Raw genomic sequence first — 72,089 nt, forward strand, 5'->3', positions numbered from 1 at the left:
TGGATTTATTTCATTCTCCTTCCTGTCTGGTAGGGACTTCCCTCCGTCCATCCCTCTTTATTCCAAGGTGGCATTCTTGTTCTCCTATTTCCTGGGACCCTAAAGTAGAATGGCTAACAGAAAATGAGATTTATAGTAAGGTAGAGGAGATGAAAATATATATCTGTATAATATATCCAAATATTATTCATGTCACAGTAAATGAAATGAACACTTGGGCTTCTCAGTAGCCCTGTAAGGCTTTTTTTTTGGGGGGGGGGCGGTGCCGTGCCGTGTGGCTTGTGGGATCTTAGTTCTCCTACCAGGGATGGAACCCGGGCACTCAGCAGTAAAACTGCCGAGTCCTAACCACTGAACCTCCAGAGAATTCCCCCCGTAAGGCTTAAAGATAAGGGAATGGGCTCTTAGAGGTGAGGTGATTTCTGAAAACCATACGGAGAATTAGTGAAGAGTCTGAAATTGACCCAGGGACCCTGACTCCTGGGTCAATGCTTGTTCCACTAGACAGTGACAAAGAGATACGGGGTGTCATGGAGGGCACAGACTTTGGAGTCAGACAGACCTAGGTGTGAATTCTGGTCCCCCAATTCTGGTAAATGACCTTGGGGGAGTTACTTAACTTCACTGAGTCTGTTTCTTCAGCCCAAAATTGATGGTATTAATACTTAACTTTCAGTTTTGTTGTCACAAATAAATAGAATGATGTAAAGGATAGGCTACATGTTTAGTTAGGATGCATTTGGCTACGAGGAAAAGAACACCCCTCCTCAACTGGCTTAATCAACAATTAACTTATTATCTCACTTAAAAGGGAGTCTGAGGATAGGGTTGTTCCAGGGTTGGCTAAACAATGTCAGCAAAGACTGGCTTCTCTCCATCTTACCTCTTCGCTTTCCATCCTCAGCGTTTTCATTAGTTCCCCTCATAGTTGCAAGATAGCTGCTACAGCTCCAGACATCTGATGCTCACATACCCATGTCCAGAGGCAGAAGTAGGACATTTTTTCTTCCCTTGTGCATGTCTTCTGAAGAGTAAAGAAATCTTTCCCAGATGACCCCCATCAGTCTTCCACTTACATTTTATTTGTCAGAACAGATCACATATTATTCTTGGTACCTACAGCTGCATAAGAAAGCATCCCAAAATTTAGTGACATAACTACAACGATCATTTATTTGGCTTACAAATCTGCATTTGGGGAAGGGCAACTTGACTTTGCTCCGTGCCTAAGCTGGGGTGGCTCCACTGGAAGCTAGAGAATCCAGTTTCAAGATGGCTCCTTCACACAGCTGGCAAGTTGGTGCTGGCTCTTGGCTCGGAGCTCAGCTGGGGCTGTGGGCCTGGGACCTTGATTCCTCTCCATTGTGGACCTCTCCATGGGCTGCTTGAGTGTCCTCACAGTATGGTAGCTGTGTTCCAAGAACAAGCCTCCCCAGAGAACCGGGTGGAAACTATATTACCTACGACGTAGCCTTAGACGTCACATAGCATTTTTCTGCCGCAGACGCAATCCCACCCAAATTCAGAGGGAGGGTACCTAGACCCCTGCCTGTCAACGGGAGGAGTGTCAAAGTCATATATTCAGAAGAGCACATAGGATGGATTATATATGGGTGCAGCCATTTTCGGAAAATACAATTTGCCGAAATACACATGCTTACCTATTAACTAATCAATAACAAGGAGGATGAGACCGCCATGTTTGGCTCAGACCTATCTGGATTTGTGAGAGTGGTGATGGGGCAGGGCATTGGCCAATATGGAAAAAACAGGAAACTGCAGTTAGCTAGGCAACCCAAAGTATTGCATTGGGGGCAGCTCAACAAATGATAAATGTTACTATCATCGGTCATCTAGTTCTAAGACTAGGTGGATATATATTGAGAATCTTCTGTGCGGCTAGTCAGAGCGGAAATGTCCTCCAGAAAGAGTTTCTTGAGGGCAGCTGTACAAGCTGAGCTGACTTTTATCCCTAAGCTCCCTGCCCCATTATGAGCTACCTTCATGGCTTGACTTTCCCTCATGCTGGAAGGGCTAACATTTTATTGGTACGGAACATTCCAGCAGGGCAAGTTAGTGATGAGTTGAGCCTTTTCTGAGGCCATTGTTCCTTCATGCCTGTCTATTTCCTTGTAGCTGTTTTTGGGTGTTAGAAAATTGGATTAAGCTTCAATCGCATTTTCCGCTAAACACAAAAGTCCAAAATTAGTAGCACATTTCTAACAGACCTCACTTCAAGCCACATCAAATTAACTAGAGTCGTTTTAAAATGGTCCTGTATATATTGCGCAGCATGGATTGGAAAGGTTTATGAAGTGAGGTATGTTTGTAAATACTGGAAAGCTCAAAATTGTTTTGACCTTGTGATATTTGAACCATTTTCTTGTAAATTGTATTCAACTTGGAATTGACATCCTGTGGATTTATAGCCCTTTTCCCCTCTACATACTGCTTTGGAATTTTATTACAAGCTCGTTTGATGATACTTTGTTTTTATAAACCTTGATGTTATCCAAAGTTGCATAAGATCAAAGGATATTGAAGATAGAAACCTCCTTTGAGAGCTCCTATTCAGCCCTCAGAACTCGCTCATTTTAGGGTTGAGGAAATTGAGACTCAGGAGGTGAAATAAGTTATTTAAGCCACACAGAATGTGGGTGTCTGGGCTAAGAGTTGAATTCAAGACTCCTGGATGCAGATCGGGTGCATTCTGGACTAGAATGAACACATACATTGAAGGGACATAGGCAGCCTGAACTCTGCACTGAGCTACCTCTCTTAGTAGCTGTGTGACCTTGGTTATGTCGCTAACCTCTCTGAGCCCCGGTTCCCCCTGCCCCTATGAAGTGGGGATATGTGTCCTTATCAGGGTGGTTGCAAGAATTAAACAAGATGATAACAAGCATGAAACAGAGCCCAAGACCTGGTTCACAGAAGGTGCCTGGTTCCCTGTTCTTTCCCTTTTCTAAATGGCTCCTTGTCTAGTGCTTAATCCTGCTGAAACAGTCTTGGGGGTGGGGAGATGCAGGGGGCCTGGGCCTGGTGGCAGTGGGGGAGAAGGAGGTCTCAGGGGGCCGAGAAGAAGTGAGGGATACTAGGAGATGGTGTTTGTTACCCAGGGGCTGCAACTCAGGTGCAGGATCCGTGGCTGGCAGGGAGAGTAGATGGTGCCCCTCTGCACGTTTGCTACAGGAAAGCTTTTGCCATCTACTCACCTCTCAAGCCTTGACTCCAACATCACTTCCCTATGAAGTCTTCTCATCCTTCTCTCCTCTGTGCTCCTCCAGCTCTGAGCTCTGGCTTAAGGACGGTGTTTGTCCGCCTGTCACTAGAGGGGCTGAACCAAGGAGCAGTTCGTGTCCTTTCATTTCACAAGGAGTCTCGATATGGGCAGTCCTGGCGGGGGCAGCAGCTCAGTGATGTTCCCAGGGACCCCGGCTCCTCCCCCCACACCATCTCCAGTGTGTGGCAATCATTAAAGTGGTTACTTCCTGGTTACAGGATGGGCATTCCACCCCAAGTCTCCCACTGGAGTTCCAGGAAAAGGAAGTAGGAAGCGACAGTAGAGAAGGATGTTCAAGCTTTCCTAGGAATCCTTAGCAAGCTCTGCTTACAGGTACTGGTAGATTAAAGATATCCATGAATTCTTTGCTACTCTCCTCGGTGAGGGATAGGGTCTCTGTGTTCTCGCCTTGAATATGAGCAGCCTCAGGGGCTGCTTGAGCAATAGAGTACAGCAGAAGGGGTGCTGAGCTAGTTTCCAGGTCGAGGCTTTAAGGAAGTGGCAGTTTCTGTTCCCTAGCTCTTGGAATCCTCTCTCTCGGTACCAGGCCACCATGCTGTGAGGAAGCCCAAGTCACCCCATGGGGAAGCCCATGTGAAGAGGAACTGAAGCCCCCAGCCCACAACCAGCACCAACTTGCCAGCCATGTGAACGAACCGCCTTGGAAATGGATCCTCCAGCCCCAGCTGAGCTGCCCCTGCTGATACCACTGGAGCAAAGATGATACACATTCAGATCATAAAGGAAATAGAACAACGATTGCTGTGTTAAGTCACCAGGTTTGGGGTTGGTAGCCCAGCTGAGCTGCCCCTGCTGATACCACTGGAACAAAGATGATACACATTCAGATCATAAAGGAAATAGACAACGGTTGCTGTGTTAAGTCACCAGGTTTGGGGTTGGTTTTTCTGCACTGCAATCGATAATCAGAACACGTGCCATTGGCCAGTAGGCTGTCACGTGGGGACCTCTAACTGCAAAAGAGTCTGGGAAATGTGCAGGCACGTTGACACCTAGAGAGAAAAATCAGGGTTCTCTTAGTAAAGAAGAGAGCAGACAGAGAGTAGGCAGTTGGCGTTGCTAAACTGGCATCTGTAATGTTTTATCAACTTCATGGTTGACATGCCTGTCATCTCTATCACTCTTGTCTCCACTTAAAAAATTTGTTTACCCCATAAATCATGCAGTCCACATGCAAAGAGCAGGCACTCCATATATATTTCTAAATTATATATGTATAATAACTGTAAATGTATAATGAATGTTATAAACCTTACAGTAAAATTTCACAATGGATTTTTAAAAAATACTAAACAAGATTTCTTAAAAGTCTATTTTTATTCTCTTCATTCCCAGTGCTAAAACAGAAATTATTAATAATGTTTTGGATGCTTTTTAAAAAACATCCCTTACTCTGTGAAATCTGTAGTTAATATCTCCAGGCACAACATATAATCATTCAGAGAAGTTTGTTGCTAATGATAGCAGTTGTAGATCCATGTTTAGCTTGTTTTCCTGATGAATTTCTCTCAATCTCTCTCTCTCCCATTTCCTTGGCCTCTGATTAGATGTCAGGGTTTTTACCTATGAGATGACAGAGAGCTCATACTTGGAGGAGGAGCAGTGTCAGATCTGCTGTTTTCTGGCTCACTCAGGCTTACCTGTTGAGTGTTGTCTGCAATCTGTGGATTCTCTGCAGGAATTTTGTTCAGCTATGTGTGCTTGTTAAAGTTCATGTAATTAGCAAGATAATATGAAGTTGCAAACCTACTTTACCTGGTGCAGGTAACTACACTGTTCCGGACAGGCCAGTGGAAGAGCCGGGATCACCACGAATCCTCCCCATCCGCACCCTCCACCCCCGGCATATTCCACCACGTGATGACTAGTTCTCCCTCTTTCTGCGGGATGCTCACGTGGACCCACCAGACACAGGTGGGCTCCTGGGCACCAGCATCAATCCACATATTAAATGCAGCAGAGCTTAATTTCCTAAGTCCTGCTAACTATTAGATAAGAAGAAATAGACGTAGCAATTCTTACCCATTTTCTTACATCCCAGTGTCATTGTGCACAGCCCCAGGTGTGCATTTTCCCCCACTTTGGAGAACATCAGCCTCTTAGGATGTGAGCTTCTTGTGGGCAAAACTTATGTCTTGCACATCTCTGAATCCCCAGTGTCTGGAGCTCTTCTGGCACCAAGAAGTTGCTAGCTCAGTGTTTGCTGAATGAATGAACGAATGAACAGGATCGGCCTATGAGTAACAGGGCCCCGAGCTCTAGGACAGGGCTCAGGGGTGAAATTCTGGAGCCTGGGCAGGGTGTCAGATTCAGGGACGTACTAGTCCGAAACCCTCTTCATTAGTTCCTGCCTAGTCTTTCCATCTGTAAACAGAGAATTGGAATAATAACACGTTCATACCCATTGTCCACAGGAGTTCACGAGATGATGCGTGAAAGAATGAGTGAGACTCTTCCAGGGCCTGACACCATAGTTGTTCACCCAGGGTACGTTCCTTCTCCTGGAAAAAGAAAGTAAGACAGAGCGGCAAGGCCATTGCCTGGAGGCAGCTGGAGTGTCTGTGTTGGTTTCCCACTGCTGCTATAACAACATAAATTTATTGTTTTACAGTTCTGGAAGTCAGAAGTCCCATGTGGGTCTCACTGGGCTAAAGTCAAGATTTGGGCAGGGCTGGTTCCTTCTGGAGGCTCCAGGGGAGAATCAGTCCCTTGCTTTTTCCAGCTTCTAGAGGTCACCTGACTTCCTCGTCCTGTAGCCCCCTCCTTGCCTTCAAAGCCAGCAATTGCATCACTCCAACCTCTGCTTCTGTTGTTACATCGCCTTTTTTAAAATTCATGCTCTTGCCTCCCACTTATAAGGACTCTTTATAAGTGGACCCACCCTGGTAATCCAGGATAATTCCCCATCTCAAGATCCTCAATTTAATCACATCTGCAAAGTTCTCTTTGCCATTCATAGTTTCCGGGGCTTAGAATGAGAACATCTTTGGCTGGGAGATGCTGTGATTCAGCCTATCCCAGTAAACTACCATCCCAGTTTGCCTGGGGCAACCAGTTTTAGCCCTGAAAGTCTGGTGCTCTGGAAATTTCCTTAGTCCCATGCAAACTGGGACTGCAGGCTTACTGACAGGCAGCATGATATTAATGGTTAATACGTGTGCTATAGAATTAGACAGACCTGGATTAGAATCTCCTTTCAGCCACTTACTAGGTGTAGTACATTGTGCAAGTTGCCTCAGTTTCTTCATCTGAAAAGTGGGAATAATAACAGCTAACTTTGAGGGTTGATGTGAGGATTAAATAAGAAAATGTGTGTAATGGTGACACACACAAAACTGGTAGCTGTCACCGTTATTGGTATTCTGTGGAGAGGTCTGCGTGGCGTGCAATGGGGCCGGAGGAACTGTCCCCACTCCCTAACTCATCAGTCCTGAGCCTGCCCCACCCAAGCCCAGCGTGATCCCAGCTCCTCCACGGGCACTTTCCCAAAGATACCTGTGCAGGAGGGGAAGGGCTGGAGCAGGTCAACATGCTCTGATCTGCTGAGCTAAGCCCAGCTCCTGGGGGGTCCTGAGTTGGGAGCCCACCAGGCCCCTCAGTCAGAAGTTCAGGGGGTGGACAGCGACCTTGGCAAAGCATCAGCAAGGCGGGATCTTCCTGGGCTTCTCTTCTCCTCCCTCTGGAAAGAAACAGCGCAGGGAGAGCCCCCCATCCACAAGTCCAAACTCAACAGCTTATTTAAGTTTATCGAGAGGTCAGTGTATTTAACTCTGGGCTGTTTTGCTGATTGGTATTTGTTTAGGAGACAAATTTGTTCTGCATGAACAAGTCATGGGTATTTCGTTCCCTGACTGGCTCAACAGGAGATGGCTACAGAGTCTGGGTACAGTGGGATTTTGACCTTGGAGGAGCGGTTGGCCTGAATTAGAGAATTCTGCATCTGCCTTGTGATTGCATCTCAGTTGAATTTTACTTCCTGTCTCGACTTTTGGAAGCGCTGGGCATCTGAGGCTGGGTTCCTGCATTAGAGTCCCCATGCCGGCAGGCCTTAGGAATGAGAGTCTGCCTTGATGGAGCCCATGGCTTCAGAGATGCACGGTCTGACATATCCGGACCTGTGGAGCAGGGTGACAAGGGAGGCAGGGCAGCTAGCAGAGCCCAAAGATGGCTAGCTAGGTGGACAACGAGAATAAGTTCCAGAAGTTTCCTCTCAGTATGCACTGGGCTGGCCGCTGGGCCAGTGGTTGAGAACAAGACATACACATAGGCTGTCCTCGTGGAGCCAACAGTCAAGCAGGGAGACCCCTGATTGCAGTTACACAAATAATTTAATAGAAATATTGGCCCGGGGCCCTCTCCAGCTTCACTCCTGGCTCTCCCAATGCCCGTCCCCACTCCGGCCATGCTGGGCAGCTGGCCATGTCTTTGCTTGGGCTGCTCCCACTGTGTGATAAACTCCTAGTCATCTTTCAAAATTCACCCCAGGCAGCCCCGATCAGGAAGTGTTCCCTGCCTTCTTGATGCCCCTATACTTTATTGTCCCTTCCCCTGTGTGACCTGCCATGCTCTTATCACACTCTATTGTAATTCATGTGTTTACTCAATGTCTCTCATATTAGTTTAGAGTAACTTTTATTGGGATATAATTCACATAACATAAACTTCACTATCTGAAAGTGTACCATCAGTATTTTTAGTAGATTCACCCTGTTGTATAACCATCACCACTGTCTAATTCAGAACATTTCCATCACCGGCCAAAGATCTTCCATACCTGTTAGTAGACCCTCCCAAAGTTGCCCCTCCCCCAGCCTCTAGCAACCACTAACCTGCTTTCTATCTCTATAGTTTTGCTTATTCTGGACATTTCATATAAATGGAGTCATACAATATGTCACCTTTTGTGACTGGTTTCTTTCACTCAGCATATGTTTTCAAGGTTCATCCAGCCTGTAGAATCAGAATTGCATCCCTTTTTTGGCTGAAAAATATTCCATTGTATGGATATATCACATTTTGTTTATCCATTTATCCATTGATGGACATTTGGGTTGTTTCCACTTGTTGGCTATTATGAGTAATGGTACAATGAACATTCACGTACAAGTTTTTGTGTGGACGTATGTTTTCAGTTCCCTTGGGTATGGGCCTAGGAGTGGAATTGCTGGGTCACATGGTTACTTTTTGAAGAAGTGCCGAATTGTCTTCCAAAACGGCACGGTTGACATTCCCAGCAGCTGTGTACAGGGTTCTGATTTCTCCACATCCTCACCAACACTTGTTATTATCTGTCTTTTTGGTTATTTATACCCATTCTAGTGGGTATAAGGTGGTATCTCATTATGGTTTTGATTTGCATTTCCCTAGTGATTAGTGATGTTGAGCACCTTTTCTTGTGCTTATTGGCCATTTGTATATTGGCCATTCTCTGTTGAAGAACTGTTTATTCAGATCCTTGGCCCATTTTTAAACTGAGGCTTTTTGTTGTTGTTAAGTTGAAAGAGTTCTTTATGTATTCTGGACACTAGACCCTTGCCAGATATATGATTTGCAAATATTTTCCCATTTGCTCTGTTCGCTTTCTTGTTAGTGTCCTTTGATGCACAAAAGTTTTTAAGTATGGTGAAGTCAATTTATCTACTTCTTTTCTTTGGCTTTTTGTGCTTTGGGTGACATATTAGGAAACTATTGCCTAATCCAAAGTCATGATTTATACCTATGTTACCTTCTAATAATTTTATCTTTAGCTCTTACATTAGATCCTTGATTTGATTTATTTTGAGTTAGTTTTTGTATCTGGTATGAGGTAGGGATCCAACTTTATTCGTTTGCCTGTGGATATCCAGTTATTCCAGTGCCATTTGTTTAAAAGACTCTTTTCTTTCCCTCATTGAATGGTTTTGGCACCTTTGTTGAAAAATAAATTGATCATAAATGTGACAGTTTATTTCTGGACTGTCAATTCTATTCCTTTGATCTACATGTCTATCCTTATGCCAGTACAATAGTGTTTTGATTACTCTAGTTTTATAGTCATCTTTAAAATTAAGAAGTGTGAATCCTCCAACTTTGTGCTTTTAAAGTTTGTTCTGGCTCTTCTGGGTCCCTTGCATTTCCATATGAATTTTTGTAATAGCTTGTTCATTTCTGCAAAAATGGCTGTTGGGCTTTTGATAGCGATGGCATTGAATCTGTAGATTAATTTGGGGAGTATCGCCATTTTAAACAATATAAGTTCTTCTAATCCACCAATACAGGACCTCTTTTTATTTATTTAGGTTTTCTTTCATTTCTTTCAACTATGTTTTGTAGTTTCAGCATACAAGTGTTACACTTCTTTGCTTAAGTTTGTTCCTAAGTATTCTATTCTTTTTGGTGGTATTGAAAATGGAATTGTTTCCTTAATTGAATTTTCAGGTAATATTATGAGCCACTGGAGGGCAGAGTCAGTTGGCATAGACAGCCAGCTGTGCACCAAACCTGGTTTCCTTTTCCCCAGGCACTGGGGTGGGGCCCTGTGCCTGCATCACTGGAATGTGAATGGGAGTGATGTGGCCACCTCCACACCTGGCCTGCAAACCTCCTGGCATGGTACTCACACCATCTTTTCCCATCTCTCGCCCAGAGGTCAAAGCCCAGGATGACTATGGTAGCCACTGTGGGAGATGGCAGTTTCCCCCTGAATAATCCTGCAGAATGGATCCTGCCCCCAGCAGACAGGTACCTCTGTGTGGGACTCTTATGGGAGTGAGAAACATTTCGTGAAGTCACTGCAATCGGGGAGTATATTTGTTACAGGAGCTAATATTATTTCCACCTATATGGTCGCTGTTATTTCTGAAAATGTATCATAGATAATAGGTGCTCCATAAATTTTTTTGGAATGAGTCCATTTTAAGCCTCCCTAGCTTGACACTTCCAAGATGTCTTTTTTTTTTAATTTTGGATTTTCTTTTTCTTGGGGGGGGTGCTGTGCCACACGGCATGCAGGATCTTAGTTCCTCACCAGGGATCAAACCCATGCCCCCACAATGGAAGCTTGGCATCTTAACCACTGGACTGCCAGGGAAGTACCCTTCCAAGATGTCTTGGATTTTCATCTTTACCCTTTGCTCCTAGCAAATATCTGTTGAGTGAATGAATTCATTCCAACTTTGCCTGGAGTACAACAAAATAATATTTGGGGAAAACATGAAAAAGTAGAAAATTGGAGATAATAACAAGAGCCCTTTCATTTGTAAAAACGTTTTTGGTGGGACTTCCCTGGTGGCGCAGTGGTTAAGAATCCGCCTGCCAATGCAGGGGACACAGGTTCAAGCCCTGGTCCGGGAAGATCCCACATGCCACGGAGCAACTAAACCCGTACACCACAACTACTGAAGCCCGCGTGCCTAGAGCCTGTGCTCTGCAACAAGAGAAGCCACCGCAATGAGAAGCCTGCGCGAAGCAACGAAGACCCAACGCAGCAAAATAAATAAATAAATTAATTAAAAAAAAAAACCCAACCCTTTTTGGTGGAGGTTAAAAATTGCTTTTACCCATGTTTTATCACTTGATCCCGTCATATCCCTGTGAGATAGGTACACCAGCTACCCCATTTGACTAATGAGGAAACTGAGGTCCAGGAATACCAAGTAATGAACCCAAAGTTCTATCACTAGGAGAGCTGAGACGAGGACTCGAATGGACAGACACAGGCCCTACTCTCATCCCACCAACTGCCTCTGCCTCTGAGCATCAGGGGTTGCACCAGAAGGGGTGACGACTTGAGGGGGCCCCCAGGTGCCCAGATTGAACGTTGTTTCCGGCTGTGTCTGTGAGGCTGTTTCCAGGTGAGATTAACATTTGAATGGGTGGATTCAGTAAAGCAGACCCCCCCACCCCGCAGTGTGGACGCAGGGGAATCATCCAGTCCACTGAGGGCCTGAACAGAACAAAAGGTGGAGGAAGGAGGAATTTGCCCCTTTATTCGGCCTCACTGAGCTGGGACATCTCATGTCATCTTCCGTCCTTGGGCTGGGATTTACATCATCGTGTCCCCTGTTCTCAAGCCTCCGGACTCGGACTGAATTACACCACTGGCTTTCCTGGGGCACCAGCTTGTAGATGGGAGACAGTGGGACTTCTCGGCCTCCGAAGCCAATTTCTCATTCCCTCTCTCTCTCCCCTCTATAAATAAATAAATAAATAAATAAATAGGAAAATTCATATTTGTTCTATTTCTCTGGAGAACCCTAATACAGATGTCTTCCTCTCTGTTATTATATAGGCTGTTCCCTCAGCCCGGAACATCTTCTTACCCTTAGCTAACTCCTACTCTGTCCACACCATTCTGCACAGCCCTCCCACCTCCAGGAAGCCTTTCTGGATGCCCCCTCCCCACCTGGGATGGGGTAGCTGCTTTCTCAGAGACCATATCACCCAAGCTTCCAGCGTCAGAGACGTGGCTACAGTCTGTAAGAGTGTGGGCTCCAGCTCTGACCTCCAGGATTTGAATAGTGACTCCAAGTGACTTCACTGTGTCTTGTTCTCAGCTGCCAAATGGGGATGGTCCTGGCAGGATCCAGCTTGCGAATCTGTCCTGAGGGTTAAATGAGATGACACGTGTACAGAATTGGAGCAGTGCCTACTTGAGCAAGAACTGAGCTACTGGCTCTTCTCTATGGCACTATGTTGCCAACACTGTCCACGTGTCTCCTTCCGACGAGACCCTGGGTGAACTCCTTGAGCGACCTGACATACAGTAGGTGCCCAGTAAGTATGAGTGGAATTGAATTAATTGCAAATGGGCAGAGCTCCCTCCTACCTGGTTTACCTCTCAGCCTGTTTGGATTAAATGCAGCTCCGCAGCAGAGAGCTCTGTGCCATTGGTCAAGTCCCTCAAAAATGGAGGTGATTTTATAATTAGATCATTAAAGAATGTTTATATCAATACACCATTGCTAACAGAACCTTTATTTAAAGGCTTATTGAGTTTATTTAAGCACCAACTTTTTTGTACTATCTAACACTCATGAAAATGATCTTCCTAAAGGCAGAAATAGAAATTAAGAACCAACATTTTGATTCAGCTTTGGTTAAAATGAAAAAAACAAAAACAAACAAACAAAAAAACGATGTCACAATTTAATTGGACAAACCTGGGACAGAAGAATTTGATTTTTAAAAAAAATTTTATTGGAGTACAGTTGATTTACAATGTTGTGTTAGTTTCAGGTGTACAATAAAGAATCAGTTATACATATATATATATATATCCACTCTTTTTAAGATTCCTTTCCCATATAGGTCATTATAGAGTATTAAGTAGAGCTCCCTGTGCTATACAGTAGGTCCTTATTAGTTATCTATTTTATATACAGTAGTGTGTACATATCAATCCCAATCTCCCAATTTATCCCTCCCCCCCCTCTCCTCCCTGGTAACCATAAGTTTGTTTTCTACATCTGTGACTCTATTTCTGTTTTGTAAATAAGATCATTTGTACCATTTATTTTAGATTCCACATATAAGCGATATCATATGATATTTGTCTTTCTCTGTCTGACTTACTTCACTCAGTATGACAATTTCTAGGTCCATCCATGTTGCTGCAAAGAAGAATTTGATTTTGATGAGTACTTTGTAATTTCAGAATGTCTTGCTGGTAAGGTGAGGCTGTTTACATTCCATGACCAAGGGAACCCCGAAAATAGAGGAAGTTTCCCCAGACAGGAAGGGAAAAGTCAGTTTAAATTTAATTTTATAGAAGCCCTTTTGTCCATGTTTTTTGAGATGAAGCAAAAACTTCTTGGAAAAACAATAGCTACAACTCCACTCTGGATTTTTATCACTGTTAAATACAGAATTCCTGCTAAACATCTTCAGAATATGTCATCCATCCATCTCGAAGCATGTGCATCATTGCACATTAAGTTATTAAATATTTTATTTGCACATTAAATACTACTTTATGGTAGGATATAGAACTTGTTCACTTACATTGTAAGTAGACTCACCAGCCTCCAATCACTTGCTGCATCTATGGTATAAGTTCTCTGAAAATGTGGGATCCCTGCATCTAGTTTTTCTCCTTCTGTGCTGCAGATAACATAACATAATGCCCTTAGCATATTCAAAAGTCCAAACACAATGGCCACCGAGGTTCTTGGACATGGGATTTCAGGGCACTTTGGAGGAGTTATTTTCCTGCTGTAAGAGATGTGAATTAAGCAGCTCAGTTGGACATGAGCCATCAGATGAACCTAGGACCAAGCTCACCAGCCAGAGGTAGTCAGGAGGTCCAACACGCTTGTAACACAGAGAGGAGGAATTTCCGGTTTTCTTTCAGACATAGGCTAGTTTTGATTCTGTCTCATTATTCACCCGGGAAAGCAACTCAGAACCTGCCCAGTGACAAGTGTTTTTCTCCAGTGGCCCATTCATTCTTTATTTTATTCATTTATTCATCCAAAAAATATTTACTGCATGTCTACCACACATGTCAGGCATTATGATGGAAATAGCAGGGAATATAACGGACCAAAAATCTATTCCGAAGGTGCTTGTATCAAAATGGAGGAAAAGGAAACAGACAGTAAACCGAAACCAGCATATAATGTACAAGGTAGTGATTAAGTGCCACAGAGATAAATAAAACAGGTGAGGGGTAGAGAGCCCCCTTCCCCACGTGAGGACCAGGGAGAGGACGGCCGTCTATGAGCCAGGAAGCAGGCCTCACCAGACACTGAATCTGTCAGCGCCTTGATCTTGGAATTCCCAGCCTCCGGAACCATGAGAAATAAATATTTGTTGTTTATAAGCCACCAGTCTATGGTATTCTGTTATAGCAACCCAAACAGACTAAGATGATTATATATAGAACTTGAAAATTTACAAAGCTTTTTTTATAATAGTGGTCATAATAGTAGCAGTTTGCTCTGTGCCCACTGTGTGGGAGATTTGGGTTCATTCAATTCTTCCAGCAAATAATTCATTTGTTTATTCATCCATCCATTCATTCATTCATTCATTCATTTTGTATTGGTAATTATTGTTTTACAAATGAGAAAACTGAGGCCCAGTGAGTTGAAATGATTTCTCAGGTAGCCAAAGGAAGAACTGAACCCAGATTTGTCAGACTCCAGAGTCCAAGATTTTTTGCGATTTTTTTTCTCTCATGGTTTGTCACTTGTAACTTACTTTTCCTGTAGAGACAGTGGGTCCCGCTAATCCCCTGGCATTGTAACACATGTAGCTGTGACTCTGACTTCTGGCTCCCCGGGGTCCCCTGCCTGAACCTTGGCTTTGCTTGTCAGCCTCCCCCGTTGGACTAGGATGTGCCTGGGGACCAGGGGAGACGTCACTGGTCTCTGAGTCCCATCAAATCAATGAGATAAAACTGAGAGAGGTCACTTGTCACAAGAGCACTGGGCTGGGAGAACCCCACCAGCACATGAGGCACCTTCGTAATCAGTATTCGTGGGTTTACTCATCTGCAGAGCAGACACGTTAGTTGGGAGAGGGTGGGCAGTGCCAGGTGCCAAGATAACCAGGAATCTCATGGGCTTGACACAGTGAAGGTATATTTTAGTTGGGTCACACTCCAGTGCTCTCCTGCAAGTGATGATTGGGGGATCCAGGCTTCTTCCGTCTCAGCACGTCATTATCTTAAACACGTGGCTGCCAAGGCCACCTTGGAAGGAGAAGGGAAAGGGTGCATTTAGGACCAGAGCTGAGAGCGGCTTCCATCCTCCCTGCCCATATTCCATTGGGCATAACTCAGTGCTATGGTCTTTAGCTGAACTGCAGGGAAGGCTGGGAAATGTAGACCAGGATGTGTCTGGGAAGAAGAAATGAGGTGGTGGACCCACCGCCTTGTCTATGCCACGGCCACCAGATTTTCCCAAATCCTGTATCTGGACCAGAGTCCAACAAATATAGGCATCTTTTGGCGAGAACAGGGCAGGATTTTGCAGTTGGTATTTTAGGACAAATCATTGCCGGAATCACTGGGGCAATTCTCTTTCACCTTTTGAGACTTAATTTTCCCATCAATAACATAGATGGTTGTTCCCAATCTGTGGGCTGTGGATCCCAGGAAGGGGAGACTGAGTAGTTGCTCTGCGTCTTGGAATCTTCAAGCAAACCTAGCATGGTGGCAGATGGAATGACTTTTGATGCTATTGGGACTAAGAAGAAACATTTATTTGAAAACCTCACTGTTTCTGTCACGGATATTCTCAACGAACATAAACATGGAAATATAATTTCTATCAGGGGAGGATTTATGAAACTTTCTTATGTAAGAGGTTTTATAATGAAAAATATCTGGAGCCACAGAATAGCTTATTTCTGTCAACGAATTTGATTGAGAACTTTCCCTATGCCAAGCACTGCACTTGGTTAATGAACTAGAAAATAGAACCCTGTCCTGAAGGAACTCGAAGTTCAGGGGCATGTGTGTATATTGGTGGGAAGCCCAATTATAAAATAATTGGATAAGTATTCTGATTGAAGGAAGCTCCTCATCCCTGGGAACACAAGAGGAAGGGCACCTATTCCATGCTGGGGCTATCAGAGAAGATTTCCTGGAGGAGGTGGCATTTCAATTGAGACTTGACAGTTACTAGGAGTTAGCCCGGCTAAGAGATGAAGGAAGCTCATTCCAGGTGGAGAGAACTGGTAAAGAATTAGAGGCAAGAATGATTAAGGAGCACAGGCAACCAAGGAAAAAATAGATACATTGAACTACATCAAAATGAAAACCTTTTGTGTGTCAAAGGACACTATCACCAGAGTGAAAAGGCAACCTATGAATGCAAGAAAGTATTTGCAAGTCATATATCTGGTAATGGGTTAATAACCAGAGTATATAAAGAACTATGACTCAACAACAAAAAAACCCAAACAACCCAATAAAAAATGGGCAAAGGACGTGAGTAGACATTTCTCCAGAAAAGATACAAATTGTCAATAAGCACAGGAAAAGATGTTCAATATCACTACTCCTCAGAGGAATGCAAATCAAAACCAAAATGAGATACCGCTTCACACCCATTATCAAACAAACTGGAAATAACAAGTGGTGGGGAGGATGTGGAGGAATTGGAACCCTCGTGCGCTATTGGTGGGGATGTAAAATGGTTCAGCTGCTATGGAAAACAGTCTGGCAGTTCCTCAAAAAACTAAAAACAGAATTACTATATGATCCAGCAATTCTACTTCCGGGTATATACCTCCCAAGAATTGAAAGCAGGGACTCGAACAGATATTTGCACACCCAGCTCACAGCGGCATTGTTCACAATTAGCAAAAGGTGGAAGCAACACACATATCCAATGATAGATGAACAGATAAACAAAATGTGGTCTATGCACACAATGGAATATGATTCAGTCTTTAAAAGAAGCGAAACTCTGATACAGGCTACAATACGGATGGACCTTGAGGACATTATGCAGAGTGAAATAAACCAGTCCAAAAAAAGACAAATAGTGTTTGATTCCACTCTTATACGAGGTGCCTAGAGTAGTCAAATTCACAGAGACAGAAAGTAGAATGGTGGGTGCCAGGGGCTGGGGAGGGGAGAATGGGGTGTTAAGTGTTTAAGGGGGCTATCAGAGAAGACTTCCTGGAGGAGGTGGCATTTCAATTGAGACTTGACAGTTACTAGGAGTTAACCCAGCTATGAGGTGAAAGAAGAGCATTCCAGGTGGAGGGAACAGGTAAAGACTTAGTTCTGGAGATGGATGTTGGTGACGGCTATACAACAATGTGAATGTACTTAACGTCACTTAATTATGTTAAAATGATAAATTTTATGTTATGTATGTTTTACCACAGTAAAAAACATTAGCGAGGGAGGAGTGATTAAGGGCCTTCTGGGTGGTGTCTGAGGAGCTTTGGGACTCCATCTCCCATTTTGCCCCTGCTGAAAGCTCACTAAGGCCTTGCTGGCCTGGCCTGTTGTCTCAAAGGCATTTCTGAAATACCTGGCTGGGGGGCACTGTTCCTGCCCAGTGATTGGGGAGGGGGAGGGGGAGGGAGAAGGATGGGAGGATGGGAGGATGGGGGGGATCCTCCCGGGAAGCTGGCCCAGAGCGTTGACCTCTCTGGCTGGCTTCCTTCTGTCCGGTGCCAGGAGTCATCTGGAATCTCTAAAAAGTTCATTTAGCACAAAGGCAGAGGCTGTGGCATTCAGGGTCTGCCCCTTATTGGGAGACCAAACTGCCCTTTAAAAGAGGAATTAATTCAAAATAAGTCCTTAGGATCACAAATCATTAACAGACATGTTCCAAAAATGTCCAAATAATTGCAACTTCAGGGGGTTCTGAAACCCTCTGCGTCGTAAATGGGAGAATTGTTCAGGATGAAAGGAGGGGAAAAGCTCCGACGAAGATTCCAACTTCATATGTGAACTGGCTCTTTTTTTCTTTTCTTTTCTTTATTTCAGCTAGAAGAGGTATCTATTGAAGGAATTAAATTTTGTTTCATTTTTCTTTTTGGATCTTCTGGCTTCAGAGGGGGTGGCAAGAAGTTAAAACCCAATGAGAGCTGCTGCCCTTGTGATGTTTCAGCTGTTGCAGACAGAAGGGTACCAGGAATCTATGGAGGTGGAGGTAGCAGGTCTCGACTGGAATTCAAATTCGGATCAGAGAGTCATGTCATGCGTGTCAGGATGCCATGGTCAGCACTTGACAGCTTAGGATAGTGGCGATTTGCCTCCAAATAAACTGTCTTTAATGTCCTCATTTCCTGGCAAGAAAGAAGGGTGGCGACTGAAGGTACATGGGGTCCCCCTTGAGCTAGAATGGCCTGGATTGCAACCCTGGAGGCCCCCCAGGAGGAGGAGCTCATTTGATTCCCAAATTTGTAGGGGATCAGCAAGAGTCCTTGGCCCACGCCTGCCTCGGGTTAAGGAGCCGGGTTCTCTGGGAGGTTTGGTTATTCCTCCCCACCCCCACCAAGTCCTTCCTCTTCAGTTTCCATTCACCTTTAGCCCGTTTCTTTAAGAGGCACAGATGAGGTTTCAACTTCAGAGGGGGTGGCAGAGCGGGGGAGCCTTTATGAAACTGTGACCCCTGGGGGCTGCGCGAACCAGCACCCCTCCCCGTCCTGCCCTGCTCCACCCCCTCCTGAGGACCGCTGGGTGCCACGCAGCAATTTCCGCCCCTGATCTGACAGTGACAGTTCGCGGGCCTTTCCCCCTCTCTGTTCCCCTTGGTGCCGGGCCTTCTCAACTTTAAGGCCGATAGGGTCTTGTCATAAAGTCTGGCTGGAATAGGCTGAAGGGAGACAGAAACTGATAAACTTCCTTTTGATCTCTGATCTGCAAAGCCACTCCGAAAAAATAAATCACAACCGTGTGCCCACCGGGGTGGGTCAGAGCCGGTGGAAGCCAAGAAATATTCCCTCTGGAGCTCAGGGTCTGTTGATCCGCCCCTCCACCCCCCGCCCCCGGCACGTTACATTTCCTAAGGAGGGGGGCAGCAGGGAGGGATACCCCACACTCAGAACAAGGCAGGGAACCTAATTAGGTGAAAATCATTTAAATGGTTTTCAAGGCATCGCTTGATTTAAAGCATTTATCACCACCTAACGCATAATTAACAGCAGGACAAACGATTGAACAAAAAAGCTCTCTTCTATTCAGAGGGATTATGTTAATTTTCATTAATCTTATATATTACCATCTCTCTCCAAATGAATGTTATCTTAAAGGCCCAAATGCCTCCTTTGATCTTGGGGAAAAGGAGAGAGAGAGAGAGAGAGAGAGAGAGAGAGAGAGAGAGAGAGAGAGAGAGAGGAGATTGTAACCTGTGTTTTTTGGAAATGACATTTTAACAGCAGGCTCCAAGTACAGTATCAGAAGTTTTCTGTATTCAAGAGTTAATCCACTCACAGAAAAGAAGGAAATTTTGTTGGGAGGAATGAGAAACTGTGCTTTCCCTGTAAACTGGAGAGGATCTGCTGGCTCAGTTATTTAAGGTTCTAACAGAACATACTTGGATTCTGTGATAACGTTCCATGATTCCCTTATTCGACCTTCCCTCGGTATCCATCGGGGAGTGGTTCCAGAACCCCCTCAGATATCAAAATCCACGGATGTTCAAGTCCCTTGAATAAAATGGTGTAGTACAGTAGGCCCTTGGTATCCACAGGTTCCGAATCCACAGGTACGGAGGACCGCCTGTACAATTTTGTGATTTGACATGTTTGCTCGCCTTACCTTTCCAAGCCCACAAGGTTCCTCATGATAATTTTAGTTTAAAGAAATCAGTGAAGACCATGCCACTAACTAGTAATAGCAACTGGCTTAACATTAATAATAACCACACACATACTGCCCTTAGTTTGTTAATTGCTTTACAATGGACATCATCAAATCTTTACTGCAGCCCAACTGCTGTTCCCATTTTGCAGATGCGGCAGTTGAGGCATGGGGAAATTTAGGCCACTTGTTTCAGTCAGATGCCAGTAGCGGGGATACTTGCCCAGGCTGGCAGCCTCCAGAGCCTGTGTGGTCAACCACGGAAAGAGGTCTGGTTTATCTATGGCCAATGCATGCTGGCCTGTCAAGTAGAATATTACTGCAGTCCATCTTCTTGAGCTCCCACCTCAGCTGTGCCTCCAGCTTGCTGTGTGATTTTGATCAAGTATCTTTTCTTCCGGGGCCTTAGTTTCTTCACCACTAACTTCTGGAAGCTGTACTAACAGCTTGCATTTATGAGATTCTTTGTTGAGTGCTGGGAGCTGTTATTTTCTCATTTTACAGATGAGGAAACAAAAGACTAAAGAGGCACTGCCCAGGGTCGCACAGCTGTAATTGCAGAGCAGGGATCCGAACCCAGGTGGGCAGGTCACTGAACCCCTCTTAATCTATATCCTATGTTGACACGTAAAATCAAACTAGGGTGCCTTTCTGGTTTTAAAATGATAGGATCCCAACACAAAGGGCTTTCGTGGTGTTATCTTGACTGTGGTGGATACACAAATCTGCACAGGTGATAAAATTGTTCAGAACTTCACACACACACGCAAATGAGAACAAATAAAACTGGAAAATATGAATAAGCTTGGTGGATTGTATCAGTCAGTATCCTGGTCTTGAATACAAAAAATATTTTGTAAAATGTTATACACTATTGTTTTGTAAAATGTTACCATGGGGAAGTGTACAAGGGGTCTCTCTGTGTAATTTCTTACAACTGCACATGAATCAGGAATTCCCTGGTTGTCCAGTGGTTAAGACTCTGTGCTTTCATTGCCAAGGGCCCAGGTTCAATCCCTGGTTGGGGAACTAAGATCCTACAAGCTGCGCGGTGCGGCGAGAAAAAAAAAGAAAAAAAACTGCACATGAATCTACAGTGACCTTAATAAAAAATTGTATTAAAAAATATAAATGAACTAAAATTGTAAGATTCTACCCACAATCACATTGAGGAGCTCCATTTTGTGTATGCAAAGTGTTGGGATTAAATAAATTATCAGTTCTTGCCTAAAGGAGTGTAATGAATTAATAATAACGATAATAATAATAAACTACCAATAATGAACTGCCTATGCATTAGGTGCAATGCTCAAGCACTGTATTAACTTTTGTAGCAATGTTATTATCACAAGATTATTTACAAGCTGAACCTGAGAGAGGTTAATGAATTTGCCCAAAGTCACCCAGCACATAAACAGCATGTTTTGAGCCAAGCCGGACCCTGGATCCCACCCGGCCATATTCTCTTCAGACCAAGCTAGGGATCCCTGAGCACCTACTATGCCAGTGCTTCCCGTTAAAATAATCTGGCACGGTCTGGTGAGGCAACATCACCCCACTTTGTAGATGAGGACACTGAGGCTTAGGGTAGGAAGAGGCTTGAATCCAGCCGCCTCTTTCTCCTACAAGGAGGAGATGGAGCGGAATGCGGGTCTCCCATCCCATGGGGTGTTATGGGGCTCAGGGCACACCTCCAAAAAGAGGGCGCCTGGGCAGCCCCGGGGTGAAAGGCAGGGCCTAGATAAGCCCAAATGGGTTTCAAGAGCTAAGAGCAGGGTGTGAGTGGAGCCCGGGCTGTTTATTCAGCTTTAGGGGGAGAGATTTCATCCAGGGCTCTGGTTGGTGATAAAGCCATTCTGTTTTCAAACCAAACACGTCCTTTCCTTGGAGGACTGGGAAGTTTGGGAAGAAAGATATTGCATGTCTCTCCTGTGGATCTTTCCAGCCATATCACCAACCAAATATCTCACTGGGGGAAAGTCAAGGGGATCCCAAAGAGGCTCAAACCACCGAGGGTAACTTCAAAGGATAGTCATCCAGGAAGCTGAAGTTTAAAAGGCCTATGATGAGTCCATTAGAAAAGATGGTCTGGACACATCGCTGGCCTGGCCCCCATGGTCCCTGACCCTGACCGAATGCCCTGCAGGGGCTGTAGAAGTATTTGCGGAGAAGGCTGGCTCTAATTCAGCCCTGAGCAGAAAACTTGCATCTCACCGTGGAGGGAGCCAGCACCAGGCCCTAGGAATTTTCTGTATGTTCTGTATGTGTTTAAGATTTACCACAGTCCTGGGAGGGAAGAATTCTGATACCCATGTTATAAATTCAGAACATAAGGCATAGAGAAGGGTCTTATTCAAGGTCACAAGGCTGGTAAGTGGTAGATCTCAGATTGTCCATTTCCAAAGCCGGTTCCATCACACTGAGTGGTATTGGCCTGGGTAGTTACAGATGATGACAGTGATGACAGTGACCCCTTCTCCCTCTCCTCCTCCACGTGCTCCTCCTCCTCCTCCACGTGCTCCTCCTCCTCCTCCACGTGCTCCTCCTCCTCCACGTGCTCCTCCTCCTCCTCCACGTGCTCCTCCTCCTCCTCCACGTGCTCCTCCTCCTCCATGTGCTCCTCCTCCTCCTCCACGTGCTCCTCCTCCTCCTCCACGTGCTCCTCCTCCTCCTCTATTATTATTATTATATTGTGGCAGACAGTACTTTCTAAACATGACTGCCACAATAGCTCCCATTCCACATGTCCTTCTGATAATGTGACATTGACACTGCTCCCACTGAGTGGTGGGGTCTATGTCCTCTCCCTTTGAACCTGGGCAGACTTCTGATTATGGCGGAAGTGACACTATGTGACTACCAAGGCTAGTTCATTAGATCATAAGAATGCCACGTGTGCGTGCCTTGCTCTCTTGGGTCACTGTCTCTTGGAACCCAGCCGCCATGCTGTCAGGAAGCCCAAGCTAGCGCACAGAGAGAGGCCACATGTGTCCCAACCAACAGCCCAGCTGACGGGCTGCATGAACCACCAAACGTGGGAGTGAAGATGCCTAAAGATGATTCCAGCCTTCAAGCCGCCATCCATTTGAGTCTCCTGGCTGAGGGCCAGAGTTTGGGGAACAGAGACAAAGCCTGCCCAAGTTCCTGACCCACAGAACCATGAGTATAACAAAATGGTTGTTTGGTGCTGCTACGGTTTAGGGTTTGTTTATAACTCAGCAGCAGTAGTAGAGCAAAGGCAACCACCATGGTGATAGGAGCTGACATTTACTGAGCACTCGCTGCCTGCTCTGTATTCTGTAAGAGCTTATAGAGTCAGAGGTGGAAGGTGCTTTATGTCTGGACCAGTGATTCTCAACCCTGGGGAGATGAAAAATTTAGGTTTCCAGGCTCCATCCCAAACCTGCTGAGTCAGCTTCATGCCCAGCATCCCAGTGGCCACAAGTTCAATGGCTAAGGCAGGGTCAGAACGAGCCCAGGAGAAGGGATAGGCCAACTGGGGTCAATTGAATGCAGCAAATATTACTGATAACCCTTACCATGTGCCAGGTGCCTGGGCTCGACCACCCTCACAGTCTTGTAGAAGATGGAATACATGGGTGTAGATGACATAATGCAAAAGGGTGTGGCAGCCAATGATTATTTACTGGGCTCTTCCGTGACACTTTCCTGGGTACTTTATATACATAAGACTATGTTATGACCCCACAACTGCTTCTTTTATTTTTTTTAAGACACAGAGATTGAGAAAGTTTAAGTAACTTTCCTAAATTGTCTAGCTAGAAAGCAGCTGGCCAGGACCTAAATAAACCCAGGTCTGTTGGATTCCAAAGCCTCTGTCTTTCCTTAGCCCCTGCTGCCTCTTGGAGTAGGAGCCCAGTGTTATGGGAGATGCACTGTGAGCTCAGAGGAAGGGGCTGTTATTGCTAGTTGTGGGATGCTGGGCTCTCTCTCAGTACCCATTCTCCCTTCTTTCTTAGTAATGGGCACATTACTACATTCCCCAGCCTCTTTTGCACCTGGGTGACCAAGTGAACAAGTTCTGGCTAATAAGATGCAAACAGAAGTCCTGTATGGTATTTCTGGAAAGCCTCCTGAAAGAGAGAGCATACGTTCTTCTTCCCATCTTCTTTAAAACTCTTCTCTCAGGAATGTGGATGCAATGTCTGGAGCTCTAGCAACCATATTAGACCATGAGGATGAGTATTCATCCCAGGAATGGCAGAGGAGTGCCAGAGGAAGTCTGGATGCCAGATGATTGAAGAGCTACCATACTAGTGCCTGGATCATCTACCTCAGGTCATTCTCATGCAAGAGAGAATGAGCTTTTACCTTGTTTAGGTCACTGTTATATTGAGTCTTGTTTCTTCCCAGCTGAATCTGATCCTGAGTGATACAATGGGCAGCACAAAATATTCTGAGGAAGAAAATGAACTGGATTGGGTTTTGAAAGATGGGTAGGACCAAGATGTGGGGATGGGGGAAGAAGTTCCTTAAGGGTGCTGGGAACAGCAAGAGTGAGGAGGGTCCTTGGGGCGGTGTGTGGAGTATGACAGGGGGATTTAGGAGCTAACAGGGTTGGAGCAGCATTTTGGAGAGAGCGCCAGGGGGAGAAGATACAATTTCAGTTGTTAAGCACTGGGGCGCCACTGAAGGTGTCTGAGTAGAAGAGTGAGGTGTTTGGAACTGTGTCTTACTTCATGGAGATCTGTAGGAAAACGTGGAGAGAGGTGAGCCTGCACCAGAAATGGGGCATGGGACTGGTTGGAAAGGAGGTATGGAGACAGCTTTTGCAACAGTCCATGGAACAGCTAGTTGATTAAACAATGGTGTGATAATACTACAGATAATTTGACATCCATTAGAATAACAATGTACAAGAAAGTGAGATAACATAAAGTTGCTTATGATAGGTTGTTCTATGACAAAAATAGGTCCCCCAAACAGTGTGTAAGAATCTGATCAGTTCCTGAAAATTAAAAAAAATTAACTCTATGCATTTTTTAAAAAGCCAACGAGGTTATTCTCCAAATGTTAACGATAGTTTCTGCTAGGTGGGGGTATCTGGGGGTGATTTTTGTTTCTTCTTTTTGCTCGCTGTTTTCTAGATTGGTAGTGATAATAACAATAGCTGAGCTCTCCTGCAGGCTCACAGAGGTCTGAGCCCAGCTTAATCCTCACATTTTTTCATGCATTAGCTCTTTCAATCCTTACAATACCCTGTGAGGGAGAGACTTTAATTTTCTTCTTATTAAATTTGAGGAGCAAATTATTATTATAAACTTATTATAAACTGAGGAGCAGAGAGTAGGGGCCTTGGTCCAGGGGAGGGAACAAGAGGAGAGAGGGGTGCTGATGTGGAGAGGGAGTGGAAGGAAGTCCCGGCTGGAGGGAGTTCCCAGGGAGGGAGAAGAGATGGGACAAAGGGGTCAGAGGATGGATGGCCCTTTCTCAGTAATCCCAGCAGACATCCGTATGGGCCTTGATAGTTTCTAAAGCACATCGTGTGCATCTTTCCTAACATCGTGTGCATGTGTTCCTAACAATGCACTTGTTAGGAACGATTGTTATGCTCTTACAGAAAAGGAAACAGTTCTCAGAGAGCTTAGCAAAGTGCTCAAGATAACAAGGTGTGTGAATCAGGATCTGAACCCAGAGCTCTCCGCCTGATGCAAAATTTCTTTCTTATTTCTCTACCACACTCTGCCCCAAAAGGTGCTAATTGCAGTCTATACTGGAAATCTGTCTATTTGGCCTTCCTGGCTCCCTTCAGCCATGAGACTCTGTACCTGCAGCTGGAACCATTGAAGAAGAGACCTTTGATGGCCTGCCTTTTGGCCAGAGTCTCAGTCTTGACCTGTCTGCATTTCTTGACCCAACTGGACCCTGACTTCACCTGCTTCTGTTTGTGGTCCAGCTTCATTCCTCAGTCCCGATCATTCACCCTGCTTTCTTGGCCACCTTCCTGACCAAAGTCGAAGCTGCCTTTGACCTCCTGGGATAAGGGCTCTACTCCACTCCACCCAGTCCCTGCTCCACCCTCTCCCCGCAGGTAACCCTGCCCCAGCTGGGCCTCTCCAGCCTGGGATCCGGCCCTCCCCATCCTCCACCCTCCTCTCTTTTGCCAGCCACCTCCTGCACCTGCCAAGGCCACCCCTCCAGGGGAAAAGCCCCTGAGAACACTCTGTCCCTCGTGTCAGACACTTCCTTAATTCCCCTGATCTTTCGCTGTTTCAGTTTATCGCAAATGATTTTCCAAGCCAGTGGATTTAATTACATTACACTTAGGGAAATTGGTGCCATTTCTTAATTACTTTTATAGTTGAAAAGCAATTACTTAGCAATCACATGAAGGTCTTCTTGTGTTTCCTGGGGCTCTGCAGCCTTAAAAAATGTCTGCAGGGAAGCAGACAGAGTTTAAGAGATTGGGTGTGCTCTTTTTGGGAACTGGGGTAATTGGTTCTGGGGAGAAGGGTAAGTTTATTTCTTTTTAATTTTTAATTTAATTTTTATTTTACATTGGCGTATAGTTGATTTACAATGTTGTGTGAGAAGGGTAAGTTGTGTGGTATAGAATTGGATGAAATAAAGTTTTGTTTTGTTTTGTTTTGTTTATTTTGTTTGAATCATGATCCACCTAGTTGTTTAAGCCAAAACCTGACAGTCATCCTTAACTGTGCGCTCTTCCTCAATTCTCTGTACCTGGTCATGCATGACATCCTTTGGATTCCATCTCCTGATAACCTCTTAAACCTGCCGAGTCTCAGCTTTCCCCTGTCTGGTCCAGGCCACCGTCATCACTCACTGAGTGATAGCAATAGCCTCTTAACTGGTCTCCCTGTGTCCACCCTGGACCCCATGGTGGGTTGAACGCTGGCCCTCAAAAGATATGTTTACCCAGAACCTGCGAGTGTGACCTTACTTGCAAAAAGGGCAGCAAGTGAAGGATCTTGAAATGAAATCATCCTGGATGACCCAGATGGGCTCCAAAGCCAATGACAAGTATCCGTAGAAAAGAAGGGAAGGGAGAAGATACACAGAAAGGCCATGTGAAGATGGTGGCTGAGATTGGAGTGATGCGTCTCTAAGCCAAGGGGTGCCAAGGATTGCAGGAAACCACCAGAAGCCAGGAGAGAGGCCTGGAATGGATCCTCCCTGGAGCCTCCAGAGGGAACCAACCTTGCTGACATCTTGATTTTGGACTCCTGGCCTTCAGAACTGGAGAGGATGAATATCTGTTGTTTAAAGCCACCCAGTTTGGGATAATTTGTTATGGCAGCCCCAGGAGACTAACACATTCCCCTTCAGCCAATGTTCAGTGTTTGTCACTTTTGTGCTCAAAACCCAATGGCTCACATCTCATGTGGATAAAATCTAGGATCCTGACCATGACCTCAGGGTGATGGGTTTAGACCCCAGCTCTCTCTCTTTCCCAGCTTCTGCCACTCTTCTCTGCCTGCTTTGGCTTCTTTGCTCTTCATCAAACACACCAAACCCATTCTTGCCTCAGGGCCTTTGCACATGCTCATCTATCTGCCTGGAATGATCATTCCCAGAGACCCACGTTGCTCCCCGCCATGGTGGCCTCTGCTCCAGGTCACGGCTACAGAGGAGCTTTCCCCAGCCATCAGACATAGACATAGCCCCACTCATCCCTCTGGACCTTGCTCCATTTCCCATTAGAGCCCGTCTCCTTTGCTCCATGTTTTCCTTGCTCCCCTGTGCACTGTTCATCCCCCTCCACTAGAATGACAGCCTCCCGAGGGCAGGGCAATATCGTATCCCCAGCACCTACAACAGCACCTAGAACAGATGCTAAAAAAATATTTGCTGAATGAAAAACATTTGTCATTGGGTGAGGAGCACATGAAGGCTCCTGGCTCTATACCCGCTGAATGGGTGATGCATCCTTTAATGAGAAGACTTGTGTGACCCCCAGAAGTTGCATCCCCTTCTCTATATGCCTTGCACAGAATAGGGGAGCATGTGATGGGCCGAGCTGGATGGAATGGGCTAGATGTGGATTAGAGGAGCACACACCAACCCAGGACGGCCCCCAGACCTGGGTTTGAATCCTGACAGCTCCACTTACCTGCTATGTAACTTGGGTAAATTATTTTCTTTCTCTGAATCTTTGCCCTCATAACCCTGTGGGAGAGGAGGTGGCCAGTTCCTCCCTGCTCCTCACCCTTCTAGCTTAGTTACTTCTTAAATACTGAAGAAGGGAAGAGGAAATGAATGATATAAAAGGATGTTAAAGGAAAACAGTGCATCCATGACGTCATGACCCTGTAATATCCATTTCCTTTTCCTCCTCTTCTCCTGGTCCATACTTAGGTTTCAAGCACTCGTAAGCATGTTATATGTGCAGGTTTTATTTTATTTTTAGAAAATTTTTAATTACAATAAACACTGAAAGGTGCACATGTGTGTAGTATGCTGCATTTTCACTAACTGAGCACACCTAACACCCAGAACCCCCTTGAACTTTCTTGCACTGACTGCCTGTCTGTTTCAGCTGCTGGCACCCTGATCTTGGACTGTGAAAACTATCTGTTGCTTATCTGTCACCCAGCCAATGGTAATTTATTATAGCATCCCCAACGGGCTAAGACAGTGGTGGGGTAAATTCCCAGATATAGAATTGCCGGTCAAAGGCTCTATGAATTTGCCCCTTTGATAGCTATTTGTAAAGTGTCACCGTAGGGTTGGACCCGATGGACTCAGATATGGCGGATAGATGGGGGAGCAGGGTGGCAGGGCCAGAGATGGCAGGAGACCACTGCGGGTTCCAGCTAAGGGATGAAGGTGGCTGATCTGAGGCCACAGTAGTGAAGGGAGGCTGGGGCAGAACCCAAATACATATTTGAGGTAAAAATCAAAGGACAAGGAAATGGTGATTGGTTAGAGAAATGTTTGGGAAGAGAGGAGAGTGAGAGTGCTTCAGAATGATTCCAGGGGGAGGCAGAGTAGGCCTACTGTCCCCTAATATCCATTCTGTCCTTTTTCTACAGTAACTGAGTTCTTAGCTGGGCATGTGACTGCCCAGCCAATGCCTACTTGCCCAGACTCCCTTGCAGCCAGATGTGGCCATGTGATCAAGCTCTGGCCAGTGGCATGCAAGCAGAAGTGAGGCATACAACCTCCAGGGCACATCCTTAAATGCAGGAGCCTACCTTCCTTGGTCCCCTTTCATTTCACTGGCTGGAGTGTGGGTGAGAGGGCAGGAGCTTGAGGTGTCATTTTTGTCATGAGGTAGAAGTTTCCTATTAAGGCAAAGGGAGAAGATAGAGGGAGTTTGGATCCCTGATAAGAAAGAAATGGGTCTCTATCTTGTTAAACTGCTGTTTTTCTGGGTCTCTGTTAGAGCCGCCAAACCTGAATGGCTGGTTACGCTGATTTGTATCTTTCACTGAAACAGGGCTGCAGGCAGGCGGCTGAGCAGTTCATCTTTCTGGACACTGAGGGTCCCCTCTGTGCCAGGTGCTGGGTGCTGGGGCACAGTGTGGCTGGGGCAGAGACAGTTACCTCACCAGGGACCCCGAGACACATGGGGCCTGCAGGAGGGGCCGAGCTGGATGGGATTGAAGGCTTCCCTGAGGACACGGGACGTTTAAGCTGATCCCTGCAGGGAGAGTAGGCGTTAGGGCTAAGGCACGTCGGGAGTGGAGTTTCTGGCGGAGGGAACAACAGAAAGCAGCATATTTGAGCCTCAGCAAGAAGTGCGGTGTAAAAAAGAGACTTTTATACAAGAGAACATGGCCTGTCCCAACTCTCCTTCTGGTGGGTTGTGGCCATCGGGGAAATATTAAGTTATTGGCTGTTGAACTTTTAGAAAGGGTCTTCCTTGATTCAGGGCTCAAAGACATTTTTCCATAAATGAAACACTGACTTGCCTCTGGAACTTTCTTCCCAGAATCAATGTGAGGACGTTCTCTGGTGGGTTCCCTCTGGGTCCTTCCAAGCTAATTGCCTTCAGGGAATTCATTGGATCTCCGTCCTTGCCAGCAACACTATTCCCTCAGGAGAAAGCAAACGGGCAAAGACACAGGCTGATAAGGTGGGTTTGGAAACCCATCAAGGGAGGAAATGTTCTCCAGCTAGACAAAATACAATTCTCTTACACAAACACACCAAAAGCAAGGGTTCAGACAGCGTGTTTCAGGTCTGACTTAAATGGGCCAACTTAGGGAATTCAGAGGGTTTTTCTCTTTATTTCTCTTTGCCCTTCTAGGGGACAGCAGGTCCTGCTGGGGTGTCCCTTCCTATTTCTGTTCCTATGGGGGGGGCATGACCCTTGAGGGGACGTAGAGTTTTGTGTGGAGGACACATCTGGGGAGGGCATTGGGATCCACCCACTTACTTATTAGTTGCTTTTTCATTCCACACACGTCGGAGCATGGCGGGCCCGCATGTGCGCTCGAGGTGGGCCATCTGTGACGCCTGCCTCACGGTAGTGAATCCGGCAAGTGACAATGACAGTAGAAGGTGACAAGTGCTGTGTGAGGGGCTCTGAGGTCACAGAGGGAGGCCCCGAGTCAGGCTGGATGGGAGTCAGGGAAGCGCTCTTGGAGCCTGGATGAGGCACTCTGGAGTTGGGTCCTGAGAGCTGGGTGAGTTGGCCAGGCATAAAGGAAAGGTGGGCTCTGGGAGGGAGGACAGCCTAGGGGAAGGGCTGGGGGCCGGCTGGGCAGTCCTAGTTCCAGTCAGGGAGCTGCAAAGCCCCAGGGTAGCTGAGGCACGGAGGAGGGGGCCTGGGCAGCCAGGGATGGAATCCTAGAGGCTGGCAGGGTGGCCCCGGGCTTGGCCGTAGCCCACAAGTCAGCTGAGCATTTGCAGACTTCAGTGCTGTGTGCCAGCCAAGAGGACAGGCACAGCCGTGGAAGTCGCTGCCCCATCATCCGGTTCAGATGCTTGGGTCCAGGTGGGAAAACACAGGTGGTTAGTGCTGAGGTTTTAGGAGGTGTATCCGTTTCCTGGGGCTTCGAAGCAAAGTACCATGAACTGGTTTAATACAACAGACCGAGCCAGTATGCTCTCGTTTTACCTGGATTACATCTGCAAAGACCCGATTTCCAAGTAATAATAACGGGTAATGTTGCATCCACAGCCACTGGGGGTTAGGACTTGAACTTATATTTGGGCGACGGGGGAGCGGGGCACAATTTCACCTACAACAGGAAGCTAATCCAGCACGCTCCTCTGCTCTCCACCTGAGCTCTGAGTCACCAAAGTCACGTGGGCAGAGTCAGAATTCCAGCTCTGTGGCTTGATGAACGTGGTCTTAGTTATGCTGCTCCAGTGGGCTTCCTCTGGCTACCCCCGGAATCTGGCAGCTTCACCACCGAGTCCAAGCCACCCTGCAGAGAAGGGGGCTGCAGAGGGCCGCACATGTTGCTCTGATGGCACGTGGAGCACAAAGTCAGGGAGGAAGATTGCCCAACAACACAGGTCCCGGGGGCGACAGAGAGCAGGGACAGGATATCCCCGGAGAGGGTCCAGGCAAAGGCACTGTGCCCACTGGGACAGATCGAAGGGAACCAGAGAGTGGAGCGCAGAAGTGAACCTAGAAGGAAGTCTGCAGGGGGTCAGTGGGGTGGGAGCAGCCCCCATGCCTCCCCTCCCCCGGCCCTGCATTCCCGCTCCTAGGATGGATTCCTAAATCATCAGAACGCCTTGGGCTGGATTAAAGGAGGCAGCCAGTCATTTTGATCAGTAACCCGTCCAAAATAAAACAAACCCATCCGACGCCTGGGAAACAGCTAGGCCCTTGACCACGCGCGCTTTTTTAATGGTTTCTGGTCTGCACTTCTGGCCTCCACCCCCCAGGCCCAGCGTCCCAGAAGGAGGCCCACTCACTGAAGTAGCCTATGCGGCAATGTTTGGCTGTTTGCATTTCTTGACAAAGGAAATTTGTTGGGCTTAAGCTGCCAAGGGTTTGCATCTGGATCCTATGATGTTTGGCTTCGGGAGGGCTGTGTGCAGAACCGGCTCCGGGGGCCTCCGCCGGCCTCCATGTAATTAACTTAAGTGCTCCGAAGATGAAAGCTTATTTGCCTGATCCCGGATTAGGGCATCGGCAGAGAAGGTAGGCAGCAGACTGTATGAGTTATCTCCCACTATTGAAGTTTCTAGAGATACCAGCGGTGGACAGTGGAAGTCAGGAAGTTTGGGCATGTTGGAATTTATTAAATTTGCAATTAAAAAAAAAACCCCGCCCCCAAGTTCTGGATGCCAGCGCAAGGAGGTTAAGTGGAAACATAACTTTACATAATAAAGTGGTTAATCATATTCCACTTTAGAAACACTAATATCATAAATTGGCCTCATGCTTTCGTGCTTCCAGCTTCGACAATAGAGCTGAGACATTAATTTCCTGGTTTGGTATAACTTCTGGGGTTTTCCTCCTGTGCCTCGTCCGTCCTTCTCTCCTCCCTCCTCCTCCCTCCTTCACCCCCTCAGCTGGAGTGGGGCAGACAACTTTGATCCTTGGTGCTCTGGGGGCCTGGGGAGGTGGAACGGGGAGGGGGTGGGGATTCCTACAGGTGATTTTTAGGCCTGAATTCCATTGTGACAGCAATGATTTATTTTAACTACTAACTCAGGAAAGCAGGCGCCACCAGGATGAATACCTCCACTAGCCCCTAGCAGACTAATTTTACTGTTTATGAATCACTAATATGTTTAAGAACCAAAAAAAAAAAAAAAAAAGAAAGAAAGAAAAAAAAGAAAAGAAAGGGAGTACCATTTTAGATAACTAAAAATAAGACTTCCAGCCAAGACCCCATGGTGCCCAAACAGTCCTGCATGGGAAAGATGACTTTGGATTACAAGATAGAGAACACATGGGGTCCAGATAGCTGCCCCCCACCTCTGCAGCGGGCAGAGGCTACTGGCAGATGAAACACTTTCATCTCTCCCAGGGAGATAAACTGGCTGGTCTGGATGGGCCTCTTTATTTACAAAAGAAAATTAAATCCGTTTTAACACTTGCACCGTTCATAGGAAACACATGTCGGCTGGTAATTGTTTTGAACTCAATTTCGAGCCGGCCACACCACATTGGGTAGCTCTTGCGATTTCGCACTGGCTTGGGATGGCCGTGGAATTTGCACGGAGTTTCTTCCCAATTCCAGAGGGTCTGTAAGGGGACATTCCTTGGCCGAACTGGCAGAAGACTGCTGTTCAGTTTCCTGACTCCTGCAGGAAAGCACTTTCTCCTTATTGCCAGAAGGTTCCTCCCAGTGCCCCTCGCCCCACTTCTTATCAGAGATTGGAACGGATCAAAGGGACTCAGAGCCCTGATTGAACCCAAAGGGCTTCCCTCCTGCCTGGGAGTCTTCACAGAAGGAGAAATAAAAGGTTGGGTGATTTTCCCAAGAGAGCCTGATAGGGCTTTACAGCTGCCAGGAGGTGTCACTCAGAATCCGGGTGTCACCCAGCTATCAGACTTCGCTTTGCAAGAGTCAATATGCAGGCAACCCCTTGCGGATCTTGTGGAAAGGAGGATTCTGATTCTGTAGGCCCCAGCTGGGGCCTGAGACTCTGCATTTCTACCACGCTCCCCAGTGATGCCAGTGTGGCCGGTCCCAGGGCCACGCTTGGGGTAGCAGACCTCTCCCAGGCATCAGCATCCCTGGAGGGTTTGTTAAGACACAGTTGGCTGACCTCACCCTCAGGGTTACTGATTCCACAGGTCGGGGGATGAGAATGTGTTTCTGATAAGCTCCCAGGTGAGGCTGATGCTGCCAGGTTAGGGACCACACTTTGAAAATCACTGTCCAAGAAATGCCCTCTCTGGGGAAACTGAGACTCAGAACGATTTTCCCAAGGTCATGTTGCCCAAGGTGGCAGACCTGGAGCCCGTATCCTGGTCCAGTGCTTGTTCTTTTATCCACGAAAAAAAGGAGCCCATCCTTCCAAGGGGACCCCTCACTGCCAAGGCACTAGCAATGAACCTGCTTGAGAACAGAGAACAGATTCGAAGCACCTGGGCTGCAGCAAGGCAGTCCCTTGCTCTGAAACGCCCTTCTTCCTCTCCTTCTGAAGTCCTCATTTTCAAAGCTCAGTGTCGGAAACACCAGAGAAACACCAGAGAACAGGACAGAGGAAGCAGGAACAGGTATTTCGTAAATGAATGAGTGAATAAATTACTTCCCAGTGGCATCCTCTCCTGCTGTGTGTCCTTGGACAGGTTACTTAACCTCTCTGAGGCTTATTTTCCCCATCTGTAAAACAAAGATGCTAATGTCTACCCCACAGGGTCACCGCTAATAGCGGTAAAGCACCAGGCAAAGATGAGTGGTAAATGAAAAGTTACTTCTGTTGTTTTTTGCCATTATTATTATTTATTACTATTTTTGCCTTTGGGGACGGAGCAATATTTTCATCCTTACTGCCACTCTTTTGACTCAGGTTTTGCCTTTCAAGAAGTTCCCCGTCGACACGCAAGTGTTCTTTGGGAAAGTTAATATCTTAAACTGTTGTTAAGAGACACGATGATGACTCAGAGTGACGATGACTCATAATTATTCAGCGCTTTACGGTTGACCTGACAGTTTCCCCACAAGTTGAGTCATTTAATTCTCCCACAACTCCAGTGCAGGAAGTGCTATCAAGTTGAGGCTTGGGGAGGTTGAGGCACTTGCCCTCATTCCCACAGGCATTTTTCCCCACCTCACTGCCTCTCAGGGCAGCGGCTGGGGAAGGCAAGGGGGATGCACCTACCTGAGGATGGGGTCTGTTTTCCCAGGATCACATCTCGAGGGGTTGAGGCCACATGTTCCCTTCCAGCTCAGAAAACAGCCCCTGCAGAAAATCACTCTCCATAGTTCCAACATGGTTTCTGAGGAATGTTTATCCTGGAGATGCTTTTCGGGGTCAGATACACTTGGGGGCACCATGTGCGCTCTCCCACACCTGGGCCTTCAGAAGGTGCACCGGCCCGTCAAAGCCCCCAAAGGCCCCTGGGTGAAGAAACCTTCTCACTTTGTCAGAGTGCAGCATTTTCTAGACCTCGTTCCTGTGGCCGTCTCTTTCCCCTGCACCACTGGGCATCACTGGGAATTGACTCTGGCCTCTTCTCCATCCTTCAGCAGCCAGCATTTGCTCCATCTTTATTTATTTATTTATTTTATTTTATTTTTTTTAGAGATAACAAACATATGTTATTTAATTAATTAATTAATTAATTTATGGCTGTGTTGGGTCTTCATTTCTGTGGGAGTGCTTTCTCTAGTTGCGGCAAGCGGGGGCCACTCTTCATCGCGGTGCGCGGGCCTCTCACTATCGCGGCCTCTCTTGTTGCGGAGCAAAGGCTCCAGACGCGCAGGCTCAGTAGTTGTGGCTCACGGGCCTAGTCGCTCCGCGGCATGTGGGATCTTCCCAGACCAGGGCTCGAACCTGTGTCCCCTGCATTGGCAGGCAGATTCTCAACCACTGAGCCACCAGGGAAGCCCTGCTCCATCTTTAAATGCTTCTTTCACTCAGCCTTTAGGACTGCTGTTCTCTGCCTGGAATTCCCCATTTCCCCTGACCTCTCACTTCTTTCAAGTCTCTGCTCAGGCACACTCTGACCAGAGGCCTTTCCTGATCACCTGATATGAAACAGTGAGCCCCACCCCTGTATCTATCGCCCCAGCTGCTTTCTTTCTCTTCACAGAACTCAAGACCATCCAGCTGACACTGCTGTCTTTTTTTTTTTTTTTTTTTGGTGTCTCACTGCCCAGTAGAATACAAGCTTCATGAGCGCAGGAACATTTCTGTTTTGTTCTCTACTGTTTTCCCAGTGACTAGAACAGTGCCTGGCCTATTGCGGGCGTTCATTAACATTTGTCGATGGAACGAATGACGGAAGGAAGAAAGGAAGCTGGACTAGCCGTGTGACTGGTGCTCGGCATCTTCCCAGTCGGCGCCCTTGCCATAGACATCTGGTACCCAGGTCCTCAGTGCTGGCTCCGTCCAGGCCTGGGGTTGTCTCCTGGCATCAGGGATGTGTCAGGCATGAGCCCCACCCCAGAGGCAGAGCTGCACGTCAGTGTGACAAGTGACGGCTGCTGAGTTTGAAAGGCAGGCAGCATATAACAGTGGACACCCAGGAGTTCTGGAGTCAGGAGGACCTGAGTTCCAATCCTGCCTTAGCACTGATCGGCAATGCAGCCTTGTCAAGTTACTTAAATGTCTTGAGCCTCAGGACCCCATCGTTAAATGGCAGTGAGCAATGGCCACCTTGCACGCTTGTTGGGGGTGAGCAGCCATCAGGGATTAAGTGCCTGGTGTGTGGGCAGGGATGCATGTGGACTACAGCAGTGGCACGAAGAGGGTGGAGTCCCATTTTGCCATGGTTAGCAGGTGGCCAGGAGAGGCCTCTGAGAGGAGATGGGGCTTGGACTTGAGCTGAAGGAGTCCCCAGGCAGATGAGGCAGAAGGCAGTGCTATAGTCAGAGCCCCAGTGCAGACGCTGGAGCCAGAGTATCTGGGTTCAAATCCTGGCCCTGTCTCTGACCAGCTGTGTGACCTTGGGCACATCGCTTAAGCTTGCTGTGCTTCCGTGTCCTGATTTGTAAAATGGGGGTTCAGTCTGGTAAGTGCTCAATAAATGTTAGTGGTCTCCATCTTTATTATCAGGGGTGAGCCAGCAGTGGCAGGTTCTGGGAACTTTAGGAAGGCAGTCGGGGTAGAGCTCATGCTGGGTCTGGATGAACATGAGACAGGTGTCCTCCAGACCATGGAGTGACCCTCCCTCTTAGAAAGGCGAGGAAGGTACTCTCCATTCCCTGTGGGAACCCTGCTCATTGACCAGGAGTGGATGCTGTATCCAGCACCTGGTCACCCACGAGCTTCCAATGAGCCCCCCCCACCTTGTGGCCCTTTGAATCCTCAGGAAAAGCACAGCATCTTGGCTCAGAATGGGCCTCAGAGCTTGCAGAATTAGAAGGAATCTTCTCCCACCAGGCGAGACACAAGCCCCTAGCTCCATTTTACAGATGAGGAAGCTGAGGCTCAGAGAGGCACACACCTGGGTCACACTGGGGCTCCGGTATTCTGCCCCTCCCCCACCCCTTCGGCTAGAGTTTGCATATATTTGCAGAGGCTAGTTGATGACATCCTGAGGAAGGTGGGAGCCTGGCTTGTGATGTGGAGACAGAAACCCCAACGTAAAGAGTCTGAACATTCCCAGATTTTTTGTATTAAAAACTAACATTAAAAGCTTGTTTTTCCTTTTGATTTTGGTTTGCTTGTTTGGGGGCTGTAGAATTACATCTCCTTCCCTAGTAAGCTTTTCCCTCTGGAAAGGCATTTCCTTTTGGAAATATCTGATTGTATCTGATCCTCCTAATCAACACGTAAGGGGAAGCCCAAGGTTATAGTAGTGTGCACTTATGAGGGGGGATGGGGAGATGGGGTGCAGGGCAGCGAGTACCTTGTGAGCACCTGTGTTAACTCCAGGCTGGGGCTTCCCTGAAATGAGGGTTCCTGACTCCTGCCTCTGGTCTCTTTCTCCCACCCAGACCACTTCCTTAGATCGAAGGCACTTCTTCTTTACAAATTAGAACATGGTGGAAAAGTCAAGCAGAAATGACCTTGAATGACTGTCCTCCCACTTCATAGCTGTGTGACTGGGCATGTCACTTATTGGGTCTGGGCCTCAGTTTCCTCATCTGCAAAATGGGGATAATATTCAGCTTTCATTGGGTTGTTGTGAGCATTAAATAAGACAACACAGGTGGGGATATAACAAATGGTCAGTTAATAGCAACAATAAGAGAAATTATTATCATCAAGGATAACAATTCCCTTGGATGTGTAGGAAACGGTGGCTTTACATCCCATGTCTTTCTAGCCAAACAGCCGTGGGCCTCTATGTTTAATAACATCTCTGTCCCAAGGCTGTGTCTGGGATTAGCAGATTTGAATTCAGGAACTGAAGACACAAATGCCAACTGGGGCCAGAAAACAAGGGTCCGGGAGTGAGGCCAGGTGGGGCTGATGCCTCTCCGAAGTGAACAGCTACTGCCAGCTTCATCCAGGAGGGAATGAGCCCACGGAGGCCACGACTCACAGTTTTTAAAGAGAAAATAGAAATTTGGATTTCTGCTTGAAATCTCCCAATTTTTAAAAATTAACCACTATATGAGTGGCTTAAACAACAGAAATTTATTCTCTCACAGTTCCAGGGGCTGGAAGTCCAAAATCAAGGTGTCGGCAGGGTTGATTTCTTCTGAGGCCCCTCTCCTTGTATAGACGGCTTCTTCTCCCTGTGTCCTCACGTGGTCTGCCCTCTGTGCGTGTCTGTGTCATAACGGTCTATTATACAGACACAAGTCATATTGGATCAGGGCCCACCCTAGTGACCTCATTTAACCTTGAATGCTTCTTTAAACACCCTATCTCCAAATATTGTCACATATCGAGGTATTGAGGGTGAGGACATCCACATATGAATTTTTGGGGGACACAATTCAGCCCATAACTTGCATGTTTTTGGAAACCCTGCCCGAGCCACACACCAGGATCTGTGGCTCCTGTCTGAGATGTCTTCCAGGGAACGTGTTTGTCTGGGTCCTGAGGTCCAGACACAGAAAATCAGTTCTTATGAGCTTATCCTCCTGTCAATTTCCCACTTTCTCCTAAAAGTCGAATTCTGGTGGGCTGAGGGTGCTGTTTGCTGGTTCCTGCTCTGGGTGTGGTTAGTGAGGAGGGCTGTCAGGAAGGCTGCCTTCCCTCTCGCCAGGTCCTTATCTGATGCTTGTGGGGCCTTGATTGAGGCCACCTCTTGCCTCCTGCACTGGGCTGCTTCATGTCAGGGCCTGGGAATCTAATCACCAGTATTATTCTACAGCCTCAGGTCACCTGAAAAAGTTCTGCTGGGGATCTTAGGGACCTTGTAGCTGGAAAAGTTGCTGTAAATTAGCAGTTTACTGACCACTCATCCCTGGAAGCATCGGGAGAATGGAGTCTGCTTATCTGTTTGCAGAGGATCAGCTGTGGAGTTGGGGGTGGGGTGTATCTGGGCTTCCAAGGCTCTGGAATCCATAAGCAGAGAGCAGGCCCGAGGGCAACATATTCCTTGGTATCCTCCACCCCAGATGCCTGCCTTTGTGGTTTGGCAAGCATCCTTCCTTACCTTTTGTTCTATGCACAGGGATGTACATACGTCCACCTTTCTAAAGCAAGAATGAGATCATACATATGAAGCTTCACAGCATGAAGTCTGCCTGAGGTTACACAACAAGCAGCAGCATTGGGATTCAAACCCTGCAACCTGCTTCCAGAACCCCAACATTTAACCACTTATTTTACTGCTTCCCACCTGTGGTTTTGTGGCTTTTTTTTTTTTTCCCAGTAAACTATTTATCAGGATTCTCTGTGTTAATCCACACCAATACCACCACTCTTAAGGGGTGATACTATTTGATATTGGGAGAGATCTGAAACGCTGGTGTTCTAGCTGTGAAATTGGCCCCTGACTTCCCCAGGAGTGGGTCAGAGACCTGACATTGACTGCAGTTACCTCTCAGCCATCTGCCAGCACCTGGTCTGGGTCATGGGGAATCTCTTGACACAGTTTTTCATCCCATTTGTTTTTCTGAACTCGTTGACTCTGATTCTTCCTCTCATTAATTCTCACCCTCCGATAATTTCCATTTCCCTGAGGAAAAAGGCAAAGGCCTTCCGAGCCTGACCTGATGTGGGCCTCATTGCCACCTGACCTCTCCTCCCTTGACTCCCCTTTGCTGACTTTGTCCAGCTCCACTGGCCTCCTTTCTGTTGCTTGTATCACACCAGCCACAGGACCTTTGTACTGGCTGTTCCCTGTGCCAGGAATATGTTTCTTTGAACACCTGCATGACTAGCTCCCTTCCCTCCTTCAAATCCTTGCTCAGCCTCTGTCAGGACTACCCTATATTGAAAGTATAGGCACACCCCCCCCCAGCCCCCTTGGAGGCCCCTCTGTTTCCCCCTTGGCACCTGATCCCCTAACATATTACATGACTCACTGTGTCTACTGATGATCTGTCTCCCTCCACTAGAATGTAATCTCCACGGGGACAGAGATTTTTTTATGTTGTTTGCCTAAAACAATGCCTGGCCATATAGGAGCTCAGTTTAAATTTATTGGATGAATGGATAAATGTAAACAAACCCCAGTTTTCCAGAACTCTAGGGGCCTTAGAGCTCATATAAACCACTACTCCATGGTGGAATTTCTGCTCCCCACTCCCAGAAGGAAATAAAATACACACACACACACACACACACAAACACACACACACACAAAATCCCTTAACACACTGGGTTCCACTCAAAGATATGTACATGAAGCACGCAGCACAGTGTCTGACATGTGGTGGGTGATCAGCAAATCTGGGTCCTCTTTCCCTTTCCTGGGAAATGTGTCTTTAGAGCATCTGGTGGGTGCAGCTTCTCAGAAAGGACTACCCAAGACCCTGGAGACGAGTCAACTCTGTGAGCACTGCTATGGGCTGAACCGTGTCCCCCGCAAATCCATATGTTAAAGCTCTAACCCCCAGGACCCCAGAATGTGACTACATTTCAAGACAGAGTCCTTAAAGAGCTAAGTGAGGTAAAATGAGGTCATTAGAGTGGCCCTGATCCACCAGGACTGGTGTCCTTATCCGAAAAGAAGAGTAGGATACAGACATGCACAGAGGGATGACCATGTGAGGACACAGGAAGAAGATACTTTCTACACGCCAAGGAGAGAGGTCTCAGAAGAGACCAACCCTGCTGACACCTTGATCTTGGACTTCCAGCCTCCAGAACTCTGAGAACTTAAGTTTCTGTGGTCTATGTTGCTCAGTCTGGTAGTTTGTTAGGTGGCCCAAGCCATCTAATACAAAGCCCACATATGAGTGGGCTAATTTCTCATCTTATGAATGAAGACCCTGAGGCTCAGAGAGGTGAGGAAGCTGCTCTGTATCCCCCAGCTGGCTTCCAAGCCCACCTCCAGCTCCCAAGACCATGTTCCCTGCACCGCACCGGGCATGGCTAGAGCTAAGTCCTGAAGCGGAAGCTGGCAGAATAATAGCCTTTGCCGGGGAGCTGGACAAGGGGGAGAGTCCACGCGTGGAGGCTTCCTGAGCCCTGCCTCTGCAATGCGGTTGCCCTCCCAGAGCAGAAGCTTCCATCCGTTCGAGAGGGAGCCTTTCTCTCTGGTGAGTTTTGAGGAGGGGGTGTGTGGGCTTCTCCCAACACCCTGGCTCCAGAAAAAAATGTGCCTCATGAGAGCAGCTACAAGAATAAATCCTGAAGATGTTTATCCTGAGAATTCCAGGCTTAATTTATGACCTCCTCCAAACAGCGTCGGCTCACCAGCCATTAGGTCATTATAAGAACAGCGTCTCCAGGTCCCAGAGCATAAATACCTGCTGTCAGCTGAGCCGGGAGAGGGCGGGCTGCTTATGGGTGGGGGTGGGTTGGGGGCCTGCTGGGCTCCCAGTTACCTTCCAGCCCCTCCAGAGGACCTGAGGCTGCTCTTATCTACTCCCAACCAAGATGAGATTTAAACCTACTCAGCCTCCAGGACTGCATCAGGCTCTGAATTTATTGACGGCAATTTGTAGGATCAGGTAGAACACACACAAACCAACACAATTAGCAGGAACTTCTGCCTTGTTAGATAAAGATGCACAAAGGGCCAGTCTGAGGCACCACCTTTAGCCACCATTGCCGCAAACCCATCTGGATTCCTGGGGAAATTCTCCAGGGTTCAGTGGCTTGGGGCAAAGACACTGATGTTTTCAAGAACTTAGCAGCTCAGGAGTTTCACAGGGACACCTGGAGAAGGGGAGTGGAAAGGCAGACAGGCCTGGATGTGAGCCCTGGCCCCCTACATACCCATGTAGGATGGTGGTATGTAACCTTTTGCCTTGACTCTGAGTGCTCAGGGTCGGTGACTGGATCTTACATGGACAGAGTGCCAGGCACACAGTGGGTCCTCATACTGGCAAGTTCCTCTTTCCCGGTACAATTCTTTTTCTAGAAACCTCATCTTTCCACCTGCCAGGTGAATGTGGTCATTAATTGATTGATTATGCATTCACTCATTTACCTTTCAATGCGCTGATTTATTCAGCAAATGTTTACTGTGTGCCTGCCATGTGCTGTCGCTGGATTAGGCTATGGGCAATATTCCAAGTGTCCAGCTCTTTCTTTATCACTTGAATACTGCTCTGACTGCAGTGAGGACCTTACTGGTAGGCAGGGAGATGTAGTGGAGCAGGAGCAGACAGGTATCCGAGTTTCCTCATTTCCAACATGGGGATGGCGCCTGGCACACAGTAGGTGCACAGCTTCTTTTGGACCTGTTTATTATGTTTACTGTCATTTGTTCCCACTAGAATGTAAGCTCCAGGAGAGCAGGAATTTTGTCTGTTTTGTTCACTGATGCCTGGACCAGTGCCGACATAGTAAGTCCTCAATAAATACTTGCAGAATTAATGAGTAATATTAATAATAACTCATGGACAACTTTCATGGCCAGAATGTTTGCGTCTGTTTCTCTCATTTAAAAAAGTCTCGGAAACAACTGTTCTCCATTCTAACCCCATCTCTACAGCATAAAAAGCCCCATTGGTTATATCAGTAATTTATTTAGTTCTGAAAAGCTTTTGATTGGCTCTGCCTCCTCTCTGAGCCCTTTCCTTCGGCTTTCTTTGAATATCCGGCCTGGCTTGTTCACCGTAGAAAGGAATCTGTATTTTTCACTCTCTGAAGACTGCCTAAGAGCGCACACTAAAGCTTCTCTGCCAGGAGTCCTGCCCTGACCACACCCATCCTCCTTCCAGACCACGCCCATCCTTCGTCATTGCCACGCCCACCTCATCTTCCACTCGGGGACTCTGGTTCCCCGCGGGCACTTTTGGAAGCCTCCTTTCTGGTTGCAGCTAAGGTATTTCTCTGCACACGTCATCCTGATGCCAGTTGAGACCAAGTTTCCTTACCACCAAGTAAATTTGAAAATTATTTTGCTCAAGGAGAGAGCAGATTACCTATACTTCTTGCTCCGATCCAATTACCTAACTCCACCCACCACCGTCAAAAGAACACGTGCATACTGTAGGAAATTTGGAGAGAACATAAAAATATATAAAGCCAAAAAACTATCCATTATCCCACTACTCAGAGGGCTGGAAATAATGTTTTGGCCAATTTCTTTATAGTAGTCTCTCTAGCTACTTTTTTTCTTCATGGGCTTATTAATCATTTGCAAACACCATTTTGTGTTCTGTTTTTATACTGTAAAGTGATCTTACATGTTATCCATTTCTTTAAAACAATTTTATAAATCTCATTTTTAATGGATGCATGATAATCTGTAGTGCGGATGTACCATCATTTCTCCATCAGTCCTCATTTTTGGACATTTAGGCTGTTTTCAGTAAACAGTTGGGTGATGAGCATAGCTGTGCATAATTCTTTGCCTGCATTTTAATATATTTCCTAAGGCTTGATTGCTCTAAGTAGCTTTATAAGGGGTCAGAGAGCGCCAATCTTTTTATTTTTTAATTGTGGTAAAATACATATAACATAAAAGTTGGCATTTTAACTTTTTTAAGTGTTCAGCAGCACTACATTCACATTGCTGTGCAACCATCACCAGCGTTGAGAACTTTTTCCATCTTCCCAAACAGAAACTCTGTATCCATTAAATACTGACTCCCATTACCCCATCTCCACTCCTGGCGACCACCATTCTACTTTCTGTCTCTATGGATTTGGCTATCTAGGTATACCTCATATAATTAGAACATGCAGTATTTGTCCTTTTGTGCTGGCTTAATTCCCTTAGCATAATGTCCTCAAGGTTCATCCATGTGGTAGCATGTACCAGAATTTCCTTCCTTTTATGTGGAGAAAAGAGAATCTTTGTACACTGTCGGTGGGAATGTAAATTGGTAAAGCCATTATAGAAAACAGTATGGAGGGTACTCAAAAAAATTAAAAATAGAACTACCATATGATCCAGCAATCCCACTTCTAGATGTATATTTGAAACAAAATCAGTGATTATGAGATATCTGTACTCCCATGTTCATTGCAGCATTATTTACAGTAGCCAAGATGTGGAAACAACTGAAGTGTCTGTCGATGGATGAATGGATAAAGAAAATATGGTATATATATGTGTATATATATATATGTATATATACATATATATACACACATATATATGTATACACACACACACACACACACACACACACACACACAATGGAATATTATTCAGCCATAAAGAAGACGGAAATCCTGCCATTTGCAACAACATGGATGAACCTGGAGGGCATTATGCTGAGTGAATTAAGCCAGGCAGAGATAGACAAATACCGTATGATGTCACTTATATATGAAATCTAAAAAGAAAGTCAAACTTGTAGAAACAGAGTTGAATGGTGGTTGCCAGGGGCTGGGGTGGGGTGTGTGTGTGGGAGAAATGGGGAGATGTTGGTCCAAAGGCAAAGACTTTCAGTTTTAAGATAAGTTCTTAGGATCTAATGTACAGCATGGTGCCTATAGTTAATGATATGTATTGTGTACTTGAAATTGCTAATAGAGTAGATCTTAAAGAGTTCTCACCACACACACAAACACACACACACACACACACACACACACACACACAAAGTAACCGTGTGAAGTGGTAGATTTGTTAAATTGAAACGTATACGTATCAAATCATCACTTTAAATATGTACAATTTTATCTGTCAAGTATACCTCAATACAGCCAGAAAAACAAAACAAAATGAAACCAAAAACTATGTCCTTGGCCACCAACGAGAAATTAAAAGGGCATGTGGGTGAAGCACTTTCAATCCAGGGCCATTCCTGGGAAAACAGTTTTCTGCCAGCTACACTGTGTTCCCACGGTGAGGACCAGCGGCCAGCATTAGATTGATAGCAAGTCTGATCAATATTCTTATGTTTTTAGTTGAACTATTAAAAATTGTTTTAAAAAAGCATTTCCGTTCCTTTTAAGGCTGAGTATTCAGTTGTATGTATAGACCACATTTTGCTTCTCCATTGGTCATTTGGGCTGTTTCCACCTCTTGGCCACTATGAGTAATGCTGCTGTAAACATTGCTGTGCACCAATCTTTTAAATATTCTCGATAAGCTTTACCATTTGGAAAAGTTGTACCCATTTACATGTCCACTAGCAGTGGGTATAGAGTGCCTATTTTATTATATTTAGTGCTTGATGGCAATTTTTAAAATAAAAGACCTGTGAACGTGGAAGGGGGGATGCTGTAATGAAATTACATATAAAAGTGGGAAAAGGCTTATTCTATTTACCCACCTATCCACTCATCCCCATAACCACCCTTCTCCTTCCATCTACCTAACCACTCACCTACTACTGATCCACCCATCCATCTGTTCAATGTTCTACCCACTCTCTCACCTGTCTACCCACTCACCTATCCATTCATCCATCCATCCATCCTATTATTTGCAGTTCTGACTTCCTGGGAGCTACTCCCACATTTGTTTACAATACCACAGAATAAAAAGGTGAGTTTATCAAAGGATCTGTCTTTCTCTGCCTTTTATTCTGCCAGAGCTATCTGAGTTAGCTACTGTTACTTCTAAGTCACTGCCCTGCTCCCTACCCGTGGCCCCCAGTCTCACTGAAATTTCTTCACTGAATCTTTTCAGCGGAGATTAAACTCCCCGCACCTACCCACCGCCCAGTCTCCACCATGTTATGAAAGCACATTCAATTGTCAATATGGAGTTTCAGTCTCACCAATGTGCAGCCTCTGCTTTTGCTCTTTACCAAGCAGGTGGGTTAATGAGGTGGCAGCCTGGGATCCTGGAGTGGCTTTTAGGGGGGCATTTTGCATGTCCCTTAGCTCTGAGACATCTCCCCTTGCAGATAGCATCTTGGGCCTGAAGCTAAGATAATTAGGAGGTACTTACAGTGATTTAAAGCTAATTGTACATCCTGCTGTGTTCCCACTTTGTCCTGCAGTTTGTAAGGGGAGGTTTAGGGAGGGTTGTGTTTGTGTTTTAATAGAAATGGAAATGACAGGTATATTGTATGGGGACATTTCTATGAAAAAATAGAAAACAATCATAATATTTATAGGTCTATCAATTCCCTAGAAATCACTCTAAAATAGACATAGGAAGAGAGGTTTTCTCAAATAAATGTAATAAATAACAAGGAAAGAAAAAAGCACTTTAGAATTAGGTCCAATTGGTATCTAAAAAGAAGAAATCAGAGATGACAAGTGGACCCCAAAGTTGGCTTAACAAAAATATTTTAAATTAATTTTAAAAATTAATTACAATTTAATTTAAAAATTAAGAAAAACTACTTTCTCACCTAAAAACAAAATGAAAGGTTTACTGTCATAGAGGCGATGTCCACATTGAAAAGCGGACAATGTCAGAGACGGATGGAGGCTGTGGTCCATCTTCTGGATCCCGGGTTCCCGGGTTTTGCACACTCAGGGGTGTCTCACCACCACCTTTTATAGTAGCTCTACTGCTTCCCCAGCGGCTTCCTTTGAGAGCAAAATTGTCGGCATCGGTCCAATGGACACTTTAGAGAGAAGCCTTTTCATAAGATTTAGCTGAGGATCAAGCCAAAAATACCACTTCGTGGGCAAAGATTCAGCCTGGGAAACGCTACCCGTGTGTGTCTGTGCTCAAGCCTCCAGCCTTCTAACTGCCACGGGGAGTTCATGCCACCACCACCCCTTCCCAGGAAGCTGAGCATCTGAGCATCGGGGCGGTTGGCAAGAGCACACGCTTATTTTAGAAACAACTTTCCCGCCTATACTGCTCCCTTTCCTAAAAACTCTCTTGTCGTTGGGCTTTCCTGGGGCTGTTTCAGTCTTTCGAGCCCTCTGACCCCCAAAATGAAAACATAATTTCGTTGATTTGAATTTTCTCTTTTCAAATAACGTTTGGAGAAAAGAGGAGGGGAACCCAGATGGGACAGTCCTCTGAGAGCCTACATCTTCCCCTGATCCTAGAAGGATCAGCAGAACATTTCCAGAACTTTCCAGAAAGTTCTGGAAACCCATTCAGAAGATTCTAACAGCCTCTTCTTCTCCGGAGGAGTCACATCTTCCCTAGAGCTAAAGTTAGGAGTCTTCCATGGGTGCCAAGTGTCACAGCTGTCCTCACGTGTGGGACATCTGGGCAGTGGCTCTTGCTGAAGAAAGGCAATTTTGTGAGCACACGTGTATTATGGTGAACATTTTCACGTTGGTCTCTCTCCTTACTTTCTCAATTGCACTGTTGAATGTCCTACTCTTTAGTTGTTGTTTTCATTCCTTCTTTCTTCTCTCTCTTTTCCTGTTCTTAAGTTCTTTAGTAAATGTTACTGGTAATTATGGGTTCTTTATGACTTGGATCATATCTGTCTTAAGTCATTCCAAGTATCCTGCCTGTCTCCCCACGGAAAGAAGCTCTGACTTGATAAGAATTTCCTTGGCATTTGAGCTGGGGATCCTCATTCCTTGTTGGGCTGAGAGGGGCTCCCTCTCTGCTTGGGGTGCAAGCAGGAGCTGGGTGTGTGTGTTTTCCTGGGGGAAAATTTAAATTTAAATCGACCTCAACAATGAAGCCAGTAAAAGTGCCTGGGGATGCCTTGCCTTTGAGGTTAGAAAACTCTTGTATTGATATTTGTGCTTCTGAGTCACCAGTAGTCAAGTCTGCAGAACTGCCTTTTCAGAGGCAGGAAGTCCTCAGGCTAAAATGTAAATGCTCTACCTGAACATGCTACTCAGTCAGGCTTTTGAAAACCAAAAAGGAGATGAACTCACAGATTACTTTAAAACACGCTTATTCTTCTGGCGGATTCTCGATGCAAAAATGTCTGTGCCAAGTTAACACTCCCACTCCCACCCCTCCCCCTAACTCTGGTCATGTTCCAAGTATGTATTTAAAAAAGAAATTTTTAAAAAAATTGAAGTATAGTTGATTTACAATGCTGTGTTAATTTCAGGTGTACAGCAAAGTGATTCAGTTATACGTACATATATATTTTTTGCAGATTCTTTTCCCTTATAGGTTATTAGAAAATACTGAGTATTGTTCCCTGTGCTATACAGTAGGTCTTTGTTGGTTATCTATTTTATATATAGTAGTGTGTATATGTTAATCCCAAACTCCTAATTTATCCAAGTAGGTCTTCTCTTTTCCTTAAAAACAAGAGATTTTTCCTCCTCATTCATTGTGCAACTCAAGCCGGCAGTTAGGAAAGGTTGTGATTACTGAAAATATCAGAGTAGGTTCATTACTGTGAACAAGTGATTGTCAGCCTATAGCTCAGTTCTTTCCATACTCCCTCTTGCCATACTCCTAAGAATCCCATGTTAATGCATGTCTTTCATGCATTCTACATGGAGTCTGAGATGCTTATGGTTGATAGCAAAAGAAAAGGTCTTAGGAAACATACTTTGCAGAACAGAGGTAAGGGGTGTGTTTGGCCAGTGATGTCTGGGGTGGGTTTGTAGTTCCCAGGTTTTACACAAGAGGGAGCTTTGGTATCCCATTGCACAAGACCCTGAGGATTACAGGGTGTTGTGTGGGGGTAGCTTTCAGTAAAAGTATTTCATAACCAGGGCCTGATTACTCTTGGCCAAATGACTTCTGACCACAATTAAGAAAAAGGAAAGTTATATTTGTGCAGATTCCTTGTCTGTATACTCAAATTGAATGGAATTTTGCAGTCCCATGACAGTTTCTTAGAGTTCAGGCCTTCTAAGGAAGGAATCAGGTTGTCTAACTGGAGTTGTATCATTTTGCACAGCCAGAGTCCACAGTTGGCAAAACTAAGAAATGGCCAAAGATTGTCATCCCATCTCAAAATGTTGCCAGGTGGTAAAAGTTCCAAAATGAGCCCTGCCTCTTTCCTGTTCTTCATTCTTTATCTCATTAAAACCATGGTCCATCCCATCCCCTATACTCCAGATTCAGTTTCTGAGGTAGAGCTAAGCGAAGTTTTGTGAGAAAAAAAATCTGATTGAATTAATTCCCCACTGTGACATGAATTAATCATAGTATTCCTACCTGAACTCTTTCAGAATTAACAAAACAAACAAATAAACAAAAGTTAGTTGACAAGAGGGCACCCAATTTAGGCTATAGTTGATAGAATTCAAATGTTGGTACAGTGATACGGAAAAAAGTGTTTATGTTAGCTAGATGTGGATTCAAATCCAGATCTTGTCACAGGGTAACTTTGGAACAGTCACTTCAATAATGTACTCAGTAAGTACTTATTAAGTGCCTACTATTTGCAGAGCACCAGAGATGCAAGCATGAGCAAAACCAGACAAGGACCCTCTTTCCAGCAAGTATAGTCTTAGGGGAAGAGGCTGACATATAAATCAGTCATGGAAATGCATGTCAATTCACAACTGGGGTAAGTGCCACTGTGGCAGTTAGCAGTGATGTTCTCTGAAGAGTCGTCGCCTTATCCCTCATCAGACACATGGTAGGGCCGCACTTTCCCATTCCTTTGAAGTTAGGCCTGGCCTTGACCTGCTTTGGCTAATGAAATGTGACCATAAGAGTCATGTGTCTCAGTGATGAGTGGAAGATTTAAAAGCCAGAGCACCATTGCCCCATTCCCTTCCCACTGCTTCGGGGAATGTGGGAGCATGTGCCAAGATGAAGCCTCTGCTAGGCCTGGGTCCCAGAGTGACCATGATGAATTAGCCCCACCCCCCACCTCCCATTATCCCACAGTGAACCTGTAGCACCAGGGAGAAATAACCTTTGATCAACCACTGAGACTGGGGCTTGTTTGTTACTGCAGCAGAGCCTGGCCTATCCTGACTAATACAGCCCCACTAGATAGGTACTTGGTATTGTGAAAGTGTATAGTAGGGGAATGGGCTGGTTAGGGGAGGTTAGGAGAATGTCTCTGAAGGTGTGACAACTGAGCTGAGATCTGAGAAAGATAGGGAGGGATCCTGGAGGAAGAGCATTCTAGATTTTGAGCTAGGGGGCAGATATGTAGATGGAAAGAATTGGATGGATTAACCTCTCTGAGCTAATTGGCAAAATGGGACTGATTGACTTATTGAGAGGATAAGCCGTAGCCGAGCGAGAACCCCCAACCTAGAGCCTGGTATGCAGTAGGTGCTCAGTGAATACTAACAGCTACCACTTATATGTGTCAGATACTGCATAAGCGCTGTGCATGTAAAAATTCATTCAATCCTTACGTAGTCCTATGATTTAGGCATATTATTATCCAGAGTAGAAATTGGGACACAGAGAGGTTAAGTAACTCACCCAAGGTCACTCAGCTAGTGAGGGATAAAACTTGTATTTGAATTCAGAGGCTTTTAGCCCCTTTGCTACCCTGCTTCTTAAGGTTGCTGTTTTTGTTATTACTATGGTTTTAGCATAAAGGCAAGGAACCTTTTTCCTCTGCATCACGCCATACCAGGAACAACTCATTACCAATTTAAAGCCCTGTGTGTGATGATGTACAAGCACTTCTAAGGCCCATTAATATCCTGTATCTATCAACTATGGCCTCATGATGCTGTGTAACAACCAACCACAGAATTCTGTGGCATTCAGTAATGGACACAAGGTGTGTGTGTCATCTGGGGCAGCACATTCAGGCTGGGCTCAGCTGGGTGGTTCTGCTTCAAGCTGCCAGTAAGCTGAGCTGGGCTGCAGTGGCTCTGCCCTCTGTGTCCTCATTTTTGGTTATTTCTGAAGGAACAGCAACTCCTCAGGGACACTCTTCACAGGATGCTGGCAGAGTGTTTAAAAAGCAAACAGAAGCACGAGGTAGGGCTTCAGGTCTTGTCTGGAATTTGGCAAGGGATCTGCTCAAGGTGGCAGAGCCAGGGTCTGCCGGAACCTGGGTGCACACCTGTGTCTGTTGAACTGCGGTGCTGGAGAACTTTCCGTGGCATCTTGCTCCCTTGCTTAAGGGGAGCCAGACCCTTAGAGAGGCACCCAGGATAGAGGTGACTGGAGGTGGTGATGTATATACATCTATGTGCATGTCTATGTTTCTGTAAAATGACTGGACGTGAAAGCATCCGGGATTCTCTGGGCAGGGGCGGGTGTGGAGGCGCTGTGAATGGAGCATGGTCTTCGGAGTCTAAAGCTCTTTACCCTGTTACTGAGTCTGGGAGACTGTACTGCTGTTACAGTGCTGAGAAACTTGATCTTGACCCTGACTCCATGGCTGCAAAAAGTCCTGCCGACTTGAGCACCTCATGCTCATCCCCATGGAAATGTTGCATTGACTCTCACAGTAGAACAGGGCACCTGATTTCTTTAAAGTTTTACACTTTTCCTTTTCCTTCATTTCTATCGATTGCCTCTCTTAAAAGCCACAGTTTCATTGGCTAAGACAACTTGGCAAGTCATTGCATCTCAATTGGCCCAGCCATTGAATGAGAATAACACATCCAGGCTTGTTGTGAATTTAAATGAAATGATGTGCCCAGGGCAGGGTGAGTGTATTCCTTTCCTAGGGCTTCCATAACCAATTGGGTGGCTTAAACAACAGAAATGTATTTTCTCACAATTCTAGAGGCTAGAAGCCCAAGATCAAGGTGTTGGCAGCTTTGATTTCTTTCTTTCTTTCTTCTTTTTTTCTGGCCACACCGCGCAGCTTGTGGGATCTTAGTTCCCCGACCAAGGATTGAAACCGGTCCCTCGGCAGTGAGAGTCCTAACCACTCGACCACCAGGGAATTCCCAGGTTTGGTTTCTTCTGAGGCCTCTGTCCTTGGCTTGCAAATGGCCACCTTCTCCCTGTGTCCTCACATGGTCTTCTCTCTGTGCATGTCTGTGTCCCAATCTTCTTTTCTTAGAAAGATACCAGTCAGATTGGATCACGGCCCACCCTAGTGACCTCATTTTACTTTAATTTCCTCTTTAAAGGCTCTGTCTCCAAATATTGTCCCATTCTGTGGTACCAGGCATGAGGGTTTCAGCATATGAATTTTGGGGGGTTACAATTTGGCTTTTAGCACATGATGGAAGGTCATGGCCCCAGTTCTGGCCCTTTAACAGCTAGGTGTCCTTGAGCGAGTTCCTTCTGCTGCTGGGACCTAGTTTCCTCATCAGAGAGGTGGGATTGATCCTTCGAGCCCTCAGAGGAGGAGGTACGAGGAGGGTCAAGTGCATTAGGAGTGCTGTAGCTCTGGGAACAACAGGGAGCGTCCCTCAGGTAGCATCCTTCTCCGTCAGGTTCTGTTGGGACCAGCTCTTCTGCACGCTCTGGCCTGAAGGGACCTCTGGACTCAGGGCAGATGACTAGGGGACAAGAGATGGTGGTGACCTGGCAGTCTCTTTGTGATCTGTCAAGGCAGCTGACACGCTCCTTCCCAGCCAGGCCCCATCAGCCCTGCCTGCTTCAGGAACGGAACTGAGCTGAGGGCTAAGGGCTTGGGCTGCAGGACCTGATCCCCTGCACCTAATGCCCGGCTCTGCTACTTACCACCAGAGACAGGGTGAGAAACTTGATGGTTTTTATTCCCTTCTTTTAACCTAAAAAATTTGGTGGAAATAGCTAATATAGTCACATGAATCAAAATCCAAAAAATCTAAACAAACACACAGTGAGAGAACTTTCTCTGCAACCCTCTCTGTCCTCTCCTGACAGGCTTCCAGTGTTCCGAGTTTCTCGTGCACCCTTCCAGAGTTCTGTGCACACAAGCAAGTGTGCACAGGGGTTCACCTTCTCTACCCTCTTCTGCTCTGTATTTTGCTTTTCCCACTTAACTCTCCATCCTGGAGATGGCAAGATACCAGCTCATGAACTTCTACATTCTGGTTACTGTTGTCCCATCACTGGGTGCCACCGTGGGCTATACTACAATTTATCATCAACACCCTATGGATGGATATGTAGGTTGTTTCTAATATTTTGGGCCAATTACTTTAACCCTATCTGTCTCAGTTTCCTCATCCGTGAAGAAAAGAACAGAGCCTGGCACAAGAATTGTTCAATACATGCTAACTATAAAGGGTGGCGCTTTGGGTCACTGTTCTCTTCCCCTATTTCATTTTCATTCCTTTTTTCACTAAAACTCTGAGACTAGTTGCATGCTGTTTCCTCTTCCTTTCCATGCTGTTCCCCCTTCCCTTTCTCTCTTATCCATTCCCCTGTCCTTGGGTGACTCAGCTATGCGGTTCTATAACTTTGTCCTTCTCACCAAAATCAAAGAAACGCAAGCACGCTAAGCAGATACCAGCGAAGTAATTGACAAAAAGAAAGAAACCATTAAGCTATCTGGAGCCAGCCCAAGCTGGGGAATGGAGAGTTCAAGTTTAAATTGAAATTCGGAGTTTTGGTTATTACTTGGGATTAGATCTTCATGTTGAATCAAGACCATGGTTATGTCTTCCAGTGCTGATGAAACTTTCTATTACCTACAAGGGAGCAGGAAAGTCTTGGGGATGATCTGAGTTTTCACCGCATTAGATAAAGGGCAGGTAGGAAGGGACTGTGAGAAACAGAAACACAACTGTTTTCCTGATTTTCCTCCATGTTCAACACCCTGGTTGCATGACTTTATGCTAACGTGTATCATTCTTGAACTAACGTGGGTGTCACTCATCACACCCTCTGCTCCCTGAGGGCAGGGTTCTGTCCACTTTGCTCACTGTTTGTCCCCACGGGCTGGCACACAGCAGACGCTCAACAGCACTCGCTGAGAAAATGGATGAAACGTGGTGGCCCAGACCTCTGGCTGCCTGAGAGTTTATCCCTTGGTGTAAGTTGGTCTGGACCCATTGAGATGGACGCCTGGGTGATATGGTAGGTGGTACCTGCCATCAGGTAAGACTCACCTCAGGGTTCAAGTGTGCTTCTTCACTCAGGTAAGTGGGAAACATCCAGACAGATGTCCTCGGACTGACTCAGCTTCTGTATTTGTAAAACGAAGGGGCTTAATGACGCCTGCCTGCCTAAGGGGAGGCAGCAGGGAGCAGTGGTCCTCACAGGGTTGGGTCTGCATTTCTGCTCCATAAATTAACACTTGTGTGACCATAAGCAGATCATTAAAACAATAAACAATTCTTCTTGAGCACCTACTGTGTGCCAGGTGCGTTCTAATGCTTTACAGATATTAACTCATGTATTTTTCCTGACAGCTTTTGGAAGTAGGCTATTATTCCTGTCCCCATTTTACAGTTGAGGAAATGGAGGCACAGAGAGGTCAAGTAACATGCCCAAGGTCACAAAGCGAATAGTAGTAGAGTCAGTATAGGAACCTGTATTAGTCGGCTGGGACTGTTGTAGCAATATGCCACAGATTGGATGGCATAAACAACAGGAATTTATTTTCTAGAGTTCTGGAGGCTAGAAGTCCAAGATAAAGGTGTCAGCAGGATTGGTTTCTCCTGAGGCCTGCCTCCTTGGCATATAGACAACGGTCTTCTCCCTGTCTCCTCACATGGCCTTTTCCCTGTGCATCTTGCTGCTCATGCCTCTTCCTCTTCTTTAAGGACACCAGTCCTATAGGATCAGGGCCCCACCCTTATGACCTCATTTAATCTTAATCACTTCTTAAAGGTTGTATCTCCAAATACAATCACATTGGGGTAGGGCTTCCACGTACGAATTTGGGGGGGGAACATAATTCAGTCCATGACAGACCACACACAGTCTGCTCCAGATTCTGGGTTCTTACACTCCCCTCCCTCTACCCCAATTCACTTTTCTACGTCTCAGTTTTATCACATATAGAATGATAATAGTAATGATATCTATACCAGAAAGTTGTCAGAACATAAAATGAGATGACATGTAAAGACTTTTAAGACAATCGAACACTATTCAAATATGAGGTTGTTAAAAAGTAAACCTCCATCACCCACAGAGATGAGGATGTGCAGGCTGATGTTTAGGACTATCTGTTGGCTGGTCTAGTCGGCAAGACACTCTTTTTAACTGTCTCTCATGACAAAATTCAAAAATTAACCTTCTCTGGGATGTCTGTCTCCTCTTGCTCACTCCTCCCCATCATCCATCTTCCCTGTATCAGAGTGTCTACCATGCATTCAAGACTCAGCTTCAGTGTTGCCTCCTACAGGAAGGCTTCCTGGATTTCTCTGGGCTGAGTACTCACCCATGGCCCTTGTGTTCCCTTTAGCTCTAGCATACATCACAGGTACTGAGACTGCCTGCTACTTTTCAGCCTCTGCCCAGACTGAAGCTCCTTGGAGGGGTTGTCCTCATCTTATTCTTTTCTGTTTATATGGGGCCTCATGCTGTGCCTGGCATGCAGCATGTGGTCCTGGAAGTGTTCAGGAAAGCAGCCTGCATTTCTTCTTTTCCAGCTTTCATCCATTTTCCTTCTCCTCTGCCTCCCCCTGGTATTCTTTCTTCAATTCTAAACATTTCTCTTTTCTGAGTTCAAAGCATAACATGTCCTCCCTAGAAAATCTGGCAAATTTGAAGACTCACATGTAAAATAAAAAGCTGTGATTCCACTACCTCTATATTTTATTTAAGCAAAGTTCTTTCCACTCCTTTTCCTCTGCACATATGTTTTCTTTTTCTTTTTTAAAAATATTTATTTATTTTTGGCTGTGTTGGGTCTTAGTTGTGGCACTCGGGATCTTTCGTTGCAGTGCGTGGGCTTCTCTCTAGTTGCGGTGTGCAGCTCCAGAGCACGTGGGCTCTGTAGTTGTGGCATGCAGCCTCTCTAGTTGTGGTGCATGGGCTCTCTTGTTGTGACGTGTGGGCTTAGTTGTCCCGTGGCATGTGGGATCTTAGTTCCCCACCCATGGATCAAACCCACGTTCCCTGCATTGGAAGGCGGATTCTTAACCACTGGACCGCCAGGGAAGTGCCTGCACATATATTTTCTTTGAATAATTATCATGCCTTTATTCTAGCATCCTTAAAGCTGCTTTGTAAACACCAGTTTCATTGACAGCTGCATATTACATTTTCTGTGGTGTTATTGATTTTCCCATCCCTATTCCTGCCTTTGTAAATCACCCTTGGGTTCTCATCAATTTCACTGGTTCCCTCCTCCCTGGCTCCGCATGGCTTTCCCATCTCTCCCTTCCAGTGAGTCACCTATTCCTTAAGCCTACAAATTGGTCGGGACTCTTTGTTCTTAGAGAATCACAGAATTTTACGTATGTGTTTTATTTCATCCTGAGGGCCTCAAAGCTGTTGAAAGGAGGGGATTACTCCTCGGAAAGTGACTTTGCCTGGGAACCCCATTTTTATTAATCCCCGGGCGACTCCATCAAGTGAGTAGGTGTAAAATACAATCAGCCCCATTTACAGATGGAAACACTGAGGCACAGCGTTTGCTTCTCCTAAGGTGACGCATGCATTCTGAAAGTCAATGGAACTGACTTTTTCTTTCCAGTTGGCTGATGTCCTGGGCTAACCAAATTTCATTAAGGCTAAGTGCCTTAGCTGTTTTTCTTTTTAGTCTAAACAAAGACCAAAAATAATGTACCCCAAAACACTGCATTCTTTATAAAAATATTCCAGAAGGACAGGCTGGGGAACTACTCCTGAGATACATCTTAGGAGTCATTTCCATGAGAAGCCTTCTTGTCTTTCCAGGTTCGAGTTCAGAGCCCCCTCCCCATGCTTGTCCCTGCTCACACCCGGTTGTCAGCATCTGTGCTCATGTCCCCACCCTGGCTCTGCAAAGACCTAGACAGGAAGTGCCATTTTCTTCTTATTTCTGCATTCCCTTTATCTAACGTGCCTGTGACATAGTCGGCACTCAAATATGTCCAAACGAATGAATCCACAGTCTACCATGTGAATTTTGGGGCTGAGAAATGGAAAAAGAGACACAGGGGGATAAAAGTTTTAGGAGAGAAGGCAAAATTAAGTCAAACTGAGACAATGCTACATGCACCAGCTGATTCAAACTGCTGGCCCACATGGCAGTCACCTTTCTCATTGTAAAGGACACTTGGTGTTCAGTTCATCCATCCATGTCATATGAGTGGGTACCAGTGAGGTGGTCCTCACTTTGTCCTCCGGCCTCACCCAGGCTGATCACCTTTTGGAACTCTGAGCCAGGTGATTCCATCGGGATCCCAGGACCATGTGAAGCTGTGTGTGGGCAGCCAGATGGCTTCCCTCAGGGACATCAGTCTCTTTTCCCCTTTCCTTTTTCCTTTCTTCACTCAGTTGTTCACGAAGTGTTTGTTAGCACCTGTAGTAGATGTCCCTTGGTGATCCCCGCTTCTTGGTATTCATGCCCTGGATAAGCCCCTCCCCTTGAGTGTGGGCTAGACCCAATGTGACTCACTGCTAACCTGAGAATATGGCAAAAATGATGTGAAGTCACTTCTGTCATCAGGTTCTAAAAGTCTGATTTCATCTTGCTACCAGATGCTTTCTATTGACTTCTCAGTGTGTGCCTTTGAAGAAGTCGGCTGGCACGTGGCAAGAAACTGAAGGTGGCTTCCAGGCAACAATGAGTGAGAAACTGAGGCCCAGCCAATAGCCACGAGGAGGTGAATGCTGCCAACAACCACTGAGTGAGCGGCTCCTTCCCCAGTGGAGCCTTCAGATGAGACCACAACCCCTGGGCTGGTACATTGATGGCATCCTGGCAGAGACTGTGAAGCAGAGCACCCACCTAAGCTCTGCCTGGATTCCTGACCCACAGAAACCATGAGATAATAAATGTTGTTTCAAACTACTAAGTTTTGGGGTGATTTTCTGTGTAGCAGTAGATAATGAATACAGCACCCACTCTGGCCCATTGTCTTTGATACTTTCTACCGGCACTTTGCATTCATCTGTGTCCCCTCCCATGATCTCCCCACCCTGCTATTTCCCAGGGGCTGGAAGGATAAAAACTGCATTACCAGACTCCCTTCCTGCTAGTGTTCTGGATGTAATTTAGATTCTGCTAATGAGATGAGCTTGTGAAAGGTCTGAAAAGCAGGATTTTTGCTGTGGCAGCTAATGGACAGGCTCTGCCAGACGTGAGCTTTTGCAGTGGCCACACTCCATGTCCCACTCTCTATTTATCAGTTCATGGGTGTTGGGTTGCTGGGACATCTGCAGGGATTTCTAGCTGTTTCTTGAGTTCAAAATTGAAGCAGTGGTGAAAACTGAAGCTAAAAACCCAGTAGCAGCAGCATAACTTCTACTCATCCAGCTTGTCCAACAATTTTGTAAGCACCTATTCCTTCATACTGACTACCTTTCTGCCAAAAATACCTAGACACATTTCTGTTTCCTGCACTGAACCCTGCTGATGCAGCCACTCACTGTTCAAGGCCCTGGGGCCACAGGTGAACCTGACATAATTCTAGACCTCAAGATACTCACACTCTAGTGATGGAGACAGAACATTAGAAAGTACTTTCACTATAATGTACCTGTCTCTTAACTCCCTACTGGTTTACTATGAATTTAACAAACTTAAGCTTCAGTGTCCCTCACTTGGCATGGATCCCTTCCAGGGGTCTAAGAGAGGCCTTGCAATTCTGGTTTCATAATTGTGTGGGTTTTTTCCTTAATGAGCATCCCCATCCCAAATTGTATAAGCTCCTGGCCCATAAACACCTGAATCAGGTCCTGGCCCTGGGGAATCTCATCCGCTTGATGACTTAGCGCATCCGCCTTGTAGCGGAAATCTCTCAGCAACACCTCATCAGCCAAGACTGAGCTCCATAGCTCCACCCACTCACTGGATATCACCCCTGGGTTGTCCCTCTGGCACTTTAAACTCAATACTTATTCTTTCACCAAAACTTCCTTCACCCTGGGGGTCCTCTTCGATTGACTGCCATCACTGCCCACCCACTGGCCCAAACCAGACCCATGGGTGTCGTCATCGACTCCCCCTTCTTGGCCCTACCTCATTCATGGGACTGCTGCACTGTAGACTATTCGTGAAAGTGAGAGTAAGTGAGAATGAGGCAGATTTGGATAACCTGTCACCGGAAGGGTGGCCTCATGGGAGGGAGCTGCCTGGGCTCAGGGTCCAGGGAACAGTATCTACCTGAGTAGAAAACATGACACTGGAGCCTGGAGAACGACCCCAGGGTCTAATCCCCACAGCAAGGTAAGTACGGAAGTGAAAACAGAGTCAGGTCAGTATCCAGATAATTAAGAATGAGGAGGAATCCAGTGAGGAGGAGTTGAGAATGACTCAGAATTAAGGTTGTGAGGGCAAGAGTGGCCTGGAGCACCCCCTTTACACAACGCCTGTTACTTCCAGGGTCGTGTCTATGTGTAGGTTCCCCCAAAGCAGATCCTGAGACAAGGATGCGACTCAAGTAATTCATGTGTGATGTGTATAATATAGTATGAGATGGACCCAGAAAACGGAACTGAGGTAGGAAGAGAAGAAGAAGCAATAAAGGGGGTGAAGTGGGCAGGTCCCCGCTGTGGGCATCCTGAGCTCAGTCCCCCAGAGGGTCCAGAGAGTGTGCAGAACCCACCCCAGAGCTGCCCCCAGAGGAGGGGCACCTGGGGGATTGGTCCTCCAGCTCTTGTCTGGCTCTGGTTAAGGGTGGCTCCTGGACTGTCCACCTTCTAGCGCTCTGGCCACCCCATTGGCCAAGCCAAACGAGCCCCTGCAACCAGAGGAGCCCTGGGCCTTGTTTGGGAATGTCTGCAGTGGCCTCCGGGGTACATGCGAGGCGCTACGGGTGGGCATTGGTGGCCCTTGCTCCAGGTGCTGCCTATGCTTTCTTAAAGGCTGGACCTCTTCCCTTTGGCGCAACCTCCTCCATCTCTCTGGTGGGGAGCGAGGGGGCACATCCCTCTCCTTGGGCTCAGTGAGGGCCCAGCAGCAGGCATGGGGCACACTGAGGCAAGAGCTCACTGGCTTTGAGTCCCAGAGACCTGGATTGAAAACCTGAAATTGCAGCTTGATAGCCGTGAAACTGAGCAATTTCCTTACCCTCTGAGCATCACTGTTCTCATGCGTAGGGTGGGAATAACAGTACCCGCTCTGCAGAGCTACTGTGAGAGTTAAATTGATCCCCAGTAGAACCCCTCTCCCCCGCAGCACTGCTGCTGAAGAGCCGCAGGGATGGGTGGATTCTGCTTACTCACTGATTTCCCTGGCCAGCCCCAGCTGTGACCTTGGCCTGGGGGCGTCCCCCGATTCCCAGCTCTTGCTCCCACTCAGCTCTTACTCATCCTTCCTTTGCTTCTTCCAAAGCAGCCCTTCCAGAGCAAGAAGTGCCTCCGGGCAGGCTGAGGGAGTCAACAGGACCGTTGGACAAGGACACGTGAGCACCTTTGAAGGGTCCTAGCTGGCAGAGCTCCCTGCCATTACGGGGCCGTGTGGATCACTTTTCTCAGCTCATGGAATGACAAGACTGCAGGAGGCCCCCATGGGCTTGGCAGCCTGGCCAAGGTTTAGACAGTTTCTTCTCCTGTTTGAATAAGAACCGCGGTGAAACTGCATCTTTGCCTCGTTATCTCTCCTGTGGCCAGGCAGCCTGACAGCTGGAGCTGCTTGTGAAGTTCCCCTCAGCTTCCGCAGAAGCTTCATAGGTGAGGAATCTTCCAGTGGGTTTCAGGGCTTGCTGCCCCCTCCCCTTCATGTGGGCAGCTCCCTTTTGAATCTCCTTTCCTCCACATTTAGGAGGTACCTGAGCCCCCAGGATGGCTCTGAAAAACCTTGGCCCTGGAAGTTGTTCTCCCCAACCACCATAAACCTAAAAGGTAGAATGACCCTTGCGTGTTATTTAGGAGGCTCAGAGAGGTTAAGCGACTTTCCTTAAGTTGCATAGCCAGTTAGTGGCAGAATTAGTTATAGCAGCCAAGTTTGCTGACCTCAGGTCTTCCAGTATCTGGGTATATGAGAGAATTTTAGACTCCAGATGAAGGCAGGACTCACCTGGACTCACCTTCCTACCTTATTGAGGATTCATGAGAAATTGAGTAGAAAATGCTGTGAAATCTCCCATAAAGGTGTAGCTGATCGTGACCAGGGGCTTTATTTTTTTTTTTGTCTGTGTAATCTGGGAGCCAGTGGGAACTAGTGTGAGAAAAAAGATTAGGTGCCCAAGTCAGACACTCCCAAGTTCAAATCCAGGTTTCTTGAGTTCCATGCTGTGTGATCTTGAGCAAGTCACTTAAGCTCTCTGTGCCTCGGTTTCCTCAGCTGTAAAAGGATGATGTACTTACCTCACTGAGTTGAGTTAAAGTGCTAAGCACAATGTCTGGGACATGATAAACCCCAGTAAATGTTAGCTGTGACTATTATTAACATTATTATCGTCTCTACGAAGGTTAATTTAGTAATAAATATGACATCAAGTAAAAGCTCAATAACTGATAGCCATGATAATTACTGTTGCCCTTAGCAGTATTAAACCTGGGAGTGGCTCCCTGATCTCCTAGGTGGGGAGGCTGCCCTGGAGGAGAGGGGAGAATATGGTCTTTAGAGGAGATGGGGATGGGTCCTCGTGAAGGCTGAATGAGGCAGCACCACACATACCTCAGGCCGGACACGAGGATACACGGCAGGGACCCTGGCTGGAATGATCCAGATTCTCTGCTTCAAGTTAAGTCGCAGCCCAAGTGTTATATGACATCAGGAAACTTAAAGGGAGAGAGGGGCAAGGTTAAAAGGGCTGGGGGTCCTCAGCCCTGGGCCTAATTAATTGTGTGGGCTAGAGCAAGTCACTTCCCACTTCAGGCCTCTGTTCACTTGAAGAGGAAGAGGTATATTGAGCTGACCAGCCCCTCTCAGTTCTGAAATTCTGTCTACCCACCAACCCATCCACCCATTCATCCTTCCATCCATTATCCACTCATGTGTCCACTCATTCATTCACTCATCCCACATCCATCCATTCTTCTGGTCATCCTTCCCATCCTTCCATCCATCTTTCCATCCATTTCTCCTTTCATCCATTCATTCATCCATCTACCATCCTACATACCAGGGCCCCAATGCTGAGGAGTTTGCAGCTGGAGTCAAGGTTTCACAGTTGGTCCGTGAGCCAGGCTTCCATCCCAGGGCTGTCTGACCCCCAGAATCACCAGGCCTCCCTGCATCTTGACCTTATGGCCCTTCCTGCTTCTGTGAGCTGTCAGGCAATGAGGGCTGTGAGTTCAAACCATTCTTCTGCACTATTTTGTGTCATGTGCTGGGATCCCCACTCCACGTACATTGCCACTTCTAATCCTCATTCAGTCCTATGAAGCAGGGCTTCCTACACCGGTTAACCCAGCAGAGGACTGAGGTTCAGAGAGATGAAGAGTTAGCCCAGGGCCCCCTCTGTGATGTCTGTCCCGAGGCCTTCTCCCAGAGCTGCCCTCTGCCCTCCTGTGCCCGGCACTGAGAGTCCCATGCCAGGTGTGGACCCTGGCTCTGCGTCTTGGGAAAGTTACATCCCTCCCGTCCACATTTCCTCATCTGTGACATGGGATAATGATAGTCCCTAAGAATGCTGTGGGTGTTATCTGGTGTAATGCATGTGAGTGGTACAGAGTAGACACTCCAGTGTTAGTCAATACTATTCTTATGCCTCTTATTTGCTACCTGTCAAGTTCAGACAGGTCGTAGGTAAATTTTAAGGAGAGGACTGACTTCCCAGTAAGTATTTGATAGGAGGATGGAAGGTAGGAGGGGACCATCCCTCACACTCAAGGCCAGTGTGTCAGGAGCTGCTGGTCCACCAATGCGCAATCTGAGGTCCCTCTCTTCTACCGTGCGAGGTGGGCACTGGGGCCACAATTAATTTCTTTGACCACAGAGAGGCAGGCATCAAGCCTCATTAACCCAGTGAGTCCAGGAGGCGGCGAGGTTTGTGTAATCTTGTTTACCCTTCAGCTGGCTTCCCGGGACGACACTGTGCTGGTGCTGAAGCCTCGGTAACTCCAGTGAATTTCCTGCGCCGGGCGGAGGCCTCGCATCGCTCACTAAGCCTTGTCTGCTCGCATGAGAGGCCGCGCATCACCTTGCGCTCGGCCGGCCAGGCGCTCGTCGGCCCTCTCGGCCTCCTCCAGCTGCACTCTGGGGTCAGGCGAGGTGGAGTGAGCCCCTGCCTCCCCCCCGCCCCACACTTGCCGAGACACATGGAAGCACTTTGTGGAACTCTCCAGGCCACACAGAACAGAGGAGGAATGAGAACTCACGTTCTCTGAATGTCCCCACGTGCCAGCAGCTTTCTACCCACTAGAGGTCCGTCCTCTAACTACCATGAGGGGACCCCCTTTGGGGTGACTTCAGAGACTTGAGGGGGTCTGCTGGAACCCTAGAGGATGGAGAAGCAAGAGGTCACGGAGGGGCACTGAGTTTGGGGTCGTGCTGCTTGGATTCAACTCCTGCTCCCCTGCTTCTCGGCCCAAGAGATCTTGGGCAATTTCCTTGTCTGTTTTCTCATCCATAAGCCCTACACCCTGGGGAGTCAGGAGAAGGGAAGGAGATGCTGGCACACAGTAGGAGCTCATAAAATGTTGGTTCCCCTCTTTCTCATTCATTCATTATTCATTCATTCAGTAATTCAGAACTTACTAGATGCTGGGCCTGGCAGTTGAGCAGTGACAGGACAGAGATGGAGGACACTTCCCCTCGTGAAAGTTACTGTTTAGTTGGAATGACAGTCGCTAAATTATACTAATAATTTAGTAGTTGCCACTGTGATACATTATACAAGGGAGAATCTACAGGGGGCTCTAAGAGCAAAGCCGGGGGGACTGACCTTAGGTGGAGGGGTTACCTTGAGGGAATCCCAGGGAGGGTCTCCGCAGGGAGGTCAGTTTTACCCAGAGAACAACCTGCAGGTTGGGGGGACTTCGCCCCTGACGCGGGCGGGGGCTGGGACGGGGAGCACCCCACCCAAGGGGCGGCGTAGGCCAGGCCCACGCCGTGCTGGGAGGGGACAGAAGGCTGGCGTGTTGTGGGGATGGGGAGCGGAGGGGCAGTGGTGGTAGGCAGAGCAGGTCGGGTGGCCGGGACGTCACAGGCCTCCCCCGCGGCTGCCTCCCCAGCGGCTGAAATGAAGCTGGGCAAAACTTAGGAAACATTGTCAGCATAAAGCTCCTAGCCCACTAAACTCCATCACTGTTTATCCTGATGGGTCGTGGCTGGCAATATCTCCCTGGGCCTTTGGCTGTGGGTGTTTGCAAATCGTCCTTTCATGGCTCTGCTAGTCCCTGTTGTTAAAACCAGATATTTCGTGCCAAAAGCACAGAAGCAGCAGGGTCCCGGTGGACCGTGTCCAGGTGTCTAGGACAGAGGCTGGTGCAGAGCAGAGGGATGAGGCAAGGAGGAGCTTCCTTTCGCAGCCTTCGTGAGCCCAGAACTGTCTTTTCTCCTTTCCTGATGATGTTCGTGTAGCGGAGAGGCGTTTCCCTAACAGGCGCGCGGTGCTTGACGGCGCTGACCTCCCGGAGTCCTGTCAGCGGCCCCACTGGGTTAGGACTGTGATTATCTCCAGTCTGGGGAGGAGAGAACTGAGGCTGAAGGTTAAGCGACTCACTGGGGGTGAGGCCGGGATTCCAGCCCAGGCCTTGGGCTTCAAGCTCTTAGCACAGCTGTCAGCACGGCGCTCTGTGCTAGGTCAGTCAGTGGAGAGTCATTTCAATGGCAACAATTTAGTACAGCCTCCCGTGACACCCGGCTTCGGCTTCTGGGAGTTACCAGGGTCCCTGGGGAGGCTGAGAGCTATGTTTGGGCTCGTTTCACGGACAGAAATGGTCAGAAGAGTATTTACTAGAGCGATCAAGTGCTGTGGTCTCTCAAGCTCAACCATCAACCCCTCCACATGGAATTTCAGAGCTGGAAGGGACGTAGTGTTCCTTCAGTTCGAGATTCTGCTTTCCTTTGTTGATGAGAAAACATTCCCAGAGTGGTCAGGGGATGCTGGTTGGGCTGGAGTCCAGGACGTCTGTGTCCCATTGGGTGGGCTTTCACCTCAACTCAACTGTGTTAACATTGACCCTACAGAGGCGGCCACTTCCCACTTCATGCTCTTCCTGGATGAAATATCCCCACAAATAATCCTGCCATGAGACACTTCATTAAGTGACATTTCATCCCTGGGATTGTTCTTTAAGGAACACTTGATTTTAGGTTTTCAGCTCTAAATCCCTCATCTGTCAAAAGGTGTTTCACACCGAAACTTGAAACTAGGGTAAGATTGGCAGGTAAGAAAGCAGGCGGCCGAGTGATGTATCTTGAAGGGTGGGTCCAATTCTGTCCCACCAGTTGCATGAAGTCAGATGAGACACTAAAATCCCCGAACCCCCAATTACTCATCTGTGAAGTAAGGATAAAAATAGTTCACTTCCCCTTGACCTCACATGGTAGCTGTGACCATGAAATCAATACACAGAGGCAGTATGTGCTGAACATAATCATGGTTTTCATGTGAATAGTGACTTTTTAGAACATTAATAGGATCAAGTTACTCCTTTTATTAAAGTGCACCAGTGGTTTTCTAGTGTCCTCATTCATTCATTCATTCATTCAACACAAATTGAGCATCTAGTGTGTGTCAGGCACTATTTTAGGCACCAGGGACACAGTGAGGAATAAGGCAAAACCCTGGTCTTCTGCTTACAATATAATAGAGAAGATACAAACAGGATAGAATAGTAGAGAACAAAAAGAATAAGCAAAACATCAAGAATATAGAGAGAGTTGGGGTGTGTTTGGGGAATACAGGATGCCCTTGGGCATAGAGTGAGGGAATGGGTAGCAGTGTTAAAGGTGAGCTCTCAAAGGCAGTGGGGGGCCGGGGGATGTCAAGCCTCACAGCTTTACTCTATATGAGATGGAGAAGCAGTGGAGGATTTTGAGCAGAGGAGAGATGTGATCTGATTATATTTTAACAAGCTCACTCTGATCATCAGGGTTGACCATAAACTGCAGAGAGGACAAGGGCAGAAGCAGTAATCCCACCTGGAGGCAGTGGTTTCAGGAAGGTGATGAGAAACAGTAGGATATGACAATTCTGTTATTAGTATTTGGCTGTGTCTGCCAACTCGCTCCCATTGTTTTGTGATTGTGGAGTGTGAGCTCATTTTCGGTGGACACACTTTGCTGCTGGGGTTGAGGGCTGCTGTTCAAGGAGCTTTTGCACATGCTTCTCCCAGGCACCCCAGACACCCACCCCCATCACCACTGCTATTAACTTAATTTTGAGACAACCAACAAATATGGATTCATGATATTCATGATACTATTTGACCTGGCCTCTTAGGTTAATTTCTCTGCTTGAAGGTTCTTCCACCACATGAGGAGTGTAACTGCTAACATAGACGATGAATGCAGACAAGCTATGGGAGTGGGTTCTTAAAGGACAACATGGTTGAGAGAGACCAGCTTGTCAGTCAGCTCCCGGGGCTGGCAGGAGGATTTTTCTAACCCATCCCTCACTGAAGTTGTAGTCTGTTGAGGGTCCCCGCTTCCTGGTGGGGTCCTCAGTTCTAACTCCCCATCTTGCATGGGCCTAGGGCCTCGTCTCCTGGTCCCAATTAGCCTACTAACATCCCAGCCTCTAAATTACCAAAACTCTGCACCTCCCTCACCTGGGGCAGACACAGGTCACCTGTGCATTTGCTCTGGTTGTCAGTTCCTGCCCCTTCTTGGAGCCCTAGGAATTTCCTTTATTTGTTTCTATGAGCTTAGCTCTACATTTAAATTGTTCTGTATGTTTTCTCTAGCACATAGCAGGAGGGTTATCTAGTCCCACCATATTGCTAGAAACCTGCCTGATCCCCTGTTTCACCATGAGTTTCTTTCTACAGGGCCCATTTAAGATCTGTTAGCATCAGAATCACCTTGGGAATGTATAATTGATCAAATGCCTATTCCCTACCTTCACCCCAGAACTATCAAATAAGACTTGTGGGCATTTGGCCTGGGAACCTGCATTTAAACAAATGCCCAAGGTGATTATGACGCACATACAAGTGTGAGAACTTTGGTCTGTTCAGTGGTTCAGGTTCATCAATCAACTTGGCCCACATTTATGAAACACCTACTGTGTGCCTGGCACCACACAGGCCTCACAGGATGTGGAAGTAAATAAGACTTTTTCTTTCTTCAAAGGGCTGCTGGCATAGTTCAGGGGTTGGCAAGCTTTTTCTCAGATAGTAAATATTGGGGGTCTTGTGGTCTCCCGCCATAGATAATATGTGAATCATGGGTGTAGCTGTACAGCCTTAACATTTTATTTACAAAAACAGGTGGTGGGCTGGCCCACCTTGGTTTGCCAAACTCTGGTGTCCTTAAGAGAAACATGCCAAATAAAGGCTCATAATGCAAGCAGTTGCTATAGTGGAGATGTGAAGAGGCGTGGTGGGAACAGGAGAGGATGGGGGATATCCAGGGGGCTTCCCAGAAGAGCTAATCCTGGAGTTGAGACCCGAGGGGTCCAGAGGGCAAGCTGCAGGCTATCCTTAAAATTCAGGTTGTTTACATTCTTTACTATTTTAAACAGTGGACCGACTTTGATGTAAACTTGTCTGATCCTTCCTTAGGATAAAGACATTGCTTCAGGCTTTGCTAGCACATTCCCAGGATGTCCTGGGAAAAGGGAGGTTTGTACCACCTCCCACACCCTCCAGGGGTATGCCCGCAGGCACATCTTCCTCAACTCTCATCCCCACTATGTTACTAACTGAATTTCTAAAAACACAAACAAATACCAATTTATGATAAGACTTAGTCTGGCCTTTAATCACAAAATTTTAAACCTAGACCAGATAACCTTGCTTGCCTTATTATTTTCATGAGATGGTCCAGAAGTTTTTTTTTTTTTTAATTAATAGACTTTTACTTTTTTTTTTTTAAGTATTTTTTTTAAAATTTATTTATGGCTGTGTTGGGTCTTCGTTTCTGTGCGAGGGCTTTCTCTAGTTGTGGCAAGCGGGGACCACTCTTCATCGCGGTGCGCAGGCCTCTCACTATCGCGGCCTCTCCTTGCGGAGCACAGGCTCCAGACGCGCAGGCTCAGCAATTGTGGCTCACGGGCCCAGCTGCTCCGCGGCACGTGGGATCTTCCCAAACCAGGGCTCGAACCCGTGTCCCCTGCATTGGCAGGCAGACTCTCAACCACTGCGCCACCAGGGAAGCCCAGGGTTTTTTTTTTTTAATTGAGATATAAGTGACATATTGCATTGTGTAAGCTTAAGGCATACAATATATTGATTTGATATATTCATAAATGGCAATCTTATTACCACTTTAGCACACCTTAGCCTGAGCTCAAGGATGTTTTAGGTTTGTTTCTGAGTGTTGGGCAACATCGACTGTAGGTTCTGGGAACCTGAGAGTTCTCCCTGGGGGGTGTGTGACTCCTGGTGTCTGAATCCGGAGGAGGCTTGATGCTCCATCTCTTCGCTGTGTGAACCGTGCAATCCGCCAAGCCCACTCTGCCCAGGAATCAGCTTTTTACACCATGGCTAAACACACACCCACATCAGTAGAAAGGAGACCCAGGGAGTCCGTTTGATCTCTGTAGAGATCTGTCCCAGGCTGGCATTTTGACATTTGGAAATAGTGAATACATTCACCCATCTGTGGACCAAAAGGAATTTTTTTTTTCCTTTACGAGAATTGAAGGTATTTTGCCCATGGTAGCGTTTCTCGCTAAGAGGCCCCTTCCAACTTGAGCAACGTGGAGAATCCTCCACAAAGTTTAATTCAAAAAAGGGCGCACTCCAGGAAGAGAAGCTGGGCTTGTGCCAGAGTTATGCCTTCCTCTGGAGCCAACATTCCAGCCAGAGGAGGGTGAGAGGCAGAGAGCCACCAGTGTTACCCATCAGGGTCTTGCCCTCCTTAATCAGTAGAAACTGATAAGAAGCCAGACAAGAAATTCAGGCAAGACTTTATTGGGGCCCCTGCTGCAGCAGGGGGGAGCAAAAGCAAGTACCAGATTTCCTTGCTTGCTCCCCAAGGAGGGTTGAGCTGGTTCCTCATATGGGGTGAGGCTAGGGGCGGGTCCAGGGGTGGGGCTGGAGGGGTGACGTGGGCCCGCCCCTTTGGCGGTGTTGTGTGCAGGGGGCATGCGCAGTACCCTGCTTTTGCTCCCAGCTCTTCAGAAATGGCAGTTGGGTTTTGTTGGTCTTTTTGTATCTTGTCCATAATTTGCCCCAACTGCACATGCACGCAGGTTCTTTTTTTTTTCAGTCCCTTAGAGTTTCTTTGTATTCTGTTGCTAGAGGAGACGTTTGTCCAGATGCAAACAGCAAAGGCACCCAGGGCCCCGGTTCCTGCCTGTCTCACCAGGGCCCTTCCCAGTTTGCTCGAGGCCTTTGCCAACAACCCTGGGAGCTGGTGTGGTTATTTCACCCTTGAGAAATGAAGTCGATGAGACCAGACCTCATAAGATTGTCCAAGATCACACAGCCAGTGGGTGGCAGGGCTGGGGCGTGAACTCGCGTTCCTGATTTCAAATTCAGTGCTTGTGATGGGTTGAATTTTTGTCTCCGCACAGTTTGTACCTTGAAATTCTAACCCCCAGTACCTCAGAATGTGACCTTATTTGGAAATAGGGTCTTTGCAGTTAGTTAAAATGGGGTCATACTGGAGTAGGGTGAACCCCTAGTTCAACATGACTGAGGCCCTTATGAAAAAAATCCATGTGGAGAGAGAGAGACACATACAGAGGGAAGATGATGTCAAGACATAAGAACATCATCCACAAGCCAAGGGATGCTTGAGGCTATCAGAAGCTGGGAGAGAGGCATAGAACAGATTTTCCCTTGAAGCTCTAGGAAGGAACCAATCTTGTGAGATCTTGCTCTCAGACTTCCAACCTCCTGAACTGTGAGACAATAAATTTCTATTGTTTAAGCCCCCAAGTCTGAGGTACTTTGTTATGGCAGCACGAGGAAGCTAATATACCATTCATCATAGTAATGGAAATTGTAGTTCTTGAGGATCTGCTCTGTGTGGCAATGTAATTTTTTAAGACTTGTGTTTTGTTCTCCCCATACTTTTTCCTCCCTATCTCTCCAAACTAGGGTGGAGATGGCTAATTGTTCTCCCTCCTTTTAATAATAGAAACCTCCTTCCCCATTTTAATAGCCAGAAATGACATCTCCCAGCTTCCCTTGCAGCTAGGTGTGGCCACGTGACCACGTTCTCACTAATAGAAGGTGAGTGGAAGGATTGTGTGCCACTTCTGCAACGCTTCCCTGAGAGGGACTTTCTAGTCCTCCAATTTCTCTTTTTTCTGACTTCTTAGAAGCTGGAATGTGGCCATGGATAGCCATGGTCAACTCCCATCATGTGGGCACAGAACAAGATGGAAGGAACTTTGGTCCCTGAATGACTTTGTGGACCCCACCCACCCTGGGCTGCCTGCCTTCCTCTGGGCTGTTATGAGACAGAGGAAGAAACTTTTCTCATGTTGGGGCCCCTGTGTCTTAGGAACTTTGGGTTATAGCAGCTTTGCCTGTATAGCCTAACACGTGTATGTGTTTGCCCTTTGCTGCCTTTGGAGATAGTTATTTTGCTGGCCTGAAGCAGAAGTTGCCATCTGACCACCTGATTAGCTCCTTTTAAAAAGAGCTTTCTGGAAGTATAATTGACATACAAGAAACTGGGCATAGTTAAGGTGCATGATTTGATAAGCTTTGACATATATTTATGCCTGTGAAAACATCGCCACAATCAAGATAATGAACTATCACCTTGAAAAGTTTTGATTACTTTTTTTCGTCGTCCAGAAGCCTTAACTCCTTGATGGGGAGAGGAGAGAAGTGAGTGCTTTTGAGAGAAGTTAGAGGCGAGAGAGACCTGGAGCTGGGAATGGGACAGAGAGAGCAGGACCTTATATTTGGAGGCTGAGAGTCTGAGGGCCTGGCCTTCTGAATTCTTAAGAAGGCTCTCAAGTGATTCTAATACAGTCATGTTGGGGAAAATCTGGTCTTGAGCCTTTCCTGGGAGATGTGGTGAGTCTAAGGCAAGCCAGGTTTCAATTCTCCATCCTGTGTTCCTTCCACACATCCATGTGGCCTTCCTCAACAGAGTATTAACTTTATGTTCTACACAGAACACAAGGAGAAAAACTTTGTTATTCTTCTGATTAACAAGGAAGTGGTCCAGTTGGCTATACTTGAATTATATCTCTTGAATATTAAACTTGGACTTCTTTAGTTTTCATTTATTTTATTGTTTTGTATGGATTTGTTTTAAAAAAGGAAGGCGAGAGTGGGGTGGGGAGGATTCTGGGATGGTGGCCATTTTTGCCACATGCAGAAGGCCAATTCTGCTCCCAGGAGACTTCAGTACACAAGGATTCCTTCACTCAGTGGAAGGTTTTTTCTTCCAGAGAAAGAAATACCTGGGTTCAGAATTTATAACACGTCGAAGGCTTTTCTGGTTCCCTATTTAAACAACGATTCCTCACTGCGCACTTCTAGCTCACAGCTTCCTTCCTGAGGGCGCAGTGTGGATGCTTAGAATATAAATTCTTAGAGGATTCGCCAAAGACCACAGGCACTTATGTTCGCCGCTGCTCTTAAAATGCGGTGATTTTCAACAAATAACCCACAGCCAAAGCATGGGGTTTTGTTCCGGTTTGTCACAAAGAGTTGTCCAGCCTGTGTTTATTAGTCTAAAGTGAGAGCATCTTAGTTCCCAGGAGCAGATTCTGGTGAGCTAGCTGCTGTGTTAGGCATGCTCGCTCAGCCTGGGAGGGTCTTTGGGCCCCGCAGGTGTCTGTCCCGCAGGGAACCCACAGACCCTAGCACCACATGCACCTAGCAGAGTCAATGCTGGCACGTCGGGGTAAACTTCCAGCAGAGAAGTAGTAGAGAGTGCAGGACCGGTGGCCTCCAGTTGACCAGCGCACCACCTGGATGGACATACCTCGGAGAGGTTTCCGGAGAGGGACCCTGCCCTAGGGCAGCTCTACAGACAAAGAGAAGGGGAATTCACAGGAAGCAGCCAGGCAGAAATCATCCTTGTTAGAAAGGGGGAGGCAGCTGTATTTCCAGCCTTCTGAACAAACGCAGATCTGCTGACCTGGCCGAGCTCTCAGAGCAGGAAGGAGGGAGCCGCATTGCCTTTTGAGTTGTCTCTCCTCTGTTTCGCCTTCATGCGACTTTGTGTGACCTTTCCCTGATGGTACTGGGCTCGTAATCCAAGCACCTTGGGCATAGAATGTAGGCACCAGGGGCGACCTCTATGGCTCTCTAGTTCAACTCCTGTCTTGCTGCAAGGGGAAAGCGAAGTTAAGAGAATTCATGGGACTTACCCCAAGGTCACATAGTGAATTCGAGTGGAGCTGGGATGAGTTTTCAAAATTTTAATATCTAGCTAAAGGTCCTTTGCCATGACCACCAAAGCTGTCTTTCTAGTCCTGGGCTTTCACCTAAGCCCAGAATGAGATTTCTTTTGTTTGTTTTTTCCAAGATTGCAAAATGCAACCTATATCTTCCTTCTTTAAATTTTATCAAAATTTACATGTATCCAATGTAAAGGGTCAAATAATTTTCCTGTGCTTGCTTTGAAAAAGAGCAACCTCCTGCCTACCCTTATCTCTTTCTTCAGAGATCATAATTTTCAACTCTTTTGCCTGTTTAAAATTTTTTTTTGGAAATTATTTTCCTATTATGAGATAACGTGCTTA

The sequence above is a fragment of the Balaenoptera ricei genome, chromosome 5, assembly GCF_028023285.1.
Source record: "Balaenoptera ricei isolate mBalRic1 chromosome 5, mBalRic1.hap2, whole genome shotgun sequence".
Taxonomy (NCBI): Eukaryota; Metazoa; Chordata; class Mammalia; order Artiodactyla; family Balaenopteridae; genus Balaenoptera; species Balaenoptera ricei.